The sequence below is a fragment of the Ammodytes marinus genome (genome assembly GCF_949987685.1).
Source record: "Ammodytes marinus genome assembly, chromosome: 12".
NCBI classification, from domain to species: domain Eukaryota; kingdom Metazoa; phylum Chordata; class Actinopteri; order Uranoscopiformes; family Ammodytidae; genus Ammodytes; species Ammodytes marinus.
The window spans coordinates 16,019,559-16,091,647 of NC_137216.1; the positions used below are offsets into that span (position 1 = coordinate 16,019,559).

The window sequence follows — 72,089 nt, forward strand, 5'->3', positions numbered from 1 at the left end:
TCCATCTCATTACCAGGCATCAGTGTGTGGGCTTTTAAAGCTGGTAAATTGCAGCCTCTCTTCCACAGTGACACAAGTACAACATGATGCCATGAGAGATGTGTTGTAATAGGTGTTACCATCTTTTGTCAGGTATTTCTAAAGGTACCTCCTCCCATTGTCGGCTGATGAAGGTACCTCTGACACAGCTCATTATTCTGTACATTAAAGCACAGGCAGCTTGACCTTTCGGGTGACACTGGCTTTGTTCAAATTGGAGAAGCTAAATTACTCTCCCTAAATGGGACCCAAAGAAAAAAATGGAGAGCTAGAAGGTCAATAGAGGGCAATGGATGTGAAGAACAGAGACCTTCCAATTAGAATTATAAATAATAGAGAGCTGAAACTGCTGGTGACTTTCATTACTTTGCTTTACTTTACTTACTTTCATTATTCAACTCGACGTCATTGAAAATGAGGGTCACCCCTCAATTGGTCTCTCGAGGATAAATGAAAAAAAAAAAATTATAGAGTTCTCTATATTTTCATGCATTGATTCATATAGTTTATTCTATGAAATGTCCAATAATGTCCATCACCATTTCCCAGATCTTCGCTTGTAAACCTCTCTAAGGTAGCCATTGCAGAGGTATAAATAGTTGTTGCTGTGCCTCACCACACTCTCAGCACGGGCCCCGACTGCGGTTTCAGACAGTCTCACACCTATTGTAAGCAAAAAGCCAGGCTGGTTAACTGGGCCTGTGAGGATAAGATAGGTCTGTGGCCGGGCCAGGGGAGTCCATTAACGAGTGAGACACTTTAAAATAAAAAGCGCTAATGGAGGCCTTATCTGTGCAGCTCCTGAAGGTGCTTCATGGTCAGGACTTCTCACAATAGCGGCAGCACAGTTTTCGATTACATAAAGCATTGGATCACCTCAGGAAATGTACCACTGTAGCTAAATCTTAAACCCTTATAAATGCATACCTTGTGTCTTCAGAGACCAAGAACCGTATTATATGCTGAGTAATACACTGGATTTATTCAGTCTATAGCCCTGAAGTTATTCCACAAACTTGTTTCTTTGAACAATTTTCTGTGTTTTTTCTCCACATCCGAAATACAGTTATAGTTGCTTTTCACAGTAAGCAGTTTGAGTATATGAATGTTTTTATCCATTATTATGCATAAAAAAGCCATAAAAGAGTATTTATGTTGCTCTATATCACAGAAACCAGGGGGTAACACTCCACTTTAGTGAGATGATTAACAGGAAAGGAAATTTATAAGAAAAACAAATTGCTACTCTAATTTGTAGTCTTTTTGTAGTGGGAGTATCACTCCTAGTGATATCAAAGGGTTCTGAAACCAACATTTTGAAAATGCAGATAAGCCATAAGTAGCTGATAAAGAGAATTTTGACCACGTGATCAGTTTTCCAGACCATTTCAAAAGCAGATTTAGGGCTTTGGTATGACAATTCTAGCACAGAGGTTACTGGTACAATGCTGCATACAGGTCATACAGCAGTGTCACATTGGCCATACGACAATGACTGTGGATCGTGGTATCTCATTTGTGTTTTGTAACAGGCTGTTATGAAATGGTTAGAGTAGCCTTTGGGTAACAGTACCATATACTATACACAAAAATAAGATAAATATCAATAATTTATGATTTATTTTTAATTAAATAGAGGCAATGTGAAAACCCTGAAGGATTGTTATATAACCCTGCTGTTCTATACCTCCAACTAAAAAGCTCTCATTTCCACCTACCTTGTTGTCATTTAGGGCACCTTTCCAGGGACATAGCAGCAGGAGGTGAACCTCTTACCTTCTGGTTATACCGTTGTCTCTCTACCTTTTTTCTCTATATTACCCATCATGGCGAGAAGCTCTCAATGCTTCCGTGCCTGGCCTTCGAATACGATGCTATACAATCTGTGTCCTATTTTTCCACAAGTTTCTCCGGTGTGCTCGATTGTCTACGCCCGTTTTCTCCCTGCTCAATATATGGAGTTCCATCTCCCACTAAGTGAATCCAATAATGGGAAGAGGCAAAGTCGTGGAGAGAGAGTAGGGGATAATCAACCCGCTGGATGTGCCTTTCTTTTCGCCCGAGACCAAAGGAAAAATACGGCACTTAATTGTTGAGGGGACCTAAAGTTCCAGAGCGCCTGCATTGAAAAGCAGCTTTAATTAGACATGGTTTAAGGGCCAGTATCTCAGTGGGGGTCAGATCCGCTGCCACAGGAGGCACACACATTGCACACCCACACACAGAGTAATATGCACAGCCTGTCTTCCAATGTGCCCCGAGCCCAGCCTAGGGATTCAACTGAGACTTTTTTTGGATGTATGCTGCCGACTCTTGAGTAATTTTTATTGATTTCTCAAGGAGGAAGTGGCTCTAACAAGCTTCTCCTATGTGATCATCTCCTTTTAGCAACAAAGCCAGTGATTAGGTGAGGGGGGCCTTGCTGCTTTCAGAATTAATTGTGTAGTAATCAATCATCAATCTCCAGGAGCTGTTACACAAAACACTCCTGCTCTGATGCTATTTTTGACCACAGCCACAGTTGAAAGGGTCTCGCTTCTGCTGGGGAAAAGAAAAAGCAATAAACTGTAACGAAACAATATGTTCACCTGCTCTTTAAAGCTATAGTGCGTAACTTCTGTTTGTCCCTAATAAGAATTCTGAGTAATTACAACAACACTGAATCATTTTCTTGGGCTCTTCTTGGGATTTTTCTTGCTTCAGTGTCACGGGGCGACACCAGTTTGTAAACGCTGCCATATTGAGACATACAGAGAGTTTTGCGGAGCTGAATGGCTTAATCAACTTTGTGTCAACTCGATTGCCGACGGCTTGAATGCAATAGACATTCATTCATATGAAAAATGTACACGCTATGGCTTTAAGGTTACCTATAAAATCAATCCCTCATGTGACATGACCACACGCGTCTTCGAGAGGAATTGAACTCATTGTCACATGCTATTTTGCCTCCGATGAGGGTTCAGCTTGAAGTTAAATGCAGCTGCCTCTTTTCTCATCCACTCACAAACAGCTGTAATGTCCTTTGATTACCACAAGATGCTGTCAATCTCATATGTCCCTCGGAGGCTCCGTATTCTGACCCAGTTGCCGTATCCCATGGAATCGCATGGTTTAGAGATGCACGCTCTGCTCATCCACCATATGGTTTCACATTACATGCCAAGCATAAAGAAAAGGCTGTTAGTGCTTCAGCAACCAGTGGAGCCGCCAGCCTCCGATCACGTTAAAACCTCATCATTGCAGGGAGAAAATCACAGTGTTTATGTCTTTTGCGAGGGGAGGATTGTTTGTTTAAAACTCAGAAATCAATATGGTGGGTCAAAATGAGATTACAGGTATTTTTGTTGTGAGGGAGTTGTACGTTGGTCTGTGTGTTTGGGAGGTAGGGGGGGGGGGGGGATCCATCAAAGCACATAACAACACAGAGGCGGTTTTCCCTGCTCCATCTTTGATTGTTGAGATTATAAAGGAAGATGGAAAAATTGGAGAAGATTGTCTGAAGTGATTGACCGATCCTCTTGGAGAATGACCTCAAGTGCTATCCCGGTTGATTTGGAGTGGAGAGGACAAATGCATCTCATGTCCTACATTGGTCTGATTAGATTATTAAATCAATGCCATCCCCGCTCCGGCACCACTCATCAGGTTTTGCCCGGGCTATTTTTATGAAATGGGTTACAGAAGATCACTAAAGTATTTCTGATCACTGACGGATAGAGGTTTGACATACACTGGATGCAAGGAGAAACTTATGCAGTGTTAGTTCAGCCATAGTCAATGGCGGTGATGGAAGACGGTGTAGGGTTGTGAAAAAATCAGCAGTTTCTTCAGAAAAAGATTTGACTTTCTAGAGGCAAAATGTTCAGCTTTTCCCAAATCTAGCATTTATTCAATAAGAACTAATCTGCATTCCAATTTGGTGCACGGTGTTAGACATCAGCTGCCTCCTGGAGTGTGACAAGAACAAGCCGGGACCTCAACCTCTTCCTTGTATTTGGCTGTCGGCCACAAAGCCTATCTGTTGAGCAGAACTAGGAGAAAGTGTTTCTGTGGGGAGGGGAATGTTTGAATGATAGTTCAAATATGCACTACCTTATGGCCGATTATTACAAATTGCCGCAACACATGCAATATTGTTTTATTGTCTAGGTTACTTTGACTGATCCTGAAATGAATCCACATGGAATTAACGTGTTACACCATAGACTGTATGTAGGTGTGACACACATGAAAATACCTTGGTTTCAAAAGACAAATAAGCTTTACATGATAATAATAATTTTTTGTAACTTTTGGTCTGTTACACACATTCATTGGTTAAAGGCCCAAAATTAGGATTTTTTAATGTAACTACAATCCTACAAGATCACTAAGTTTCCAGCCGAATTTAGATCAGTTTATTTAATTTTACATTAGATAAGGAGACGTGGGATGTAATCCCGGCGCTGGAAACCTTAGTTTTCCCTGGTGGAGACGAGACGGTGTGGATCATCTGGCAGCATCTGAAGTCTTCCTGCAACCACACTATTCGCACTTTACTTTAGTATTACCATGTAAACATCTGGTCAATGATCAAATTCCTTCGGGATTTTGTCTACTTATGACATCTATTGCAGTATGTCCGTCCTGGGAGAGGGATCCCTTACTTTGTCGACTCTCCCTGAGATTTCTTCAATTCTTTTTTTAAACCCGGTAAAGGGTTTTTACTGGGAGTTTTTTCTCAGCCGAGCTAAGGGTGTAAGGGCAGGGTGTCATATTGTATCATATTGTATTATATTGTATGAAATGTAAAGCCCACTGAGACAAATGTATTTGTGATTTTGGGCTATTCAAATAAAACTGATTTAATTTGATATATTTGTTTTTCTTTATCCTCTTGTCTATTCACACTGGATAGCAGTGGGTGGGGCTTTTTAAAAAAAGGTGATCAAGGTCACCTATTTACCATGCACCAATCAGGATTTAGCAACCTTCCAGTCAAAAGCAGATGACATTTGGTGGGTTGTTTGGCTACTGTCAATCGAATCTATTTACTACCTGTATCTTTCTTAATAGTCAGTCATGAATATTTAATGTTGTAGGAGAAATAATTTGTTTTAAAGATTTTAGGTGCTTGCAAACTGAAGAACACAAGACAGCACTACAGATAGATTGTGCCATCAAGTTAATTGCTTTTACAACATGTGATTAGTTATGGGAACACTTTTTTCAAAGAATTCTTCGCAATTAAAAACGTCTTGCTGGTGGTGCTGCATGGTTCACTTGCTATTGGCCAGTGCCCAAATAATGGCCTTATTTTTCACTCTGCAAATATGTGAATAGCCTTTTCCTTTTCTAATGAGGGCCAGAAGGTATGGTGGATGACCCGTGGACCCCTGCACTCATTATAAAAGCACACAGTCCTGCGGAAGCTGTAGCTAATATTCACCTGGCAATAATGACGGCCTGGTGACTGATGGGATAAATATTTTTCCCGTCCGTCCCCACACTCAAGAGGGGACCCAGTTACAGAGCTGTCTCTGATGACACTTGGAGGCACATCAACGTCGCGCCGAGCTGCCATGCAGTTGTTCATTGGGGAGGCTTTGGTGCTGTTTATAGAAGCTACCATGTGTCCGGTGGGGCACACTGGGCTCAGACTGAACACAGAATATCAAGCGGTAAACCACAGGAAGCTGAGGGATGATAGTAGAGGGAGTCCTTTTTTTTGTTGTTGCCTGAAACCAGACTGAATCCACAACATATTGATCCCTGTAAGCTTTTTTTGTGTAATAAAATTAAGGGGATACTGTTGACATTTACAAGATAGTTTGCCTTATAGGCCTACTGTAAAATATCAACTGAGTGTAAAAAAAAACAAAAAACACTTGGGATTATAAAATGTGCAAGTAAGCATATCGTGTAGGTGTCTAATGATCAAAATTGAATTGATCCCCTAAACCTCTTCGTTGCTGATACACCGTGTTTGCGGCTAAACGTGTTTGGACCATGTGAATTTCATAGCTGCACCAGTCAGTGATTTCTCGATTAGGTGATGATTGTGCTTTTAGCTGGGAGGAATATTGCCGGAACAAGCTGATTTAATGCCACACACAACACCATGGTATTGAGTGGAGAGAAGGAACGAGAAAGGGAGAAAGGGATGGGAGGGAGGGAGAGGTGAGAGGTGTTGGTATGTTGTTCATCTTGTTGCTCGTGTGTGTATGTTTGAGCGACAGCGTGTAAAAGCCTGGGTAACCATGGTGTGGGTGTATTCCCCTGTGACTAGGATCTCAGTCAGTAATATGAGTGACTCCTGAGTTGTGCATCCTGGTTTGCAGCTCTTTGTCTCCCCCCGGGGATCTGATAGCGTTTGCTCTGAGTGTCAGCAGCTTTCTCCTGCAGAACTTGTTAAGATCTCCTGTGTGAAGCACTAATGGGATAAAGCGGGTGCAGTCACCCATGGGACCGGGGGGGGGGGGGGGGGGGGACACAAAGGAAGAGCCAGCAAACAGGGTGCAGTTGTAAATGTCCACTACAGATGGGAGGAATTGTACTGACATACAGAGATATGAGAAATGTAGATATCTCTATATCAATACGTTCCATGCTCTTTTGAGTAATCTGATGTACAAATCTATCTGTCGACTGAATGATTCTCATAATTCTATTATTAGGCTGCCGTCAAATCCTTGTTTCAGTACTGTAGGATAGTCATCTATGTTTTTTTTACATGTCTTTTAAATGGAACTTCAAAAAAGCAATATAATATAGATAGAGAAAATGTACAATGGATATATATACTTGTTCATCATAATAAAACCAGGACATGACAATGTATTTGCCATGTCCTCTTCTGTCCCCATTTTATCATAGGTAGAATTGAATATACCATTATATGAGCCAATTTGTCAGTATTACAAAGAGCCAGAGGGCTGTTCATTCTCTCCTTTGAGACAAAGATTTGGCGTTGAATGTGATTATTTGTAAGTCCTCATGACATCTTGTTTGCAGCTTCACTTACCAATTTGATCACTTGAAGAAGAAAAAGAGGAGAGAAAAAAATCTGTCAAATCAGGCGAATCCTCTTCCCTCCGCCTCCAAATTGTCTGTCTCTGTAGTACCACTAGGCAACAGTGAACGCATCACTGGAAACGTGGAAGTGCGCAGGAGCCGCGCAGGGAAAATCAACGGGAAAAGAAGGATCCAAAGCTGCCATAGGGACATCTGATGGATCTCCACCGCTGAACCATGACAACCCAGTCGATATTTCTCTAAGAGTGAGGAGAATAAGGAGACCGAAAAGAGCCTTTGATTGAAAGGCAACCGGCGTCAATGCGCGCAGCCAAAAATGACGACAGTGGGACAGTGATTATTTTCCCTACAGCTCGTCATTTTTTACAGTCATATGCTCGGATGCAACTCGTCTCCTCTTTACACAGACCAAAAAGGAAGGACTGGAAACCAAATCATCTCCAAAGCAGCCGCAAGTGCGCACAGGGACGTTTCATCCTGGCAACCCTTTCCAGCGGACAATTACGCAGAGATACTGCTTTTTTACGGCACGAAAACTTACTATGTGAGTAGCCTAGAGTTTTGAACAGGTCGCTATAGCAGCCCCAACCTTCACGGGCGATGAGTAATCTACGACGCAGAAACTGATAACCCTGTTAATCCAGGACTGCGACTGGCGCGTTTGGATACCTTAACCTATGCGTCTCTTATTTTTATTTATTTTTTCATATGGCTTCTATCTTCGGGGTTCGAAAACTACTCGCACAGTATTGATATTTCATGGCTGTAGAGTGTAGCAACAGTAGTGCGTGGCGAAAGAGGACCGTGCAAGACTAACAGGGGGGGCGAAGACAGCGCACTTTTTTCGCCTTTATTTCCAAAAAAGGAGACATTGCGCACGGGCACCGACGACTGCAGTGAAGTACTATAACCCAGACTCCCCCCCCACCATCATTGAATCCTTTGTTATTTCTTTCGCTGCTGCCATCGTAGTATGTCTGCACTTCGAAAGAAATTTGGGGACGATTATCAGGTAGTGACCACCTCATCCAGCGGGTCTGGATTTAATCAGCCACCCCCGGAGAAAAAGAAGAAGAGGCAGCGCTTCGTGGACAAGAACGGGCGATGTAACGTCCAGCATGGGAACCTGGGTGGTGAGACCAGCAGATACCTCTCAGACTTATTCACAACACTCGTCGATTTGAAATGGCGCTGGAATCTTTTCATTTTCATCCTCACCTACACAGTAGCATGGCTCTTTATGGCCTCTATGTGGTGGTGCATCGCGTACATCAGAGGAGACCTCAACAGAGCCCACAATGACAAGTACACTCCATGCGTGGCCAATGTCTATAACTTTCCCTCAGCCTTCCTCTTCTTCATAGAGACCGAGGCCACCATAGGATATGGTTACAGATACATCACAGACAAATGCCCCGAGGGGATCATTCTCTTTCTTTTCCAGTCGATCCTTGGGTCGATCGTCGATGCCTTTCTGATCGGCTGCATGTTCATCAAGATGTCTCAGCCCAAGAAGCGGGCCGAGACTTTGATGTTCAGTGAACATGCGGTGATCTCCATGCGAGATGGGAAACTAACTCTCATGTTCAGGGTCGGGAACCTGCGTAACAGCCATATGGTGTCTGCACAAATCCGCTGCAAATTGCTGAAAGTAAGTGGTGCTACTTTTGGGAGGGAGGGAGGCATCCAATATCCCAGCTCCATTCATAGCCCAGGTTTATGAATATTTTTTCCTTTTAGGTAACTGATTCTGAGAGTAGCCCCCCCATCATGCTATTACATGGAAATACAGTGATGGGTTAGCATGTTAGATATACACTCCCATAAAGTTTGAACCAAGTATATACCCACGTTACATATAACTATATCCATTGATTTTGATTATAAAAACTGCTACTTGTACTGTCTGTGCCCTTGCACAGTAGGCCTGTATAGATGAATCCAACAATACCAACAATGACTCAATGGTACATTAAATCAGAAGTCGTGGTGGATATTTCTGCAGTAGCCTATAGATGCCTCTATCTTTATATGTAATTTAAGACAATAACAATAATTTGTCCAATAGACTGAAGATTAATCACTGATTGCATTGGTAATGTGAAAAGCTCACACAAAAGGAACTTGAGGAGCAGTAGAGAATAGTCTTTTACCCTTATCTCCCCCCTCCAACACCAAACATCTGTGTCTGTGTCTGTTCTTGCGCTCTTCCTTAGTCTCGCCAGACGCCCGAAGGCGAGTTTCTTCCACTGGATCAGTTGGAGTTGGACGTGGGTTTCACCACTGGGGCAGACCAGCTCTTCCTCGTCTCGCCACTCACCATTTGCCATGTGATTGACACCAAAAGCCCCTTCTACGACCTCTCCCAGAGGTCCATGCAAACGGAGCAGTTTGAAATCGTGGTTATACTTGAAGGAATAGTAGAGACGACGGGTGAGTTACCGCAAGGGAGCTTTTTATTTTTCCTGTAGGCCTAATGTTAACAATGAGAGCCTGTTTTAATGCTCAAGCCCAAATGTACTGAGGATGGGGTCTCGTCTGCACTATGTTTTCCAGGTGCAAGGTCTCTTTCTGCAACAAATCATATGAATAATATTAAGCCCCTTAATAGGGGTTGATTACTGACATCCAATATTGACCTCTTGATTGCCTATCATTGATTTGTGTAGCTGTGGCAAACACACAGAGCAGATAATAATAGCAGTGGTTAGCATTCATACATAATAGATGATTGATTTAGGGTTGCAGGCATTAAGTGAAACATTTTCTTTAATCCATTCATACGAGCGACCTTTGAGCACTTTCAAACTCCATCACGTCAGTTGATCACGTCGTGTTGCCTTTATCTCAATCTAAAACTAATTCCATTTCCTTCTGATTTTGTGCCCGTACGGCACTTGTACCTCGTGGCTGCCATTCACAGAGGGGATAATAATTGTCTTTGTGAGGTCCCCTCAAAAAGAAATTATTTGGGATTTCCATTACTGCAGCAACGAGCAATGCCCCAAGTAAAAATGTTCCAATGTGGTCATTTTAAATCCCACCGTTTATTTGACACAGCTGATATATATAGTGTGAAGGAGAGCTCCTTTGGGTGCGATGGAGTGAGCAGAGGAGCAGTTGCAATAGGTTGGCCTCGAAGAAAACTGCACACAGAGAAGTGACAGGGAGGCCCTAAGGGGTGGAACAGCAGACAGCAATTAGCGAAGACATTCATTTCCTGTTCAATAGTTCTGAGCTCTGGCATTTATTGCAGTTTTATTATGAGTCTCTTTAAGGTCGAGATGCATCTGACGTACATATTCTTCACATTACAACAAGCAGAATTCATGTGCTCTCGATTTGGTCAGTCCATGGTGTACCGTGACGTTTATGTATCAAGTCTAGGTAGTTTTAGATCTATGCAAAATGTGGTCTGTTGGTGATTGTATTGTGCAGCTCATTAACTTGAACTTGCCTGCTGTGTTACCCCTGCTTAAAGGTATGAAATATTCAGTGTTCCAATGTGATTGTATTATCACTGATATAACCGCAGGAATGTATAGTGTCACAGAAGCGTGTGTCACCATAATCACAATCTCAGTTTCAATTTATCTGGTTTGGCTGGTATTTTCGGGGATTGCCTACACTCCCATTTTTTCTTTTTTTCACTTCACATAAAAATGACTGCATGGAACAAGCTGTTGTGGTTGTGTGAAATCGGTGGGAAAAAGCTGATGTAGAAACAATCTAAGGGTTAAAAATGTATGTACAGTGAAAGTCTAAATCCTCAGACGCTTTCATTTCTGGCCAGTATAACTCTGTTTCCATGGAAACCACTCCTTGAGTATTCAGGATTGCAGCACTGCACCTAAACTTAGGCTTTTTCTATTTGTTATTATTCTATTCCTAGGGCATAGGAATCATAACAACATCTCCAGTGATAATCCAGGCAAACATTGGAATGCTGAACATGTGATGAAAGTTCTGGACAACATGGCCTGGTATTAGGGAAAGATCTCTTCCGCAATATGAAAAATCACACAGAGGCGTTACTGTACTATGAAGCGCTTGCCAGAACAGGTGGTACAGGAGAGAAAGAATGACTTGAAATATTTATGAGCCTTGTTGTTTACTAGAAGGGAAGCTACCGAAAGCCCCAGATCAAATATATCTGTTTTTTTTTGTTTTTCCTTGTTTATATATATATATATATATTCTCCACTGCAGTTTAAAACCACAATCACTGGCTCTAGCTCCTGCCTTCTTTATGATAGCAGACACAACAGTGTGCCCTTTTTTATTAGTAACATTTTGTTCCCTGAGATCACATAAAACATTTCGGACCGACTTAAGTTCTCCGCGCATGAATATTAAGGGAAAAAACGGAATGTACAGTATATTGGAAGAGAGCACTGAGGAAGCAAGTATTCTCCTATTAAGCTGTAACCTCTGACAACCTCCACAAGGTCTAAAAAGGCACAAGGTTTTCTCCATACTCTTTTCAACACCTTAGTATGATGCACGCTCCAAATGAGACATGTAGTATGTCTGATAGCAGCATACAGTATTTTCTGCTGGAGAGAAGACAATTGTGGCTTTGTGGTATCAAAACTGGTTTATTATAACGCAGCTGCGGGAAGATGTGCTGCTGAGGGTGAATTAGCTTTACATCATGTTGCAATTAATTTATTGTACATGAAGTCTCACTGGTTGCCCTGAAAAACATGTTAGTTCTAAGGGGTTATTGGGGTGCACAAACAAGAAGCCTGTGGTAACAGGTTTTGGTTGAGTAAACATCACTAACAGGTTTAATGTCTGACATGATAACAACAAAATACAACATTGTCCACATCACTCCCCCAACAAGTGTCTTCAGAGTTCGTACTGTGGCTACGGAGCAAATATGCATGTCGGGCTCTGTGAGCGCTTCATCCCCCTTTTACTGTGACGATGTGAATCCCAGCACAATGACACCAAGCCGATTTACCTCTGCATTTCTTGTATATTGTCGGCATGACAACTGTTTTTCCATAATAAAAGAGGAATTTATTGCCGCTATTGTGGGAAACAAGTAACAACTGCAGCCCAGCCGATACCATTTATAGCAGTAGTACCAGTTAATAATAAATACAATGTATACAATAGATTATCATGAAGAAAAAATATGTACCTTCTTGACATTTGCACAATTAGCTTATTCAGCAGTACAGTAAGATTTGCCCGCTTGTGATATGGTGCTATACAAACTGATCACAGTTTCAGTAGCGCTATCTCAACATTGTTCTTTGAATTATTAAAAGTTATACAAGTGCACAAAAAGTTTTTAATACTACTTAATCGCAACAGAAAAAATAAAATTAAACAAAATGAATCATTGGTGCAAAATTCTGCACGTTAATAATGATAATGGATTTATTTATATAGCACCCTTTAAAATGCAAGTTCTTGAAAAAACTTAGTTTGGCCTTTAATGGTCGTTTTTTAGGTTCTCAAAGTACTTGACCTTAGCCTGGAAATCCAGAGCTGCCGCTGGCAAATAAAATGTGCTGCGCCTGTTGATCTGGACATTGAAGCTCATTAAATATGTCAGAAAATTCTGAGGTACGTTTCCATCTGCTTATATCTGATATGGGCGGACGTAAACAGATGACGACAGTGCTGTGCATGCGCCGTTGAAGCCGTAAACAACAGAGATGGCTGTGGATATGTTGTTTGAGACGCCTTTGGCCTCGACACTTTACGATTTCGAAGACAGCACTCAAATCTTTCATTAGCGAGTAAGAGGAATATTCTGTTTTGCCGACCGACCATGGTAAAAGTTTAATTTAACAGTTAATCCCGCTGTTTGCTAAACAAACGGGGACCTATAAAGAAGATCCAATTGCGTGCAGTGGTACTTGAAATGCACGAGTAGGAGCCACCCCTTGAGTTGGGAAGGTCTATTGATCGTGGCCAGACCCCATATCATTCTAGATATGGGTCTGGATTTCCAGGTTAACTTGACCTTTGAAAAAGTCAAAATTTACTTAAAATACTGTAAGAGACACAACACGTATACCACATTAACATGTACCTGATAGCCACAATCTTTAACTAATAACAGTACCCAAAATTATTTTGTTACCTAAACATAACCATAAGCCACCGGACACAAACTGGAGTCATAGGGTCTGTTCGCAACAGCCTACTTATTATTACCTACTACCTACTCAATATTGACTTACTACATACTGTCTACTTAAATAACGGTTGAGTAATCCATTTGAGTAATCCATGTTCGGAAGACCCTTCGCACTGCGAGAAGAAAGAATATAGTTCTCTGTGACAGCTGCGAGAAGAAAATTACGTGATTTTCTTCTTGCTGCTCTTGTTCAGCTGTTCTCGCAGCTTGTTCTCGACACATCGTCAAGGCAGAACCTTCTTCTCGCAGCTTGTCCGAAAACTATTCTGTAATTGGTCTGAAGTCAATGAGGAAAATCAGCTGGTTCTACTACGGTAACAGCGCGTGACGTGTGCCACGGTGAGGAGTTCGGCACTTGAGTTCTTGTGAAGTATGAAATGTCAGACCAGAAAGAATTTCTCGCAGCTCTGTCAACGAGAACTTTGTTCTTTCTTCTCATGGAGTATGTAACAGGCGTTAAACACCTTAGATGACGTGAATCACATGATGTGTCAATAAGTTACCGGCCGGCTTCCATTAATAAACAGTAACTTTAAACATCAGAGCTAAGTTCATCCTAAAAAAATACATACAAGCCGTAATAAACTATTCACTTACATCTGTATGGCTGTTGGCTCTGCTGGCTCGGCTCCTAGTTTAGCGCCATTGTTTCCATTGCTCTTTTTGAATAGACGCGATGCATTCTAGGGTGGTTGAGTATGTCAAGTAAGCTAGCGCTGTGTACACAAAATCTTTCCGGAAGTAGGATGACATCCGGGTACTTCTCGCTTACACAAAACCTTCAAAGCTTATACTTACTACATACTCAATTTGACGTCATAGTTAGTATAAGTAGTACCCAAGTACGGAATTCCAAACAGACCACTTCACACGTCTCCAAATCCAACATGTGTTTGTTGACTTAAAGCGGCTACAAGGAACTTTTAAATATCTTTAAAACAGCTAATTTTTCCTCTGATAATCATAAATTACCTTTAACAGCAAACGAGACCATCAGTGCAAAGAAAGCAGTTTTGATATATTTTTTATTAATGCCTTTGGTCTGGTCGCACACCCAGTCCGATTTTCGGCTTGCGCATGCAGGCTCTATGGTCCCATATTCGTATTGGTCGCAGATTTCAGTGCAGTGCAGCAACGCGATTTGAGTAGCCTATCCCTCCAGGTAAGGGAAGGGGAGCCTTGTTTGAGACACTTGTTTGTCGTCATAATGGCTGATAACGGGGCAGAACCATCAAAGAAAAAACGAAAAATTCAATTAAGAACAATAAAAAGCTAAAAGGGTGATATAAGGGCGGGAGGAGGGCGTTGCCAAGCAACGTGTAAACAATTTTACAGGAGTGAACTAGTCCTGCAGTGTAGTGAATGAACGGTACTAAAACAAAGTTTACTTTGCTTCATCATCATCAGATGACCATTATTCATCTAAAATAGTCATTATTTACAACAACATAAACACATTACCTCATCGTGATCCATACTGCCATCTCTCGTTCATTCGCTTTCTGTGAGGACACGGTATCTTTCAGCTCCGTGAGAGTGGTTTGTGACACTGCATCAACTCATTGCAATCAAGTGTGTGTGGCACTTGCTGGAATTAGTTGATGCAGTGTCACTAACCACTCTCACGGAGCCGAAAAGATCCCGTGCCCTCACACTTTCAACACGGACATGCACTATATTGCGTCCTAATCATTTGACACTCTCACCGGCCGGCACGCGCTAGAAAGCAGCTTTGCGTCGTAAAAATACTACTGCTTTTGTCCAAAGGGGGCGCTAGCTGCCAGAGTTCCTCGTAGCCACTTTAATGTGACTTCCAACTTCAAAATGTGCAGTTGTCTAATCAGCCACTGTGATTGAAAACACCTGGGTGCGTGCACGGCCCCTAGGTAAGCGTATAACTAAAGTGGTGACTTGTAGGTAAAGCACAGGTGTTATTAATTACATTAACGACGGATCCTAGTAAGCCCTGAAATTAGGGATGGGTATTGGCAAGGACTTCACTGTACGATACGCATCCCGATATGATATATCATGATAGATTGCTTTACAGTGCATATTGCGATATTCTGCTCTGTATTTGGAAGGGGCCATCCTAATTTTGTCATCTGTGAGGCAACTAGCTGTACTGTGACATCTACAGGAGCTGAGGTTGTAGTTCAACACAGCCTAACAATATTTGGAGATGTATATCCATACAGATATCACGAAAATAATGATCACGATATAATGCCACATCTATTTTTTTAAGAAAGCCTTACGTGACGGTAGAAATACAGTGCAAATTTGAACAGAATTTTAAAAGAAAGACTTCCAGTTTAGCATGTGAAGAAGAAGAACGTGTTGCGCCGAGGCTCCCAGGCGTTCAATGCTTTCTTATATATCACAACACCACACACTACCTGAAAGCCGTTTTTTTTGCTTGGTTATTGATTTTGTTATTATTTGGTGATGATGGGCCGCAGCAAGCAGAAGGAAAAAGGGCAGAATTCGCCAGAGAAAGAGGCAGCCACGAGGTCGGACTGTCATGGCGGAGTCGACTCCCTGCCACCTGATCTAGACAAGCTACGCGCCGTGCTGCTATCCGACCTAACAACAACCCTTACTACAACCATGAAAATGGTAGTGAGTGAAGCCCTGAGGCCCATTTCTGCTGCCTTAGATGCCGTCAAGTCGACCACCGACTCGCTCAACCTGAAGATAACCGCCATGGAGACAGCACTGTCGGACCACAGCGACCGGATCACCGCCCTCGAGCAGACATGTGTGCGTTTGCAGTCTGAGAATACACAGCTGATGGCTAAAACCGAAGATTTGGAATCACGGTCACGTCGCAATAATCTACGCGTGATTGGAATCCCGGAGAAGACCGAAGGAGCAGACCCAGTAAAGTTCATGGCTACCTTTTTCAACGAGGGCCTGGGCGCAGGCTTCTTCTCATCCCCGCTGGTGCTGGATAGAGCTCACCGCATTGGCCCAGCGCGCTCGGTAGAGAAAGGCAGGGAGTCCAGACCTAGAGTCTTTATCGTCCGGTTTCACTACTTCAGTGATAAGGAGCGTGTTCTGAGACGAGAGAGGGATGCACAGCAGCTCAGGTACCATGGACAGAATGTTTACTTTTTCCTCGACATGACCGCCAACATCGCTAAGAAGAGGGCGTCCTTTGCCGTTGTGAAACGAAAGTCAGGTTTTCCCTTCTGTTTCCTGCCCGTCTGCGCGTGGACCACGGCGGAGAGAGGAGATTCTTTGACTGCCCCAAAGAGGCCCAGGCTTTTTACAACTTGCAATTTTCTGCTCGCTGAGGATTTTCAGACTACTGAACTCTCTCATCATGTAAGGTAAAAACAGACTTTACCCTAGATATTGGCCACTTAAAGAATATTTTCCAGTTGACGTGTGTGGGGTGTTGTTGTCGTTTTTGTTTTTTAAACATTTATCTAGGCTACTCCATCTAGGGTGCCCAGGTAAAAAAGTAAGATACTTTATTGTACTAAAAATGTACTTAATTTTTTGAAAGTACATTTCTAGCACATTTTCACTTTATGTGTTAAAATAAAGTAAACCAAAAATATATTATAAATGTATTAATTACAAATATATTCTTTCCTCAGTAGTACTTCAGTTTACTTAGATAAAGTACACTATTTATTAATTCACATTAAGTATATTCATATAAAATATACTAACACTGAAATACATATAAGTGTTTGATTAGTATATTTACTTATTATGTACTTCGAATGTGTTAAATATAAGTTTAATGTCAGTGTATTTGCATCTACTTTTATCAAGTGCACTTTTAGCACCCTTTCAATAAGGGTTTTATTTATTTTTTATTTATAACACTTTTTTCATATCATTGTTAGCACAGTAGTGTTAAAGTGCACTTAAAGTAAGTATATTAATAATTGAATACTACTTCAGTGGTAAATTAGTGTATTCTTCACAAGTACACTATAAACCAGAACAAATTCATCAGTATGTAGCCATTTCTTTTAGTGTGCTAAAATCAGTTTAAAAGAATGTACAATAACAGTTAATTTCTACAGCTGACCTTTTCTCTTCAACCTTTTAAAATAATGTATTTTACCACAAAATGCAACAATGTTGTTATGTAACAATACCTTTTCTAATTGAAAAAATGTCCTTACTTTTCTATTTCAATTTTAAAATGTTAGCAATTAGTGTTATAAAGTATTTGGATTACTTCAACACCACCGTTGTTTTTATGCAATATTTTAAAATTCATCCATTCTCCAAATTTAATGGTGAATTTTGAATAAACATGAACATCAACAACAGAGCACCTTTCAATTGACCATGTGCTTTAATTTAATGCAGTAGTCACCAGTATTTCTAATAAAAAAACAGTACAACCTTGTGTATTTCTTATCATCACATGGAAAGTACTTATTCCAAAGCTTGGATTGTTTCACTTACATTTGACAGCAATCAGAAAACATATTAGACTTATGAACATACACTCAACAAAAATATAAACGCAACACTTTTGTTTTTGCTCCCATTTTTCATGAGATGGACTTAAAGATCTAAAATTCATTCCAGATACACAATATTACCATTTCTCTCAAACATTGTTCACAAATCTGTCTAAATGTGTGATAGTGAGCACTTCTGCTTTGCTGAGATAATCCATCCCACCTCACAGGTGTGCCACATCAAGATGCTGATCTGACATCATGATTAGTGCACAGGTGTGCCTTAGACTGTCCACAATAAAAGGCCACTCTGAAATGTGCATTTTCTTGCTTTATTGGGGGTCTGGGGACTCAGAACCAGTCAGTATCTGGTGTGACCACCATTTGCCTCATGCAGTGCAACACATCTTCTTCGCATAGAGTTTATGAGATTGTCAATTGTGGCCTGTGGAATGTTGGTCCACTCCTCTTCAATGGCTGTGCGAAGTTGCTGGATATTAGTGGGAAGTGGTGCACGCTGTCGTATACGGCCGGTCAAGCACATCCCAAACATGCTCAATGGGTGACATGTCCGGTGAGTATGCTGGCCATGCAAGAACTGGGACATTTTCAGCTTCCAAGAATTGTGTACAGATCCTTGCAACATGGGGCCGTGCATTATCTTGCTGAAACGTGAGGTGATGTTCATGGATGTATGGCACAACAATGGGCCTCAGGATCTCATCACGGTATCTCTGTGCATTCAAAATGCCATCAATAAAATGCACCTGTGTTCTTCGTCCATAACAGATGCCTGCCCATACCATAACCCCACCACCACCATGGGCCACTCGATCCACAACATTGACATCAGCAAAGCGCTCACCCACACGACGCCACACACGCTGTCTGCCATCTGCCCTGAACAATGTAAACCGAGATTCATCCGTGAAGAGAACACCTCTCCAACGTGCCAGACGCCATCGAATGTGAGCATTTGCCCACTCAAGTCTGTTACGGTGACGAGCTGGAGTCAGGTCAAGACCCCGATGAGGACGACGAGCATGCAGTTGAGCTTCCCTGAGACGGTTTCTGACAGTTTGTGCAGAAATTGTTTGGTTATGCAAACCAATTGTTTCAGCAGCTGTCTCAGTGGCTGGTCTCAGACGATCTTGGAGGTGAACCCGCTGGATGTGGAGGTCCTGGGCTGGTGTGGTTACACGTGGTCTGCGGTTGTGAGGCCGGTTGGATGTACTGCCATATTCTCTGAAACGCCTTTGGAGACGGCGTATGGTGGAGAAATGAACATTCAATGCACGAGCAACAGATCTGGTTGACATTCCTGCTGTCAGCATGCCAATTGCACGCTCCCTCAATGCTTGTGGCATCTGTGGCATTTTGCTGTGAGACAAAACTGCACATTTCAGGGTGGCCTTTTATTGTGGACAGTCTAAGGCACACCTGTGCACTAATCATGATGTCAGATCAGCATCTTGATGTGGCACACCTGTGAGGTGGGATGGATTATATCAGCAAAGCAGAAGTGCTCACTATCACACATTTAGACAGATTTGTGAACAATGTTTGAGAGAAATGGTAATATTGTGTATCTGGAATGAATTTTAGATATTTAAGTCCATCTCATGAAAAATGGGAGCAAAAACAAAAGTGTTGCGTTTATATTTTTGTTGAGTGTATTAAGATGTGTAGATAACAGGAAATTTGTTTTGCTGCTTGACAGAAAAATAAATCTTTTTAAAGTCTTTGATTAACGCACAAGTGCTTCAGTCTTCTTATCAGAAGTAGGATTTTTGAAGCATATTTTTCTTATATATTGTAAGTATATTTGTATTAAAGCATATTAATTCATTTAAACTTCATTATACTATACTGTAGGTATAATCCGAGCAGGTGTAGTTTAACAAAGTGCACTCCTATTTTAAAAATGTAAATATATATATATATATATAAATATTATACATCTCAGACTACACTAATTACACTAAAAATTCAGATTTTTTTGTACTTATAAAATGTATATTATGTAGCAATGTGAATTATAGTGTAGGCCTACTTATTACAACAACAACAAAAAAAATCTCAATAGTTCATTACAACACTATACCAAATACGCAAATCTTTTAAACGTACCCCCTTTAATCTAACGTGTAAACATTGTTTTAAATGGCTTCAGCTTTACAGGTTCTGTTCTGAACGAATAGCAGCGGTGCACCTCACCGAACCAAAAAAAAAGAGCCAGTCGTCATTATGTCTTAGTTATTTATTTCACTTTTTTTCTGTATTCCTTGTCTGTTTATATGAGGGAGGGGGGAGGGGGGAGGGGAGAGGGGGTTGGGTGTTGTGTATGTATTGTATGTGTTTACTTATTCTGTTTTTTTTGTCCATATGTAAAAAAAACATAAAACCACTAAAATAAAAGTTTAAAAAAATAGAAACGGCAAGAGAAAATGCTATATTTATATACTACCATTTTGAGAATACTTTCAGGTGGAGGTATAACACATGATGGAATTATGGCGTTTGTGTCTGTTTTATGTATTAATTAGGGCTGTCAAATTAACGGGTTAATTTCGATTAATTAATCCCAGAAAAATTAACGCGATTAAAAAAATTTACGCAGATTAATCGCACTTCTATAATGCCCTTTGACCCGGTGTAAAAGTGGTGCGCAGCTGCACCGAGCTGCACCGAGCTGCACCTGTAGCTTGCATACACAGCCCGCACAGGTGAAAGGGAGAAAAGTAAAGAGAGAAGCAGGGGAAAGGGCGGGGCCGAGGGCTCCATGGACGGTTTATGGGATGCTTCGGGCAAATAAGCATAAAGGTAGGAAGACATCTTACTTTATTCTCCGCAGTGTCAGTGCATTATTGATTTAGTGGGTGCAACAATGTAGGTTCAAAAGTATCTCTCAATCTTCCTCCGTGTGTCTCAATTTTGTGTGCTAGCTGTCTCGTCTCCCGCGTAAACGGACACCCGCCCCGTGCGTGTGTGTGTATGTATGTGTGTGTCAATATTTTTGCTTATGAGTACGACGATAGTGAATGAATCGGCATAGGCATCTGTGGCAGTGCAGTGCTGTCTGTTGTGGAGACAGAAGTTACGAGAGACGGAGAGCGAGAGAGAGAGAGAGAGAGAGAGAGAGAGAGAGAAACAAACTGTACTAGCAGGCTATACAGCTGTTTATAAACAGGTATAAAAGTGTCATAAGAGTATGCGATTAATTTAGATTAATTAATCACAGAGCCTGTAATTAATTAGATAAATTTTTTTAATCGCTTGACAGCCCTAGTATTAATTTGACGAAGGTTACAGTCTCTGCACCATTGATCAGATGTTTTTGTGTCCTGCAATTTTTGCTTCTCCAGTAAATGAAGTCACATGCTCCGTGTACATCGTGATGAGTTTGTCCTCCGCACTTTGATTTAGCAGAAACAACACCACTCTATCTAAAGCATTTATGCATTATTTTGAGTTTTTAAATTTTCAGCATTTCATGTTACGTTATGCAAATTGTAAATGTGCATCAAGAGAGGAGAATGGAAATACACTCAACAAAAATATAAACGCAACACTTTTGTTTTTGCTCCCATTTTTCATGAGATGGACTTAAAGATCTAAAATTCATTCCAGATACACAATTGTACCATTTCTCTCAAACATTGTTCACAAATCTGTCTAAATGTGTGATAGTGAGCACTTCTGCTTTGCTGAGATAATCCATCCCACCTCACAGGTGTGCCACATCAAAATGCTGATCTGACATCATGATTAGTGCACAGGTGTGCCTTAGACTGTCCACAATAAAAGGCCACCCTGAAATGTGCAGTTTTGTCTCACAGCAAAATGCCACAGATGCCACAAGCATTGAGGGAGCGTGCAATTGGCATGCTGACAGCAGGAATGTCAACCAGATCTGTTGCTCGTGCATTGAATGTTCATTTCTCCACCATAAGCCGTCTCCAGCAACTTCGCACAGCCATTGAAGAGGAGTGGACCAACATTCCACAGGCCACAATTGACAATCTGATAAACTCTATGCGAAGAAGATGTGTTGCACTGCATGAGGCAAATGGTGGTCACACCAGATACTGACTGAGTCCCCAGACCCCCAATAAAGCAAAAAAATGCACATTTCAGAGTGGCCTTTTATTGTGGACAGTCTAAGGCACACCTGTGCACTAATCATGATGTCAGATCAGCAAAGCAGAAGTGCTCACTATCACACATTTAGACAGATTTGTGAACAATGTTTGAGAGAAATGGTACAATTGTGTATCTGGAAGGAATTTTAGATCTTTAAGTCCATCTCATGAAAAATGGGAGCAAAAACAAAAGTGTTGCGTTTATATTTTTGTTGAGTGTACATATAAATACTCAATGTCAAATTGGACCAACATGCACAATACCAGGGCCTTCAAACTGAAGCAGCTAAATAAAATCCAGCCATCCCGAATTGCGCCTGTGCTTTTCCCTCTGTGGAAAAATATTTCTCTTCTAAATATATAACAATATTCAAAAACTACTGGTGAAATGATGACATTTAAGTAGCTTTGCATTGTCATTCCACATAACTTTGACTCATCAGCTAAATCAAACATCAGAAGTTTAGATAAGTTTCCCCGTAACACCATTAATGCTGTTCAAAACAACAAGGGCTTAAACACAGAGCCAGAAGCAATCTGTCCATTAGGGGAGCTGATCCTTGGGAGCATTAAAAACAAGCTGTTGCCGCTGGTAACAGACGTTTACATTCGTCCAACCATGAAACTAATGAGTGTATTGCAACTGAACTCGTTTCATGATTTTCAGTGTTGGATTTGTCAAGGATGCAGATACGACACTCCTGTCTGAAGGCTGCAGCCCCTGAACTAAAGAGTGAATGTTTGTATATGTCATTAGAGACCAGGCAGTTTTCCGATTAAAGAAATAATAACTAATTAAGATGAACAAAGCTGGTAATATATGGAAACTCATTTTCATTAGAGAACACAAAGAAGTCTGTGAGAACGTTAGTCCATCCCTGTAATGTTGTGTAGTGTTTGGGGGTCTTACATGGTGGCAAACTTAAATGTAACGATCTTAAGTTTTAAAATAACTCAGCAGCCATGAAAAGCAATGATTCATGAACTCCATCATCAGCATAAAAAAAACATATTTTTTTTCATTTCAGAGTGATGTGACTTTCATGCAAATGTGTGGAGTGTGATCATTTGCCATTAAGATTCAGAGCAAAGCTTATTTTTTAGGGTTTAAAGGAATAAACTTTCTGTCATGATGAATTTAGCTGTCTTTGTGCTCATTTAAACACTTGTATTTGTTTGCTCTGAGAGTTCTCTTGATTTCATTCCTCTGGTGACGCAGCACATTTGTTCTGCAGGCAACCACTCTCCACTCGATGAACTAACTAATAATCTCTGTGTCTGTAAATGATTTTCTCGCTGAGTGTGAGCTTCCATGAGTCACAGCACCACATTTAATCTCTTTATTTTGTTTTCGAGGCAAATTATGACAGATTTAAAAAATCTCCTGTCTCCTCTTTTTGATAAAGTCGTGCGTTGATTTAGATTGTTTTCAAAGATTTTTGTCAGCCTCCTCTTTTTCATACAGCTACAAGGCTTTCCTATGATTAACTGTAGGAGAGTCGGAATAAATAGAATATCCCAGCTATCTGCTCATTTTAAAATGAGTGTGGGCGGCAGGGGGGCTGGTAGCATATAGACTGAATCAACTGGTAAGGTTTATTCATGTGTGTTTGTTTTTCTTCTGCGTGCATACATGCAGTATGTCACTGGACAGAACAGCTTTGAATAATAAATCGCCTACCTGTATTCTCAATATTTGAAATTATGCAGCTATATATCCTTTAAATAAAGTCTGTCTACAATGTTTTGTATATGGGCAGAATATATTATAATTTGAATGTATGCACATAGATGAACCAATGATATTTATATAGGTTTAAACATATATAGATTTATGATAAAATATACAGTATACATTCTTAATTTAAAAAAATGCAGAGAGACACAGTTTAGGTAAATAAAAAAGTAATTATCCGCCATGTGTTGTGTATAATTAATTGTGTTAATTAATACTATAATCATAGCTTCAATTATCGTATTAGTGTCGTGTAACAAATAAACATAAGGCATATATATTTAGAAAATGAAATTAAGAGTAATAATTACTTTGATGCAGACTCCCTAGTAGTTAAGCCGGGCCAGCATAGTTCATTGGAAACATCTATTCGCCACTGATTAGCACTGCAGCCCATGTCATGGCCCGATCTGTGTTTTTATCATCAGCAGCAGTAATTGAAATGTAAATGGAGAGCTTTCTCTTGCACTGAAGGCCTGGCAGTTTCAATCATATGAGTAAAAGGCCGTTGCCCTGGACGCCTTGGGGTCGCCTTATGTCGGGAGTTCCAGAGCTGAGGTTGACACAGATGCAAATGAATCCAAGATATGAGTCAACTGTGAGAGGCTACAAGTGTCATCTGGAGAAACTGACCACAAATGATTCTGGAACGTTCCTCTCTTCCCGGTGTTGTGCTCCCCGCGGGTCAAAGGGTTAATGGCGGGCAGCTTCAGTGAGGGGAAGTTGAAGCTGCAGATCAGGTGAGCGCTGGTTTCCAATTAAATCTAATGTGCTCCGGGTGAGAACTCAGGAGGGAGCTAGCTGTCCCCGCTGTGCTCCACCTGTGCAGCCAAGAGCCACGTGTTACAGATATCTCACAGCTCTCTGGATAATTTGTATTTCATGCTTTTGGCTCATTTGGCCTTAATTAACAATACATATTCCCACTACCTGACTTGAATATATCAGAAGCATGACAACCATGGATACTGTTTGCAGTGTCACTTTGCTCTGCTAGTACTATTCACTTAAACTCAAATTCTTTCATTGACATTTGTGATGGTATAACAATAAGTTATAGGCCCATGGCCTACAGACCATATATGTTTAACTAATTAGCATAAACTGAAAAACAGGTTTCTTTTATGGTGGTTGGCGCGGGGGGCCTACACTTTTAAATTTTTCGCCAAATTTTCTAGTTTGACATTGCTACTTTGACTTAGGTAAAGTATCTGAATAGTGAACAACTCTTCCACCACTAGTTTTTACACATGTTGTTTCGTCCTGTAAAAGTAAAAGCAGCATGAGTAAATTTGAAATCATTGCTAGCTGATGTCATCCTCTTTACAGGTTGCAGTACATAGCCTATGCGGCAAGGAATGGACACAATATCATGAAGATGCAATTTATCACAATAGTCCTGTGATGAATACTAACTATCTGCTGCATAGTGTTCCTTTTTTGTGAGCCATCAGAGAGGTGTGGGTTCAACTAGCTTTTGAGTCTCAATTATGGTGTTGTCATACTGGATTGTAGTAGATTTTATGTTGCATACATTTTACACAGGGGTTATATTTACAAGGCAATTGAGATCATTACAACATCAATAAATATTACACTCTTAGAACCACCTCAGATATGATTCAACACTTCACAGCTCACAATTAACTTCATGGAGATTTGTTGCAAGGATTCGATTACATTATCAAAGTGTTCATGATATTTTGTCCACCCTCTATTTATTGACAACTGCCAAAAAACTACTTATTAAACCCTGCACAAAAGCAGCCAGGGTTAAGGTAGCAGGCTGTATTCAATTTAACACTGCAATTAGCATTGCTTATTCTACATAAACAAAAATTGGTGTATTTGAGGAACACATCTGTGAGATTTTGCTCCAATGTCTACTGTACTTACAATAATTGCACTGGGATGAACTCAACATAATGGGCATTGCCGTGAACTGGCTATGACATTCTGGATTCATTATCCCTTTTAGATGAACTGTGCTGGCTTCCCTAGGGGGAGCTGGGTAATTGTGTCTTCGGGGATTTGTCAAGTCCCTGTTGGATGGCAATAAATCACTGGTAGAGGAGGTGTGGTGGCAGACCTGGGATGAACTTATGTGATGAAAGCTCCAGAAATGCATTCTCCATCGACGCCACAGTCTTCTCGTCACGCCAGAGAGATTAAGAAAATGATTCACTTGGTCTCTCAGGTGCCTTTGTCTCAGAAGACGTGCAGGCCACGTTATTCTGTGAAGGACATGTTAGTGGTCATTAACAACTCAAACTGTAGACCTTAATACCAACCCCTGTCATGCAGGTTAGAAGCTCAGGGCAAAGTGTTACATGCCCATAATTGAGATAATATTGTGTATCCACTTGTTACGGTGGGGGTTATGTGGAAGGTTGTGATGCCCTTGCTGTGTTGGTCACTGGCAGTATTGATTGGTGGAGATGCAATTGTCCCTGAGGTGCAGGTGAATCAATCCCGCTGCCTGAACACAATGCCACATGAACATGCTGTTCTCAAGGCTTCTCTTCCAGAGAGACCCTCCATGCTTGAGTTTACTGGAATAATCTGCTCTCCAGCTCAAGAGGCAAACTTGAAAAAACAATGGGGATGTTTGTCAACAGTGACTTGCCTCTGCGCAGCACCACCTGAGTTCTCTCAAGGCGTTTCCAATATTTCTTTTGTCTCCCTCCTTCCAGCTCTAACTCCTCTTCATAACCTTAGTAGACTGTATAGCCAAAATCAATATGAGATCAATGCTCTCACCTATTCAATATATTTTATGGAAAGGAAATGGTTTTCAGTTCATTTATGCACTCAATATATAATCAAGAGACAATCATTTATAGCCCCATTAGGTTTGGACATTTCCCCAGTGGGATTTTTTCTTATACAGACCAATCATGATTGGTTGGCCTGAAGGAAATCCATCGATTGCTGTTTTGCTTAACTCTTTACAGCAGTATTCAGAATTGCTTTCACTTGGTAATATGTGCTCTCCTGCCTGTGTTAATGGCTTACAGCCATATGTTCCTGTAGCCTGCCTGACACCCCACCATCAGTGGAGATGGTTGGCAGCCCCTGCTCCTATTCCCATCCTTCCCTTTCCAGCAGCCTCCACACTCAAGCAATTGCCTCAGCATCCAGGCTTTCCCCTCCCCCACAGCAGTGCACTTCCCCTGCCTTTCCTTCCATCAGCTTCTTCCTTGTCTTCATTGCTCTGTTGGTGCTGTATGGCTGGAATGAACCCATCAGAGCTGCGAACAACTGGAAGCCAAACCTCCCAAATGGATCACACGCTAAAACAGTATTTAACAGAGGGAGGAGACTTCATTTCCCCCAGTGAAAAAAGTCAAACTGTGAAAAACAGGCGACTGAATGATTGTGGATTTTTCCACACTTTAGCACTTGATGGTGGTCACCATAGAAACAGATGATCAGACAGGGAGTGTGGCCATAATAGCAGTGTCTGCATCAAAACGAGAACTTTATTCTTCTATTATAGGTTTATATTTCATTGAAAACACTAAACAGTCAGTTGTGAAGCGCTATCTACTATCAAAACAATATTCTTCAGAACTGTCATTTAACTTTTCTCTCTTCAGTCAGCGTTAACACCTCACCCAGCATCCTTATTCTCTTTTCTTCTTCTTCAGCATCCCATTACCATATTTAGCGCAGCAGCTAAATCTGTTAGAACAGAGTTCCTAAAAGAAGGCAACAGGGAATTCAGATTCCTGCTTGGCAAACAGGATAATTGTCTTGAATTCATTTTGGTTCCTCGTAGCCCAGATGCAGCAAAGGCATTTTGTGCTTGGCCTTGGCCACGCAGCGAGCGCCCGGCAATGGGTTCATGATGAATGTTGGACAGTTTTGTGTGGCCATGTGGCTCTGCGAATGCAGCTTCTAGATTCTCATGCTTGTTTTTGCTAGCATTTTTCTCATACATAACACTTGAGCTGTTTCTAAAGCCGTGGTAGACTGTCAGGGGACGCTGCTGACAGCACTGCACTGGTGAGTTAGTGTGTGTGTGTGTGTGTGTGTGTGTGTGTGTGTGTGTGTGTGTGTGTGTGTGTGTGTGTGTGTGTGTGTGTGTGTGTGCGCGTGCGTGTGCATTTGAGTGACTGAATGAAAAAGAGCCATGCAGAGAGGGAGACAGAGGCAGATGGAGTTTATTTGTAATTGTTTCTCTAAATAGGAGGCTTCAATGCCCACCTTCCATTTTTCAGAGGCTTGCATTTTTTTTAAACCTTTATTTATACAGGTAAATTCCATTGAGACCAAAGACTCTTTTACAAGGGAGACCTGTTTTCCTTTCCCACGTTACCATTCACACACACATTCATACACCGATAGCAGGCTAACTATCAACATTCACATGAGGCAAGGTGGGTGAAGTGTCTTGCCCAAGGACACAACAACTATGACACAGGTGGCAGGGCGGAGATCGAACCTCCAACCATTTGATCATCAACCGACCCGCTCTACCAACTGAGCCACAGTCGCATCATGAGAGTTCATCTGGAAAAGCAATTTGAATAAACCTTCATTTTCACATAGACGCCAATTTTGAGCACCATTTGCTGTGAGTTGTTGAATCATATAATAGCACAGATTTTTTAAATTGCACAAAAATCTAGATTACTAGCTGCTCTCGGGTCTGCCCCTTGACTTTACTCTGTCAAGTGCACATCTGCAGCTGAGAATTCCCCCCCCCCTCACCCACCTTCCCAGCTACTATCAAGAAAACACTGGCAGGCTGCCTCAGAGTTTACAATTCCTTTCTATTCAAGCCACCAAAAGAACCCATTTTATCTTTGCTGTCACTCAGCTGACTCCTTGCCTGCTTCACTTTGTTAGACCAGAGAGCCAACCAGCTCTGTGTTATCAAGGGAAAGTGCATTTATTTAGAGTTTCAACCTGAGATGGCTTTAGGTCTATTCTTGACACAACTTCTCTCCCTCTTTGCTTTTTTTTCAGTCTATAACAGACTCAGCTTTGAGTCTTAAAATATTGCACACGCTGTACAATGCAGATAGAGTACCTGTAATCTCAAGACACACCTCCCATCTCAGTGCTCTGTAGTCCCCAAAATCCAGTCAAATTGCATTGGACTTTCGTATTTGTATTATAGATTGGATTTTTTTTTTAAACATGCTTGTGCCTCGCTCGGATGGCAGAAATATCTATAGAGTGTAAACACCTTTGCACATTCATGCATCAAATGCTTCTTCTTTAATTTTTTTAATGTTCTTTCCTCTCGGAAACTTTCCATAAAAATTTGCATATTTTTCTTTTTTATATCTGTCTTGATTTTTATGGATTCAGCAGAGGATTATTCTAACGCCGCTCATGCTGTCACATGGATATTGCGTGCACTATGGGAGCAGTAAACTGCTTCGGTGAAGTTTGGCCATGAGGGACTTGGGAGGGGATCTCACACTTACACTCGCGGAGGATTAGGGTATACAGTGGGCCATTCAGAAAAAAAATATCAAATATCCCACAAGCTGTAAATACTGGCATAGTTTTTACAAAAAAATGGATGTAAGTTTAAATGAATCATTATTTGGAATGTGTCAGATCATATTTCTAATTTACATATCCTTCCTAATTTAACACTGTATGCTACTCTTTGTGATCTACCAGATGTCTAGGGTAATTTTCTGCTCTTCCTAAAGGTGTACTGTAATGTGCAACATGCCAGGAAAGTTATTTGTTTAGTAATTTGATTGCACATATCAATGATTCTTGAGAAGCGGGACAAAAGGCCTTCTTCCAATATTAACTGCTGTTATGTTTAAAAGTAAACATATTTAAAATTGTAGATGTTATTAGGGATTAAGAATAGAATGTCTGGAGCACAATTATCCCCTTAAATTTAATTGTATCATTATTATGTCAAATATATGACACTTGTTATCTTCTCACGACGTCCAAAACAGTGTGTCCTCAGAGAAGGGATCAATCATTCATTTGCTAAAAAACCTATTAAAAATGTACTTTAATGATTAAAAAGAGCTTTTCCCATCAACAGCAACACTAAATAATCTCTCATATAATTAAAAACAGTTTTTCTACAACACATTCATGTTTTATAAGGTTTCTAAGTGGCGGGACACTTTTTGTCACCACCGTTAGACAATCCATTAAAATGAAGAAAAATCAGACAAAATAAGGGGCAGCTGTCATCATGAAGGACCCCTTGTCACATTCTACCTCTGCAGATTACATTAGAGTCAGACAGGCTCTGATAAGTGTTGTAGTTTTAGAATATTTTACATTCCAAATCTTGAAAGTCCTGCGTCACAACCATGATACGTCAACACCGACTTACAATTTCTGAAGAAGTTATTTGAAATGTTTCGATCATTTTATTTTCCTGAAGTAGTTCATACTAGCACCTGTCATCAACAGAAAAACCAAATGGCTTCTACAAAAACTCTATTTGTTCTGTTTAAGAAACGTTAAATAAATCAACACCGTCAGATGTCAAAAAAATGTATAGTATTCATATACATTTTGAAAATATTTGTTGTGGTCTCTGTCAGTCTTGGTGAATATTTGTGATCACTATACATCTCATGGGTCTACCATAAATTGAGGGAACATTTATTTGTGTTTTTGGTGTTTGACGGTGTTGACACAAAATAAGGAATGGCAAGGTAAGCCCATTTTGACAAAAAGGACAAAAGCTGGGAGGTTGTGTCAAACCTTAGCTCAGTAGCTTAGTATATTGGATACATACATGTAATTTAATTTGCCTAAACATAGGGTTTGTATTTTTTTAACATTGCCCCCTTCTTTTTTCCCACTTCTCAAGAATCACTGATATAACTTCCACTTTTAGATTAAATATAACAGTATAGAATCAAAAATAAACATGATAAAAGAAACGTAGAAACCTAAAATTGTAACCCGACAGAAAAAGTATAATCCAACAGGAGGTTAATCTCTACAGCAAAATTATAACAGTATACACAACAGTATGTAACAGCTGGACCATTCCAACACTCAAATGTCAATAAATAACACATTTTACTTATACCTGTTTCTGTTACATTTAGTGCTGTGAATTAATGTGTCTGACCTTTGGGAGCAGCAGAACATATGTACAACTTATCTGTTGTTTGGTGCTGAGCAGGTAGTGCACCAGAGCCTTTTCATTGTTTCTGCGGCATGAACTGGAGCTGATGAGATCAATGAGAGTGATTTAAAACAGTAAAATTGTGCTCTGCAAAACAGTAATTTTCTCTGGATTTGTCACGACAAGCGACCCCTTTCAAAGTTATTTATTAGTGCAGCTTTAGGTTTTAGATTGCAGAACTTTGGCCTGTATGTATAATTTCATTGTTGAATAGCTACTCTTAATTTCTGCTTTAATCTTGAAACACGTTTCACTCATTGCGGGTATGATTTGAAGCGGGACTTTAAACTCACATGTTGAAAGGACTGATAGCATAAAACACAGTGTAGTTGTTCAGTCATTTACTGTATTGTCATATGCAAAGACATTTTTGGTTGCACAACTGGTGAGAAATATAAGAGAGTGCAAGTCGGTTCACAACACACAACAGTGTGTTTATTTGAGAGACTTATGGAATATTGATTAAAACAACCACAGCAGAAAAGAAAACCATTTACTGAAATTAGTCATGTAAAGTGTAATGGATCCACAGAGTTACAAATTCCTCTCCCCTAATGGGCTGGATGAGGCATTGTTTCTTCTGTGATTCAAATTATGTTTTTTCCTCATCCCGAACAGAGCTAGCTAGTGCTGTTTAACTGCTTTTTTTATTGTCCACAAGTTGAAGAATGAATTACGCTGCTAATTTGTATATTTGCTTTTCCTGTGTTGATTCTGAATAGGGCTGCAACAACAATAATTAATAATAATAATTAATGAATTAATCGCACAATGACTTTCTCTGTAAAAGGATTAGTTATTTCAATTTATATAATGTTGTAAAGAGAGAGTAGCAAAAAGAGAATCTCAAATTGTGTGTAAGCTCACTTTTTGACATAACTGATCTTACCAACACTCTGTCACTGGAGCAAACATCAGCAGTGTGTGTGTGTGTGTGTGTGTGTGTGTGTGTGTGTGTGTGTGTGTGTGTGTGTGTGTGTGTGTGTGTGTGTGTGTGTGTGTGTGTGTGTGTGTGTGTGTGTATGTGTGTGTGTGTGTGTGTGTGTGTGTGTGTGTGTGCGTGTGACTCAATTGGAAACAGATTGTGGTGTCGTGAAGATGACACAGATATAAAACATCGCAATATACTGTGAGAGGGATAGATGATGAAGGAAGGAAGGGAAAATTGCTCTACGCTTCAATAAAGTCGACATCTGTAATATGAGCTGTGGCCTTCAGTGATGAGAAGTCACTGAAATATATGATTAACCCACCCTACCATAACGAAGGCACTTTGAGCTGGGGTTTTGTGATGTAAAAGGTCACGTTTCAGTGACAGTTAAACCATTTGGGTCGTACTCTGGATGCCTAAGGATGATTGTACCATGCCCTTAATGTGAAAATCCATTTCAAGCAGTTTAATTTTAATTTTATTGTTTTTAACTGTCGAGATCTTAGAGAGAGGCTTTTGCTTTGTGTTGTCATTGTTACTTTTGACCAAACTCAGCAGTGAACAGGTTCATGGCTGTCACATGCACACACATTCCTACAGTTTTGTTTCCATAGAAACACCGAGTCCCAGGCAGGCGTGTGTTTTCCAGTTACATAAGCTTTAGCAGTAATATGAAATACACACCAACATGAGTGTTCTCATTTGACTGGATTTCCTATTTATAGGAATGATGTCCAATTGGTGTTGAATATTTCAAAATCAGGCTTTCTTATTTCACGCGTTATTTGTAGCACTTAACTGAATTCTTAATCGTGATCTTGATCTCTGTCCAGCATGTTCCTCTACATAATGTGCATATTTATATCACAAATTGAACTGTGCGTCGTGGCCTCCGCAAAGCCGAGGTGCGCAGTTCATTACCTCCTCTGTGTCTCTTATACTGTGTGCCATTCGAACGTGGGTGTTGAAGAACAGCTGTTTTTTAGCAACACAATTGTACATATGCGATGCAACCTTGATAATTATTATGCATTGCTCAGGCAACTATACCTCTTGAATAATGCAATGTATATTAATGACAACCATTAATCCCACTGCCATTCTTAGTTTTTGAAGGAGGGTACACTGACTATTGTTCTTGGTCCAGAGGAAACAGGGAAACATGTTGATCTAGGATTCAGGCCTCAGGACTGCAGGGTTCAGAGGTCTTGCAGTAACTCATACCTTCTGCCGGAACAATAGAGCATTATTAATAGATGTAAGATTAAGCTAGTTCGGGTCCTGCATATAACTGTAGCAACCTCTTGCCTCGGGCGCAGTTTTATTTCACTTGTTCCAACCCTTTTTTCCCTTATCATGCACCAGTAAAATTGCTATTGATGTTTAAGTCCTGTATTTATTGTGTGGCATAGACTTCGCCATAGTCGGGCTTCCAAGATGGAAATGTTATTTGTCGAGCCCTGAATTCTTTTGACAAGGGGAAAAAATCTATTATCATCATGACAAAATAAATAATTTCATTTCTTGCCATCCCCAACCTTACTGTCTGTGTGTGTATGTGTGTACACTGTATGTGGATGTAAAGAATAAGGGACAAGTCAGGGCTGTATTTTACAGTATGTCCTCTTCTTTTCTACAAGCTCCATCAGTCCACCTGTGCATCCGTCTTTTTGCAGAGTCATTGATCTATTCTACAGTGTTCAATGCTGCTTCTGCTCAGCTGTCTGGCTCACACAGCAGTTAACAACATTACACCAAATAATTAAGGTTAAATCAAAAGTACCACTCACGACTAGCCTGGCACCGCCCGCTTAGGCTACCTACTTATGCTCAATTTTCATTTCACGACTGTACTACCCTTATATCTCAACAACTGGTTTATAAACTAATGTATTTTTACAAACCCTAACTAAATATATATAAAATCTGCTGCTGCTGCCTTGTGACATTTCTGCCAGGTAACGAGGTTAAGCTAACGTTGCTGTATGTCAACAAGCTAACCTAGATAGCGCTGTAGGGTAACAGAGATGCCTGGATATATCCGTAATAATTATCCAGCAAGCTAATGCTAGTGGATTTAGTGACTAACTAGCTAAGCAATATACATTTATATCTTGGAAATTACATTCTTAGAGCACAATTTATGTGAGTGATTGTTTGGTGAAAATTAATATAATGTTTTGTCAACAATGTTTAAGCTATTTTGAAATGTAGGCACATGACATATGAGTTTAAGGATACAGGAAGCTTGAAGAGTTGATGCCAAAAATAAAAGCAGTCAAATAAAGATGGGAAAATAATTTAAATATCAAAGTAGCAATTGAACACTGGTGCCATAGGTTTGAGTACTTCTCAAGAGCCCCAATAGATTTCCATCTTCTCCAGAGCAATTGTCTTTAATGTCTTCATTATTTAAAAAATGTATGTAATGTTTGCAGCTGCCAAACAATGCAATAGAATGTAATTGAATATAGGGGTAATGATCCAGGTGAAACAGCAGGTCCTCAACCCAAAGAAATGTCCGACACACAACCTGACCTCAGCCTCAACATAGTTGTATGGATGTCCGTTTAACATTGCATCGTCTCCTGTACTATTCAATATGGCAGATATGGCTGTCTTTTGCTTGAGATTAAGAAGCTGATATAAAACCTGGTGGGAAAAGCATGTTCCTGCGTAGTTCTCTCTCAGAATCAGTATATGTAAGCCTTGCTGATGATCAAATGGTGACTATGTTTTGGCTGGAGGCAGCTTAAAAGGCTCACAATGCAATAAGGTTTCTATTCACACTAACTCTCAATCGCTTTGGCCTGAAAGTTCTCATTAACTTTGCCCGCTTTATTCACTGCAGCACACTTCCATATGCCTGAAGGCTCGGGAACGCGGGAGCAATAGTGCAGCAGTAACACTTTAAGATACCCCAAACGCACTTGATGTTCAGTCTCTTGCACATCTGCGACTGTGTACAGAGCTGTTATCAGTGAATAATTGTATGACCTTGGGAATTGTGCGGAATCACAGATGCCTCCGGTTTGGATGATGACATTGTGGCAATCACCAGCAGTGTCAATGATCGCTCCGTCTTAGTTTGGGCTCAAACCTCGCTGCTAGAATAATATTAGGCTGGTAATTAAAATACTATGTGATAATAGCCTCCTGCAGTCACTGATTTCCTAATGGATTTAAACAAGTTTTAACATGAGTGCACCCCGAGCCATCGCTCTATGTTTAAATAAGGGCTATTTTTAGGACCGATATATCCAATTTAGTGATTGGTTTTAAATGTAAATATAATTATAGATTTCCTTTTTGCTCTTTCAGTAAGAATATATAATTTATGTAATATTTTCCAGCAGAATCTTAACTGTGCCCAGGCAGCTGCTGAATAAAAGCGATGAGTAATCAGTAATAAGCAACCAATAACATGACTTTTTTGTTGTTGATCATTAATTCAAAACCTCATGGTTTTGCATGAATTGCTTTAATTTGTTTCTAAGTGCGTGAGGTGAGTTTTTAAACAGGGATTTAAATCATAGTCCCACTGTGAGGGAAGTTGTATTCTGTCCTAATCTGCTATCTGGTCCTGAATTTGCAACACAGAAAATGCTAAATACGACATTTTGTTTTCGTCTGTAATCCCCAAATGACAGATTATAATGCCGTTAACTAAGACGTTACACTCATTTTGTCTTTTTCTCAAGCTGAACAATATTACATTATGTAACAAATACTTCATGTTACTTTTTGTGTTTTGGATTAAACTGTATTATTATGGCAGAACACTCTAAATATTGTTTTAATGTGAGCCAGACCCCCTGAAGCCTTTGAATGCAGTCGTTTCTCCTGTGGGTTTGCCTCTCCAGCAATTTGTTTATCTTAATCCTCCATCTTTTGTAGCTGCTAGCCAAGCTTAAAGCGTGGACTGAACTGTTAGTTAGCAGAAGAGTTCATTTCTTTTATTCTAGAAGCTTAAACTACATAAGTGAAGCCTTTTTCCTCACTACTAAGCATTGAATATGAATATAAAAAATGTATAGAACATTATGGGTTGTTATTAACTTCGAAACCTCGTGTTTAACATACCAGGAAAAAATGTACTCTATAAGATTTATATTGATATCAAATTGACTCTCAGAATATATGAAAAGTACTTTGGCAGTTCTTTATGCAAATTACTTATGTAATTTCAGAATAAATTGGGCTTCTTATGATTGAACAATCAAGCCATTTTAATGGAAAACACACAGGAACTTACTCAGCCGTACTTTTAATTATTTTCTGAGTTAACGCTGGACAATTCTCACAAACGTCACGTTTGGTAACCAAAAAATCAATTAAGCTTTTTTATTTAGGCAGCTGGCTCTGTAATACAGTAGGTGCTCATTCAGTGAGGCATTTTTGTTTGCAATATTGTTTGCCTTCTGATCTTTAAAATAGCAAGAATCCTAGTGAATACCGTATTGTTGATTCTTCTGGAACAGTGCCAAGCATGTAATCAAATCAGGGCTCAGTTGTGTATTACTAAAGTCATGCAATTGTCAGCCTCTTCTGTGTTGGGCTACTGCAACACATTGACACATACTTTTTCATAATTTTTTGAAGCCTTCAAAATTAATTTGAAGAAATAAATCAGATCATTAATCCAGTTTTCTACATATTTCTTTTTCTTTTTTTCTTTCTCTTTGACAGGGATGACCTGCCAAGCGAGGACGTCTTACACAGAGGACGAGGTCCTGTGGGGACACCGCTTCTTCCCGGTCATCTCCTTGGAGGAGGGCTTCTTCAAGGTGGACTACTCCCAGTTCCACGCCACGTTCGAGGTGCCCACCACTCCGTACAGTGTGAAGGAGCAGGAGGAGGCCCTGCTGCTCTCCTCGCCCCTCATGGCTCCTTCCCTGTGCAACAGCGGGGAGAAGAACAGCTCCCTGGACTGCCTGGAGACCCTGGAGGACAATGACAGCACCACCAAGCTGCCCACCAAGCTCCAGAAGATGACGGGCCGGGACAACCTGCCCAAGAAGCTGCTGAGGATGAGCTCCACCACCTCAGAGATGACTTACAGCTTTGGAGACCTGCCCATGAAGCTGCAGCGGATCAGCTCCGTGCCCGGCGTCTCTGATGACAAGCTGGCCGGTAAGGCCAAGATCGGCTCAGAGGCCATGAGTAAGTCAGTGGCGGACTTACCTCCCAAACTACAGCGACTGGCTGGGGGAGGCGGGGGCAGGATGGACGGACACCTGCCGCCCAAACTCAGAAAGATGAATTCCGATCGCTTTACATAAAGCAAGGCAACATATTTTAACTTATGCCATCCACCTTTATTTCCCTACCTGAAAATCCCTTGTACTATTCCCAATTTATTAATGGACAATATTCTTATATTAAAAGAAATGTAGAACATGTGCACAAATACCTTATACAAAGTAGGGTGATGGAATTGAGCACATTGGTCCCTGGATCATGAAGTGTACATGCTTTGACGAAAGACCTCTGATATTTTTTTTAGGATGTTACAATGAGCACAATCTGGCATGTAAGAAACAGCGCATGTAGAAACAGGATCTCAATAGTTTTCTGGCATGACATTTATTGATATATTATTTGACAAAAAAACTATTTCATTGGTGAATTTACTGACAGTGGAAAAATTGCACAAAGCCATATGATTTACGACGTGGAAAACCGACATTACATGGTTCTAATTTGTGGTGACGAAAGGGACATACATTAGTTTTGAGTTGATTGCTTTTGTTGTTTAATGTAAATTGTGGCAATGTTATGTTGATCGCATGCTCCTCTTATTGACTAGCTATACAAAGGTAATAGACAAAGATGTTTAGCCTTAACTATATTACCTTCTTTCCATTTTCATGTTTGTTCACAGCTGGATTTTTGGTATTATTGACTATTTTACCATGTGCGATTTTATGACTTTATCAGTTGACCAAATACAGAATATGTTGCGAGATGATGCATTTTAGATTTGAAAATGCATTATTATTGGCACAATGCTACGCAATTCTCACTTGCTTATTAAAGTAACACTTAAGTTGAAAGAGTCAATATGTGTACTTGATAAGCACAAATCATTATGTCATGTCATTATAACATTATACAATACCTTGTGATATTAGAGAGCATTTATGGGCATTTTGTCATTAATTAACTGCTTAGGGCAGTAATGCAGTACTGTGCAATCATTTTTTTCATAACAAATCAACTATATCTATATACAAGGCCTGCATGGTCATGCAAAGCACTCCATTAGAATTTCAACTTAGGTGTTACTGGTTAGAATTAGAAGTGGGCCTGTAAGGAAACCATAACCTTTGTCTTAAGGGCCCATAATCTCATTCCTCTGTGATGAAAGCAATAATTGTATAATGACTAATCTTTATATAGCCACAGGGCCTAGCACAGCCCCATGTTCATTCTGTTTACTGAATCCATGCCATGAAATCTGGATTTCTCTAAATGCATCTAAGACATTGTATGATACCCAATCTCTTCAGGAATAAAGATTTAACATAACTGTTTAGCATATTGCTACTTTGACTAGATGTAATGTGTGCTTTCCCCATTCAAATCAATAAAATTGTATTTATCATTACAGGGGGTAGTCAAAATTATGGAAGGATGAAAGTCACGTCTAGTCAGTGGCGGCCTTAACGATCTGGGGGCCTGTTTCAAGACCTAGTGTGGGGCCCCCCACTTTTTTTTTTCTTCGTTAAAAAATAAATAAAATAAAATCTTAATTATTTTTTTTTAATACATATTTCTTGTGCATGCGTGTGCATGCTGCCCGCAAAAATAAAACAGATTGTAGAATCCAGTTGGTTCGTAGACGGTTTATGAGATGATGGGCCACTGGGTGCAGACTCTTAAAGGGCCCCCCCACTCCTACCTATCCAGTCAGGTACACTGACTTTTCCGCACATACACAATTAATGGTAATAACATATTAAGGAAGTCGTGTTTCCCACAGGATTTAGGGATACTGTGGGAGGGACCCTGGTCCTTGTTGGTGGGTCCGGGAGCATCCCCCCCCCCTGATGAAAATGTGTGCCTTTTGAATTAAAATGCATCAATCTGGTGCACTTTGAGGGGAAAATGTAGAGGCTATATCAAATCCTGAGATGCAGAAGGAACATTATTTTTCAGATTTTTCTTGATCAGGCAGCACTCTTTCCTCTACAACTGTAAAAACAGTACAGTAGATTTGTCTGCAGACCCATGTTCTATGATGGAGAGACTCATTTCAACAGATACAGGGTGGATAGCTACTTTTTATGAACAGCACTACGCCAGAGATGCTCATAGTTTTTGATAATTAAAAAAAAAATTGGGTTGGGGGCCCCCCAGAGGAATTGAATGGATTGAAACATAGCTAAGGCCGCTACTGCGTCTAGCTAAAGTAGAAATACGTAGCTAGTGGGGGTGCTGTGGTGTAATGGTTAGAGCATGTTCTCTGTGTGTCCTCCCCTCTTTGCCCCAAAAATAATCTTAGTAAATATAGAATAATAATAATAATAGGTCCTATGTAGCTACTACTTGAAGCCGGTTGGTTTAAGCCTAGCATTGAGACTGGAACTAGCTAGCCTGGCCCTGTTAAAATGTAAATAAATAAAAAGCACATCTACCAGCAAACCTTAAGGTGCGCCCACACCAAACGCTTTGCACGCGCTGGCCTAACGCGCCTACCGTGCCGCTTGATCATTTTGTGTCAAAAATGGTTCAACGCCTCTAACGCGCCTATTATCCCTCCCGATATTTTATTTCCCATAATCAACCATGGCTGCGATCCGACCAGACACAACAGCGTGCATGTCCGCACAAAAACAACAACATCAACACGGCCAACAACAGTGCCAAACGACAAATAAACAGCATCTGAACAGCACAAATAGCCTAGCATTAAAACAGCATTGCATATTCAAGCTGCATGGAAATTCACACAATTATCAGCAAGGCAGCAACATAGGCTACCAAACACATTTACAGCAGCATTGTGTGCACGGCGGTACAAAATAAAGGCAAGTAGCCTAAATTCCCCTACCTGGTTGTGACAGGGGACCGTGGCTGGCGTAGATATTTCGCTGTACTTGTCGTGAAAGTTCCCCGGACTTGGCCGTCATGTTTGGGTTCATAATATGGAGGTGCTAGCCGCACACAACCGGGTGAGTTAACTTATAATATCCGGCGCTAACTTGGTTTATCTGCTAAAGCACAGCTGCACATATTCACTGAATTAACCAGGAAGCCCATTCTCCTGGCTCACTTTTCCTTGTAGAACCCCAAGCGGCTGTCATAGGCTACAGCATGGGTTGCCCGCGAAGACATTTTCCTCCTCTGTGTACACGGTCCTCTGAGGCCCAGACTGTGCCGATGTCCGTGACGTGCTGATTGGCTATCGTGGCTGTAATACGTGCCTAAGCATACAGTAAATGCCGATTTTCTGCGCCTCCAGAGCGTGCAAAGCGTTTGGTGTGGCCGCACCTTTACACGCGAAGCAACTTGAACAAGGGCAGATTTATTTCAGCGGTCTCTCAACAGATTTGAAGGTTTACAGCAGGGGTGCCCACTAGGTCGATCGCGATCGACCGGGAGGGTAGTGTGGGTCGATCGCGTGGCATTCTTAAAAAATAAAAATTATTTATATTTATTTATTTATTTTTTTACTATGAAAGAGTGAACGAGCCGTGAGAGCATGCGCCGACGTTCGACGTTAGCTTCATGTTTTACCCAACAGCTATGAAATCATCAGGAAACATATTTATTTATACAATAACATACTGGTAAATAATTTCATTTTTGCAATAACAACCTTTTTTATTATTCTAAACATGTGAATGTCACAGAGAAAATGTGCCTGTACACATTTAATTAGCTGAGACTGAATGCCCCACTAAAAACGAAAGAAAAAAAAATCCACATTTCTACGCCGACTGATACTGAAAATGTGCTCTTAAAGATAACTGGACCAAAACCCTGTCAAAATTCTCAGAGGTAGAGATTAGGCAATATTATCTTTTTGGTACAGTCTGCAGACCTTTTTTCTAAACACAAAAGATACAACATTCACAATGGATTGCTCATGCTATTTGAGGATGTTACCTTGTCTTATTGACAACACATGCAGGGCTGCAAATGTGATCTATTTCTGAATTTGGTCCAGAATTGTTCCAGATAAAGGATCCCACTTTGACAAGTATCACCGTTAGAAGTTCTTTTTCATCTGCCGCTTTCGTTGTTTTGATCATACTCTGTGTAATCACTGCTGTTGTTCATATTTCACATTACAGTCTTCTGTTGCTGTCAAATACGCTATGTAAATAACATCTGAACAGATACCTTGAAGGAATTGTGTAGGCACTAGATTTATTGCCATGACTGAAGGAACCAAATACAGTTACTGTAATAGGCTATTGTCCTTATCTCTTTCTTCTGACTCACTAAAAAAAAACATGGCACGGTTCACAATACCAAAATTGCTGATGGCATTAACCTCTGACTCCAAACCCCTCTAAGCCACCTTAAATCAGCACTTGCTCTGCCAGAAAACAATTGCCTAGGAGATATTTGCTTCACATGTGCGAGTTTTCACAGGTTACTTTGCACCCATAATCATTATCAACATGTGTGTCATGCAACAATGTAAAGTGCATCAGGCATAGCAACCATAGGCAGCGGAACTGTTTTTTTTTCTTGTTTTTGTTATGCTTCAGCTTACCAATGGAAGAAGGCATGTTTAATACCGACCAAGATCACCTGTTGAACTCCTAACTAGGCTGTTCCGTTGTTGGACTGACATTCAGATTACTGTATGTCACTGCCACAAACTTTGAACTGTCGAGTGCTTTTACATGGCGATCTTTATCAAGTCATCAGATTAGTCTTTACTGTGACTGACTCAAAATAGAATCAACTTTCAAAGGCCTCTGAATAGATTTCGGATTAGTTTTTATTGCAATGGCCAACTCTTGACTCGTGAGCTGAGCTCTGGGAAGTATTTACCGAAGTGCGGGTTGGGTCCTGAAACTTTGCACTCACTCCAGCCCAAGGCGATCATGATGGTGGTTCACTGTTTGCTGTTCAACAGTGGATATAAGTGGAGGCACATTGCTAAAGAGAGGCACTTCTTGTGGGAATTGAATGGAGATATGTTTCAAATAATAGTTGTATAAGTTATGTAGAGGCCAAGCCCAAGCTTTAAGCCCCGAGATGCTGTACCGCGGAGTACCTTCTTGACGCATATTTCCTTGGTTGTTATGAATGAGAGTCAGAGTTGTATTTGCAATTAAAACCATCCGTTCGGTTTATTCTTCTTTCAAGTGATTACAAACATATTCCCTTGCTGCAGCCAAGTTGTATGGCGTGCTACGTGACTGAGTGTATGGTCAAAAACCCTTTGTCTTCCGGGTAGCAAACTGCGGAACCACAGATTGGTTCCTACTTATATAGACCCCTGATTGGCTCTTACAAGTTATTTACATTCTTTCTAAAGTGTTTAAATAGCGCAATACTCCAATATTTTCCTTTGGTTTTAACTTTGCATACAAATACTCAACCTCGAAGATCAGTGCCATCCCACATCAGGGCAAACAGACCAAAAGACAAACTGACAGGGAGAGTGTTGTAAGTAAGTAAGTGCATCACAGACAGCATGAGGAGAGCTAAAATTGGTGTGTGGGATGAATCTTGCATTTCTCTCAATCCTTTCGATCCGGCAAGTTTGCAAAATGACAGTGATCAAAGTCGAGTCTGGAAAAAGGGACGGTATTAAGGGGGAGATTAAAATGTTTGAAAGAGTGTAAAATGGAACACCACAGGGGAATATGGGATATTTCTGTCTCTTGTCAGATTCTGTCATGACTTGTTTTACATTTACACTTTCCCCCTCTTTATCCCTCAGCTCCTATCGCGGCAATACAAATAGGCTTGATAATACTGTGTGGAAACAGCTGCCACAGCCTAATGCAACTGCTATCGAGACAGCACACTGCAGTGCCGTTGACACATAACCCCCCCCCCCCCCCCCCTCGCCATACCTATGTTTACACTGTGTATTGTTAGACGTGTGCGTTACACGTGGTGACAGAGGTAGAAAAGGATAAGCAATGCTAAAAAATATATCAGTTTGTCCTCCATCCGTTTAAGCATCCCACAGACACACAAACACAGCCCTGCATACTTTTACATCCTCACATCCACACACAAACACACACACACACACACACACACACACACACACACACACACACACACACACACACACACACACACAACATGTGCCTTGTCTCCGGTGTATTGTATTTGTAAGATAACGGGCTGGTGTGTGGGTGTCTGCAAAACAGCTCAGTTTGCACCTGAGTCAAAATCTATCTCTGCTTCGGTCGCCAACGGCGCCAGGGAAAGGGAGCTGAGAGGAGGACACATCACACCGAGTCCACTCTCTCTACATAGAATACTGAGACAGTTTGCCTGATGCTTGCTTTATCTGCTCTCTCCTATTTCATGTTTGCTTTAGTGAGCAACTGTCGCCCTCCTTTGCCAAGTTATATTGCTTTGAGAGCACGGGCATTGCAAGATGCCTTTTTCCCCCCGTCCCCTACAGCCAGGGGAAGCCACTGAACGTCACCCAGTTGAAAATGTGATCCTCAGCAGAAAATGATTTGAAACTAACGAGTGTAATAACTTGACACTGAAGAATGATTTATGGTTTCATTTTGATTTCTCGCGTGTGTGCTGTGCTGTGTTATGAGTTTGTTCAGTTTGCTTCTCTGAGCATTCAAACAAAACAAAACAAAAATTAAATAAAGGTTTAAATATTTTTGTTTGTAAAATAGTTCTACTTAAGTTACCCTATCATTAACTCACTGAGTTGATAGTACAAAAAAAAACAGGCTTTTCCACCACAGCTGTGTGGAATGTAAGCTGCAGTGAACCTTCACACATCCTTCCACCTTTTGTTCATCTGTTTTGGTGGACATACGCTTGGGGAAAAATTACTGCATACTCCAAGGGCATCAAATAATTGTGGTGCTTCAGGCAGCGCCAGTAGGACTGAAATAAAACAAGTGCTCTCTCACAATCCATGCCTGCTAAAAATAAGCCTGTTCAGATGAGGGTGTTTGATTCTCGGCTGCATCCTCAGCTTCGGCTGTGGAGGCAACGGTTTGATAAGTGACTATGAGAAAGACATTTGCACGTTACTGTGTGCCTCTGTTCCTCTGCAACAGTGACACACAGTACCTGAAGGCTTTGCAATTTAGCTACTGTGCAATACATTTTCCCATACCGCCCCTTTTTGTACACATAAATACATTATACAAGTAAATCATCTAATGTTCACAAAGGCAATTCATAACCAACACTCGTGACTTCTTAGAAAAAGATCCAAGCCACATAAAGAAATCAAGTTAAATGCACATGAGCTGTTACTGATGTGGGTAATAGTATTTTCCGATCATTATTCTATCTGAAAATTAGTAATAAATGACGCGTTTAAAATACTTCTTAATGAGGGTTTCCCCCTGAAGCACTTGTTACCTAGCAACTGCAACCAGAATACATTGCAACCGCATGTCGCATGAGGAGCATGTTTTAATTTACATGTAGATTTTTGTTGTGTACTGCATGTTTAGTACAGGAGGGAGGTTTTGATTCATGGCTTATCTTTATAGAGCAGCAGGAGTACAACCTATGGTAAATTCACGGTAGTTTCACTTAGCTGGTGGGCAAAGTCTCTCTCCCGCTGTTGGTCATTCACTTCATCATTGTCTTTTCGCCATTTCAGTGTCTGCTGTGGCAGTGAGATGAATATTTCTACTGCGTGTTTTTGTTACCATTTGTTACTGTACCGTGGTCGCAAACTATGTTGGACCCGTCACCCTTCCCCTGGTAGTCAGATGTTTGCAAGCATTAGCCTAGGCCTAGTCACTGTACACAAACACTTAGCTGCAATAACCAGTGAATTTTGGCATCTCTACACATTTCTTTCACCTCCTCTGCAGTTATTACAGCATCTACAGTAGATGCACCTTGAGTCTTTCATGCGGTGTGCTAAAAAAAAGAATAGCCTATCAATCTCAGCTGAACAGCATAAACAATCACAATCAGACAACAATGTTAATTTACAATTGAAGAATTTCTATTGCCGGTGTATATAAGTTGTTGTCAAGCAACCAAAAATGTTTATAGGAAAGCGACTCTTCAGTCAGAAAACTGTGATGCCGAACAGCGCTGTGCTTATAGGCTTATATGGCTTTGTTAGACCTGGATGTAATTCATAATGCACTTCACCCGCATGCATTTTTGATGTTATAGAAAAATAGAGCAAGCTTACAGCCTCCACTTTCTTTCACCACGGGAGCCGGGGCCTCCTGCCGGCGTTCAGCCTCAGGGAGCTGATTGGACTAAATGTTGCAGAATGAAGCACTGTTTTCTTTCCCTCTCCGTCTTACTTTTTTGTCAGGGTCATGTAAGCACAAAAGAGCTCCGTTTTCCTCCCCCTAATGTTATTCTGAAGGACTGGTGAGATCAATAGGTGACAGGGGCTAGGATAATGAAGATTAAGATAAGAAACTGAGGGAGATAAGGTCACTTTTGACACAAAGGGTCGGTGCCTGTAGAGTTAATCAAAAGTATTTTGAACAAACTGAAACACTGTTGTGTCATTTCAACAGATCCATAGTTTCCTGGTAAAATAGGATAATTGATTCTATTTCACAGTCAGAGTTAGTGGATTTGAAGATGTACACACATACAGAAGAGGAAAAGAACACATAATCTATTAAGTCTATACTGAATGACGGGCGGGCCCATCTATTAAAAACAGAAAGTCTCACCAGAAGTGTTGCTGTATGAAAACAACAACTAATTGGTTCTCTCAAACCCGCATTTGACCCGTCGTCCCCATCTTCCCCTGTATTTCATTCTAAGAGAGTCATACAGAACGTAATAATCCGACAGAGAAACAATCTTAATTGGGGTAGAATGGGGAGTGTATAGGCTTCCTAGAGGCAATGAAGTCGAACGTGGGTGATTGTGATAGCTTCCACAGCCTTGTGTTTGAAGGCTACATTCAATTATGTGCTACAGTGCTATACTTGTCAGATGGAATAAATCATTCAGCGACTCTAATGCATAATGCAGCCAAACAAAACTTTACTGCGAAAAATATTCCCACGCTGAAAGAACTAATGACCATGGTGGTTGCCTTATCATCAAATGTCAAAGCCAATCATCATGGGGGAAGGAATAAAAAGCTACACAAACAAAACAAGTCTGGAACAATGAGCTGTTTAATGGAGAAATGCTGACGCTCGCCAGTGCGACACACTGAATTGTGTAAATTTATGGACAGTGGTGAGCTATTTAAGCAAATAGTTGACACTCCAGGGTCAAACCCTGATTCATGAGAAAACAGTAGAGTGACAAAAAACAAGGGCCTTTTATCACCATGTCACTGACTCTCTGCTGACCTCAAGAAGAAGTCATTCATCAAAGCATTTGTTTTAAAAAAAATATAAAGGGTTTTATGTGACAGTTGTCGAAAGCAATAACCTCACTTTTGCAGAAAAATAAGTATCTATTTAGACATATTACTGTTTCGGAATGGATTATACCCTGAGCACTCCCATGTAATGTAGCGCAGAATGCTCTGCCACCTCTTATTTAAACTGACAGGTAGGTCTGAGGGCAACTGTCCCCTCCAGCATCCTGAACCTGGAAAGCTAAGCCGCTGTAAAAAGCAGAATGTCACACACAGCAACAGCTTGTTTACACAGGTAAAAACCAAGGTTCATCGCAGAGAGGGGAGTGCAAGCCAAAGAGATCAAATCTGAGGAGCCTGAGGAGCGGATAGATGTCGTGATTTTACCAGTGTTTTTTATCTTTTATAGATTTCGTACTTTCACTGTTTTTCCCCCCCGCATTTTAGATGTAACAGAAAACATCACATAAAAATGCTGTCGTTCCAAGGACATCTAGACAAGAGAAGATGAATTGATTAGAAAAACTAAAACCCTGCTCAAAACTAGTTGAGTAGAGTTTTCAAAGCCGTTTCTGGCGTTTGCTGTGTCATCATTTTGGGGAAATTATTCCTTCTGTTTTAGCTCAAAATATGCTTACCATCTGTTCCATTTTATTCCAGTGCCCGCCCCATGGCTCATGTTTAATGTATTTGTGCAAATGGTATCATCTGCGTACAGTACAATGGCCATCTCCACATCAGGAAATTAGTGAAATCAATGAAGAAGGGGGACTTTGTCTGTGTGAATGCCTTCAAAACAACCTTTTATCTGAATCATTTGCTCCGTCGCCTCTAAAATTGACAATGACCATAAGTAATCGTCCTTTTAAAATATATTTCATAGATTAAAGGCCAATACAATTTCACCAATTTGCCATCCAAGGGAGACACATGTGCCATGTTTGCAACATATCATTAGTTTGACCACACTACAGCAGAATTAATGCACTATTTTAATCTTCTGCAAGGGAGGTCAAGTGACTCACTCTAATATGATTATTCCCCTGAGAAATATGACATATGGAAGTGGAATAGGCCTTTTGGGCACATTTGCTCATACATACACTCATACAATATAAGACATGAACACCAATACACACACCCACGCAAATACTGCACTCTGCACATTCAAGTTTTATGATCACAAATCAAACACTGCACAGAATTTCACAAACAAGCTTTCTAAGAAAGCTCCTTGTGTAGGTTTCTGAACAGGCTCTGACCTTCCCCTGATAAGGTAAAAATTATAACCATATAGGGAGAAAGCTTTTCAAAAGACGGATTATACATTTTAAGTCTGTGAGGCCTGTCACCCCAGGAATGGTGTGTATTACAGATAAACCAAGCAAAGTCACAAGGGAAGAGCCAAAGGCTTAAACAAAGTTTGTGGGGTCGGAATAACTGCAGCTTTTCCTGCCATCTCTTTTCAATACTACTATATAGGGCTACCACATAACCATTAGGCCTACTATGCTTTTAATTAATCAGACAATAAAATGCCAGAAAATTGTGAAAGCATCATAATCCAAACACCAACATAACTTTAAAATGATAAAATGTTTAAAAGTTGGGGTGTCCCATTGTCCAAATGGTTAAAGGTGAGGTCAGGGATTATGGAGAATGTTTGTTGACAAAATCACTTTTTGTCAAAATCAGTGAATATCACCTCACAATCTACCAGTCTTTATTGTGTGTGTGCTCAAATAAATCTGGTGTTAATACACAGCCTAGGCTCTGTAAACAAGCATGTTGCTAGCTACTGTGGACCCCCGTTGTTTACATTCCCCGTGTTTACATACAAGTTTACAGAGCCTCGGCAGTATATTTACAGTTTTTTTCAGCGTGCACACAGTTCGGACAGGTAGCAGATTGTGAAGAGATATTCACTGATTTGACAAAAGGGGATTTTTCTCAACAAACATTCTCCAGAATTGCTGGCCCCACCTTTAAGAGTCGTGCATTGTACTTGCAATACTCCTGGTTCAATTGCTGCCATGGGCCTTAGTTGTGTATAATGCCCTTTTGTACTCCTATCTCTGCTCATCTATTAGTGACCCATTCATTTCCAGCCTTTTGGCAGGTTCCCTATGTCTCAGTCAGACACACTGTCACACAGAATATGCTGGAACGCTAAAACATACTATACATTTGTAAGTTAGTTGTACAATTTAACAATATAGATGTTTTGCTCATTTGCCCACAGGTTTTCTATAATGGGCAAATATGAAAACATGAATGTTTTGTAGGGATATAGGAATCAAACAACAACAAAAAGACTACTATGCATTAAAAAAATCTTAATACAAAAAAGGCAGCAAAACCTAATTTAAAAGAATATTATTTGTTTTTTCCAGCTAATTGATGAGTGATTGATCAAAACTGTTTCCAAAACCTTTCCCGACAAATCGTTTCAGCTCTACTTATGTTTTATTCTTTGACTGTTTTTGGAGTAATAAATGCACGTGTTACAGAAATGTCTGCTACACCAGTGTCAGAAGGTCTGACTGTGTCTAAATTTGCAAATGTTTGGCTCAGGATGCATGAAATATTCTCTGTCGCCAGATCCTGGGCAGGAGGAATTTTAAATGCACTCTGTGATGTGCCAAGCCAATCTTTCAATTTATCGTCTAATGATAGCCACTCTCATCAAAACATATTTGAATATGTGTATTTTTCATTTCTGATCTGCTGCAGAGAAAATGTTGGCTCTGGACAAGCCGCCCCTAGGGGCCACATCAAAAGGCTGTGGCTTTCGGGGGGAGATGAGAGAGTAGCATCGTCTTAATCTTTTGCTCACAGAAAGGGCCTTCACTGCTACCTTTAATCACCTCGCTGAGAATTCTCACTGCTGACTCACGCTTCCTCATTTCATTTTATCCTCGCCAAAAGAGAACCACATGCCCTTGAAAGTAACCACAGTGGACAGCTGAGGGGGCTCATTAACACCAGACTTGTCCAGGTTTCAGGAAATGGGCCTCCTAATGGCTTAATCAAGACATAACGCGGGGCTAGAATTCAACCTGTTATTCTGCAACATCTACTTTTAATATCTTGAACATCATGGAATTATTTAATAAAAAAGAGACAACAATCTCAAACAAACGATAGTAACATCCAGTTGTTCCGTTGATGGAGAGAAAAACAGTCATGCTGAAAGCCATATGCTCAGCAAATAGTCACAGGATTTTGGAAACCCATGTGAAACTCTGACTCCGAATGTGGTGTCGAGGGGGGCTAAACAAATTAAATAGGCACAGATTTGAAGAGAATCTTATCTCAGTGGGGTAATTTCTTCCCCGCAGTCACTGACGCTAAAGAGCGATTAAGGATGCCAGATGACTGTCGATGGAAGGAAAAAAACTGCACTGCACACTCAGTTAACATCTCTTATTATACCAGACACTTCATAAAAAAGGCCCCATTCAGCCACGGGACAGCAAGTAATGTACTGTGTGTTACCTATACTTGGATAAAGAGGGATATTTTCGCTATTACAACAAAGTATGATTTTTCCAAATTCTATCAGGCGTCTGTGCCTGTGTGTGGTTGCATCCAAATAAATACAGTATGCCTGGATTAATTCAGAGGGGCTTCTGTCAGTGGGCTGAACACGATGCAGCAGGGAGTCACAAGAGAGCACCGCAACAGACTGTCAGTCTGCTGTGAAGTCAGCCAGATGGGAGACAACATCTTCCTCACCTCAGGGAAAATGCACTGGACAGAATCAGGTGAAGAGATAGAAAGAGAGGGGAGAGAGAGAGAAGGGGAGAGAGGGAGAGAGAGAGAGAGAATGAAATAAAAAGGGAACTGAAACAGAATTAGAGGAGCTAACTCTGGGTCTGACACAATGATGTTGGATGCTGCAGTCAAGCGGCAATCATGGAGTCCGGGGTTATCTCTGGATGATGGGAGAAGAAGTTCAATATGAGACATGAATAAACCAAAACAATGTGAGTAGGTGGACAAGCAGCTAGGTGAACACGACGAGGCAAATATGTTGCGCTCCTGCGGGGCTTCCTGCTGCATGCTGGGAAGCTGAAAAAAAAGCATGATATTTATACATGTTGAGTTAGCAGGAGACTATACGGCAGCTGATATGACAAAACTCAGAAGAATATATATTTGCCGATGTAGGAACAGGTCAGGGAATTTTTGAATAAATCAAGGTGAAGGGTTTGTAAAAAATAAAAATACAAACATACAAGGACCTATACCTATTGCAATTCTATGCCAAGACCAAGGTCTACATAACAAAACCCACATGCAGAAAGTTTCCCCCTCAAGGTGATTCAGAGAGAGATCTCAGCCTGCGATTTCACAAGGCATCAGGAGTCATGATCTCCTGTCATGGAGAATATAAATCGTCTGTCAGCCACATGATGAGGAACCTTTATATGGGCCATAAATTTCACGGCTGGACTCAGGCAACAACAATGCGTGCAGGATTCATCACCTACAAACACATAACCGTTCTCAATGTCTCCTCATAGCTCTTACGAAACGCACTCACTTGCTTTTTATAGACTCTGATCTGTGTGACCATGTGATCACGACTACTGAATTTGGCTAGTGGTTGAAATGTACAGTATAGGCCTATTGCTCTACCAGAACACACCTGAACAAGGCCAGAGCATAGTTGCATTGCGCAACTCCATGATGTGTGCACACAGCCAGCTTCGTCATGACAACGGGGTCCCTCAGTGAAATGATCTTCACTTATTAAAACGCTGTAAAGGAGTGCTGTACAGTTAATGAAATTGTCCGGTCAGGGCCATTCTTATGCAGAACACTGAATTCCGGGGTCAACTCTATTCAAAGCCATGAACGTTGTCAGCATTTTTCCCCTGATTGTATGAACTGGAGTCCTTGCATACTTGCGTATTGCTAATTTTCTCTTCATAGAAAGCCAGGCAAAGGAAAGCCCTGCTGCAGCTAACTACATTTCATCATGTTAATATAGGCCTACTCTGTTTACTGCCGTAGCTACAGCGGGAAAGGCGGAGTTTCAAATGCACCATAACATTTTTAACAAAGCTTACATAGAAATGGAAAAGCAGATTATTAAAGGCGCCCATGAGATGGGGAAGTACTGTACAGTACATTCAAGAGGTGTTGCTAGGATACGCTACTGCTGAGTGAGTCAATGAGCAATCCACAGGCTCTAAGAGGAGCCACAATAGAACAGACAGCCCAGCAGCAACACAATAATCTCAGTCCACATGGTCATTGCAATTATGCTAATTAATATCATCCTTTCAGCCACTCCAATTGAAAAACGTGGTGTTTTGCTCACAGAGCCACACCACCAATTTAAATCAGAAAACTGGGGGGTGAGAAGAGATTTTCTCCAGTGAGGCACAGCCACAGCCAGAGCTCATAATGGTGATACACCTGTGGAAATATAGAAGAGGAAAGTTCAAAGGAAGAGAAAGGAAAGGTTGTCAAATTTCCAAGAGAAAAAATAATGCTGTGTGCCGGTTACACTAGCAGACATGCTGTAAAAGTCAGAAGATTGTCTCGCTTAGTAAAATTCTGAACTCCATTCTCTCCGTTGTCCCTTTACAGGCAAATTTATAAAGCTTTTTTAAACACACACGCACACACACACACACACACACACACACACACACACACACACACACACACACACACACACACACACACACACACACACACACACACACACACACACACACACACACACACACACACACACACACACACACACACACACACACACACACACACACACACACACACACACACCTAGAGCAGATATAATGTATCACCTATAATGAAACACAGCTCTCCTGTCAGACATGCTCCGTAAGGTACAGGAGATATTTTCCCAATTTGATCCTGAGCACTGACCACCTTGCACTGTAGGGGGTACATAATACGCCATGCTGTTTGCTGTTCATACTGTAGGCTACATCTGGAACTTTTCATCAAGAAGAAATATTTCAGATATATAGGTAAATCTCAACTGTCTTCACATGGAATATAAGAACGGTTTGTACAGTATGTAATCTTTTGGAGAAATGTATATAATGTCCTATGCTTCTTATACAGTCGGATGTACTAATTTATGCTTTGTAGGCTACACCCTGGCACTCCTCCTTCCCGAATCAATTGCTGTTTTTCTTAAAACTGGAAACCTATATTGGCACACATATAGGCCTAATAAAAAAACAGGGGATGCATGCAAAGGTAATCATTCAGTACACCAGGGACAGGATGTAAGCCTGTTAACACCATGCCTCTTTATTTCAAATGACAACACCTGGCTTGTGTAATATTAACTCAGTTACACAAAAAAAAAAAACAAGCCGACATGATACTGGTTATTATATTCACAGGTGGTTTTACCATTTTGATTATTCTCCCAATCATATTCTAATGTGCTGCGGCAACCATGTCCCAAAGCAAATCAATTGTTCTTCGTGGTGTTGACAGCTTCTCTCTCTGTTGCTCGGCAGAGTCATTATACGAACATGTCACCCATCCAAACTTGCATTAACGTAGCCGTAACCACATTGCACACACACACACACACAGATAAGACAGCATGCTTTGAATGAAAATAGAAACCATTTGCAACTTGTTGGTATCAGTTATGGTGATTGCATGTCTTGAGAACATTATGCTTTGATTATAGCCACAGCCACATTAAAAGGGCAATAGCGCCATCTACTGCAGGAAGATAATTGTCCATGTCTCTGCAAAATTCATGCAAAGCAACTGTGTTAATGTGTAATGTTCCCTGCTGTTCTACCAAGGCTCACAACATATGTCGTCGTTCATTATTTGCCGCCATCAATCCAGACTAGACTGACAGCAATCTCCTGAGTCAACAATTTTGAGCTGGTCCATCAGGGACAGTGTTATAGCATATTGAGACAGGCAATAGGGATTATAATATTTAGAAATGAAATGCTGATTGTGTCTGTAGTTCAGCGGTGCTGTGTTCATTGGTTGTTAATATTCACTAACTTCTTGTGCATTTTCTTGTTTAATATTTAAGGAAGTACACCTCTGTCAACTCACTGGACACACTAAAGAATCCTAAATCAGCACACATCAACCCACATCATCCTTGACTATTATTTCATATCTCAATTGGGGTCAATCCTCATCATTCTATTACAGCATATTGTTTTTGGGCTGATATTTCCAATGTTCACAGATTATTTGTTTTCAAGATATCCGTCCTGGTTTGGGGAGTGAGCCCATACTCTCAACTGTTCCTTTATTAATTTCTATCTCTATCTGTTCTCCAGATGGTTTTGGCCTGACAGAAACCGGTGTGTTACCATGGGAATCTGTGTGCTATAGCAATTGTGAAGAGTGACAAATTACCTTCAGTATTTATGTAACATTGTCCTTTTTTAAAAGGACAAATTGAACCCAGTAATAACTTCTGGTAGTTTTGGTAACACTCAAACCTCAGCCTGTAGGGGACAGGAGATAACAAAGGTGAGGTAGTTTTCCACCTCACTATCTCTCAACAGCAATACGGTACATTACAAGAGACATTCTAGTGGTGGGATTAGTCGCATCATGCAAACCTGTCATATAATTTTAAATTTGTTTTTGCCATGGCTTTTGGAAAGGACAATATTTCCAGAGGTTTAAATTCAAATACTGTGACTTTTCCTTTAGTGCCACCATGTGGTCATACTTTGGTATTCCAACATTGTGGTTCTTAATCAAACTTTATACAGTAGAGTAACCACATGATTTCAATCAAAATGCAGAAGGTAATAATTTTCCTAATTGGTTTAATCCTAATGCTTTTGATCTATGTGACGGCTCGGTCTTACAGCCTAATGTCATCTAATCGCCACCTTTGGACCAAATCATACATTTAGCACTCAAAATACGTTTGTCATACTAGTCTGAATTTTTTCATTAAGCCTTAATTGCTACCCCTACCCACCCTCTACTACAGCATACTTTGCCAAAAAGCATTCTGTGCCCCAAATAAACGTTAAATATGTCAACACCGTCAGATGTCAAAAAAATTTATATTCATATACATTTTGAAAATATTTTTTGTGGCCTCTGTCAGTCTTTGTGAATATTTGATTCATATTATACATCTCATGGGTCTAGCATAAATTGAAGGAAAATTAATTTGTGTTTTTGGTGTCTGATGGTGTTGACACAAAATAAGGAATGACAAGGTAAGCCCATTTTGATAAGGAATGGCAAGGTAAAAAGTAGCCTGGCTCCGCCCGCCTACCTACTTCCACTAAATTTTCATTTCACTTCAGTAGTCTTCTGTACAAATGAATGAAGTATGATGGTCTGGTTTGACCAGGCTAGGTAAAAAGCCCATTTTGCTAATATGGACAAAAGCTGGGAGGTTGTGTCAAAGCTTAGCTCAGTAGCTTAGTACTATATGTTGGATACATACATGTAATTTAATTTGCCTACACATAGGATTTGCATTTTTTCAACATTGCACCCTGTTTTGTCCCACTTCTCAAGAATCACTGATACACACATACATCCCAATGTTTCATAAAGCAAACAAGAATGGCAACAAACATGCAACATTTTCAATGCTTTCCCTAAAACAAAAAAATGGTAGGCCTATATGTGATATAATACAGAAAATGGTTATGAATTGGACAATGAACCAAATAATTAAATATATTTGGTAATTTGATTTGGTTATTATTATTCTTATTATTCTTATTATTATTATTATTGAAAGGCAAATATAATGTCTTATTTTTTTTTATTTTTTTAAGAAAAATGTCAACAGTTTCCTGTCTTCAAACATGAATGGCGGAGTGGCAACGTGTAGAAATTGGTTTACTGAGTCGGCCTATTTCTTCACTCACCTCACCTGAAGAAAAAAACAAGTCTACTGTGAAGTCCTTGGTGCTGCGATTTATGTTATAGGCTATACGACCCATTTTGTTTTAGTGTATGAATCTGTCATCCAACCAGAAGTCTCAGCTAGTTAGCAGTTCACAGTAGCCGACAGATTAGTTTAATTAGTTTAGCTAACAAGTTACCTGAAAGTCCGTCGACGTCGCCATGGTCCTAAAATGACGTGTGGGCGACACCTGTTGAGATCACCTTTGTTCAAAGTTCAAAAGGTAGATATTAGCTTACTTTACTATTTTAGGTTTAGCCTACTCTATTAGCATACATTTTGGTTTAGAAAACGTTACCTGGTTAGAAACTGTTAAATACATGGGGCAGTTTCCCTTTGAGGTCGCAATTAAGCATTATTTGTCTTTGAGTGTTTTGTGGCCACTGCCTTGTTTGATGCTGTTTTGGCAAACATAAAACCTAGGTTAATGAGTATAGGCCAACAGAATGAATGCCTATATAAAGGCATTGTTCTGTAATTGGCTCATCCATTAGAAAAGGGTTCGAGCATGTCGAATTATGTTTTTATTTCGTTTAGCCTATTTGTCTAAAAAATAAATTCTGAGGTCATTTATGTCCAACCACAGTACTTCCGTCCCGCCTGGGTAGTGTTGTCCCTCCAGGGTAGTGTTCTCCGGGGATGCAGCTGGATACTATTGGGTAAAAGAACCAAGTGGAGAGGTTTATTGCTTAGTTGTTGAATGATCATTTAAAGTTGGTTGAGCGTGAGGCTCCCACTAATTATGTTCATCATCATCAAATAAGCTGTTGATGTTAAAAAACAGGGGGAAAAAGTCATTCACAGTTGCTTAAAGCCCACAGTGATGCCTTCCATTTGCTTATTTTGTCTGACCAACAGTCAAAATCCTAAATATAGTGTTTTACTGTTTACCGATTTAACCCAAGATAAACAACTACAGCCTTATAGTTGGGTCAGTGTCTGTTTATAAATGTCAAACGCAGGAGTATCTTGAGGGTTTTGTTTTATATGTAATGTTTTTGAATTCTTAAAGTTGTAAATTTTTATTTCATATTTTTTGTAATATCCTTTCAGGTTCATTGTTATGGTAGGCTTTCATTCATGAGTTGATTTATTTAATTAAATGTTTAATTGATTTTAAAATCAGTGGCTATTCGTGCTAGCCTGGTCCTACCAGACCATCGTACTTCATTTAATTTGTACAGAAGGTCTGGAATCGCTCAATTGACAAACACTAACTCACTTGAAGACGGGTGTCTGTTGAAGTTTAAAACTATTGGATCTGCCACGAGCCACTCTGCCAACCAATCACATAACGGTTTGGTCGTGACGTATGTCATGCGACTACAACTGAAACTCAACGTCATTATCAGCCACTCCCTCTGTTTGCTGATTGGACCGCCAAAAATCTGGACGGAGAAAACCCACTAATACATCGCGGAAGGTAAATAAAAATTGAGCGGAAGTAGGTAGGCGAGCGGTGCCAGGCTATATTCGTGCTCCTTATTTTGCACCAATGTGCTTTTGGTATGTGCTTTTGATACAGTATATGTCAGGTCAAGTCAACTTTATTTATATAGCACATTTATAACAGCCTAGCCTAGGTGGACCAAAGTGCTGTACAGTAAAATACATTACATGCAAAATTTAAATTGAATTAAAAACACAAAACAATAGTAAAAACTTCTAGTAGACACTGCTGGGATAGAACGCTCTCAACTAGAGATAAAAGCAGAGGAAAATAAGTGTGTTTTTAACAAGGATTTAAACTGATCAGTTGTGTCAGCAGATCTTATTTCAAATGGCAATTTGTTCCAAAGCGTTGGAGCTGCAACAGAGAAGGCTCGATCGCCCCTAGTTTTGAGCCTTGTTTTGGGCACATCCAGGAGCAGCTGGTTGGTGGACCTTAGTGCTTTGGTTGGAGCGTGACCATGGAGAAGTTCACTTAAATAATTAGGTGTTGATCCATTTAATGATTTAAAAGCCAAAAGTACAAATTTTAAATCAATCCTGTAGTGAACAGGAAGCCAGTGGAGAGAACGGAGCACAGCAGTTATGTGGTCCCTCTTTTTTGTGCCTGTTAGGAGGCCAGCAGCTGCATTTTGGACAAGCTGAAGGTGTTGAATGGATGACTGGTCCAAGCCCACATATTGTGAGTTGCAGTAATATATTTGTTGGTGTTTCTTTGATTTGTTGTCGGCTGTGACCTGCCTGACTCTCTTTTATTTTATATGTGTCTGTGCATGAGATACCAAACTAGTTTCCCCTTATGGGTTGATACAGTAGTTATCTTATCCAATCACCAGTAAAGGCATATCTTGCATTTGATTAGTTTTGGAATATCACTGCAGAGATTTTTATTTATTGAGATATCATTGAAAACTGTGTATATAGCACGGTGTAAATATTATTACTAACATGAAGAAAAGCTACAGTGTGTAACTTCTGTCACCCCCATGAGGAATTCTGATGAATTACAACACTTCAATCTCCTGCGCCAGTGTAGGGCGCGACACCAGTTTGTAAAAGCTGCCATACTGAGAAATACATTGAGTTTTATGGAGCTGATAGGCTTATTCAAATGTGTCAACTCATTGGGCGATGGCTTGAATGCAACAAACATTAATTTATATGAAAAAGTTACGCACTATACTTTAAGACACATGCCAAAATAATTGTTAAGATATGAATGTTTGTTCCCCCTCCGGAGTGAAATTAAAAGTTATTTCTTGAACTGGAAAACAGTATTTAAATTATCTCACCATTGAGGTCCATTAAGCTGTGGCAACATCTACTATGTTTTTAAAGGGTCAGAAGTTTTCATATTGTTAGTCTTAAAGCTGGGGTGGAGGATTTGGGGAGAAAATGGCAGTTGGGATAGAGATTTGAATCCAAATTCCTCAACCGCTCCACTTGTTCTCTTTGGTCCCTCCCCTATTGTCCCTTCCTGACCTGCTCTACACCAACAAAGACGTGCCAAAGTGAATGGACAGTCCCAACAGCCAATAAGAACAGAGAATTGGAACCTCGCTCTGATTGGTCAAAGTGTACAGCTCGTGTTAACTTTGACCAATCAGAAATCACATACCCCAGCTTTAATACAGTACTAAAAAAAAATATATATATATATATATATATATATATATATATATATATATATATATATATATATATTCAGTGACACAATTAATGAATAACCAACCTAAAACATCACGAAATAATTATATGATGCACCTTATCTCTACACTTTTTATATGCACTGTGTCCTTGCACTACTTTTGTGTTTATTTGTGTCTCGGGTGTTGCTCTCCCCACTTGTATTTTCTTTCTTCTTCTATTTCATTGTTGAGAGTAGCCTGAGGCTTAAGAATTTCATTGCCAATGACTGCTGCTGTAATTTTTTTGTTTTGCATATGATAAATAAACGTCTTGAATCTTCTTAAGGTGTGGAGCCACCATTTGCTGCAAGAACAGCTTCAATGCTGCCTCCTTGGCATTGATGCTCCCAGTCCCTGGAACTTTATTGGACGGATGAACACCATTCTTCCAAAAGGTATTCCTTTGGTTTCCTCATGTTGGTGGACTGTGGAAAGCGCTGTCTAACACTTTGGTCCAAAATCTCAAATAGGTGTTCAATTGGGTTGAGATCTGTTGACTGTGAAGGATGTAGCATATGATACACATCATTTGTATACTCATCAAACCATTCAGTGATTCCTTTGTCTTATGGGTGTGACCGTTGTCATCCTGCCATTCCTTACATATCGCACTAAACACAAGCATCACAGTCATCAAATGTGCGCTGTGGACCACAAATCAAGACCCTATTTACTGAGGTTCTTCCCATAGATCTAAATGCAGATGCCACTTAAGTCACATTTCCTGTTGAAACACTAGCCAGGTGAGCAGTCGTTTTGACTAAAGCTCACACAGTGAGCACAAAGGGGTAGTTCGGAATTTTCCAAGTTAGCCAGTGTGTTATTTATCATTGGAGATGTTTTCAACAAATTTCATTCAGTCCTTCTAGTTGCAGAGTTTGCTGGTGCTAGGCTAGCGCAAGTCAACGGTTTTGGCTAGCATGCTAATAAAAACACTCCACAGTACACCCGAGGCAAATCAATTATAACACCAGACTACTGATGTAAAAGTCTGTGTTGATAGAATGATGTTAGAAATAAAACTAACCTCGCATGAATCATCTCATTTTGTCAGTTTCTTCATCAGTGTATTCCGGGTTGTACAGGTATAGTTCGTTGGATACAAGAAATTTCTCATCATCGTCTTCAAAAGCAGACACATCGGTATGTCCTCCAAATGTGGCCATATCTTGTTTATTGTATAGGCTAATACAATTCACTCATGCACTGTACTCTGCATCTGTAGTAATGACAGTGGCAGGTAAATAAACTATTATAGAGCCAGTAACAGTGTTGCCAACTTAGCGATTTTGTCGCTAGATTTAGCGACTTTTCAGACCCCTTTGGCGACTTTTTTTCAAAAAAGCGACAAGCGACAAATCTAGCTTCTTTTCTGGAGTTATTGGTGACTTTTTCGCCGAAGCAAATATCACTTCTCAACGAGCAGCGGGAGCCTCCCGGCCCGTCCCCCGTCACAGAGCATTGACAGACGGCCCGGTCCTTGCGCAGCAGCCCCTCCCAGCTGCGGTCAGAGCAGGAGATACACCTCTTCGCTCGTGTTCCGTTAGCATCACTATTAGCAGTTAGCAGCTTTTCCCACCTCTTCTACAGTCTACGAGTAGTGCAATTCAAAATGTTATGCAGTGCTTTTTTAAACCATGAGCATGTATGATTACTGCTAGACTTAACATTACCACGTTGGTTGTTTATGCGATTGTCACGTTCATAACACTAGAACCTCATCTATTCAAATATTACTGTATAAAACCCCTGTCTACAAATATGCAAATTAGGCGATGACGTCATCTACAAATATTCAAATTAGGTGATGACGTCATCTGGCGACTTCTAGCGACTTTTTGGACAGCCAATAGCTACTTTCCTTACTGAAGAGTTGGCAACACTGGCCAGTAACCTAGGTACTATCAGTCTGCCGCTGCCGTAGCCTACTATCAGGAAGAATAACGCTGCTGCTGAGACACAGCAAGTCCCTCAAAATGCAATGCCATGCAAGGTTGGTTTTATTTCTCACATTATTCTATCAACACAGATATTAACATCGATAGTCTGGCGTTATGATTTATTTGCCTCGGGTATACTGTGGAGTGGGTAAGACTGTTTTTTTATAGCAGGCTAGCCACAACCGTTGACTTGCGCTAGCCTAGCACCAGCGAAATCTGCAACTAGAAGGACTGAAGGAAATTTGTTAAACATCTCCAATGATAAATAACACACTGGCTAACTTGGAAATTAGGTCTTATGTCCATATTCCGAACTACCCCATTAATCCAATATCCAAATTAATTGGGCATGCTCAGCATTTTTTTCACAAGCCACAGCATGATCAGATGTTTATTGCTTAATTGTACCATACAGTGGTAGCCTGGAAATCCAGACCCTGATATCTTGAACGATAGAGGGTCTAGCCAAGATCAACAGTAATTTCCAACTCAAGGGGCGGCTCCTACTCGTGCATTTCAAATGCCACTGCACGCAATTGGATAGCACTACAACCAATCAGAGCGATGCACAAGATGACGTATTTAGCCCTGTTTGTTTAGCGAACAGTGGTTTAACTGTTAATTAAACTTTTGCCGTGGTCAGTCGGCAAAACAGAACATTCCACTTACTTGCTAATGAAAGATTTGAGTGCCGTCTTCCAAATCGTAAAACGTTGAGGCCAAAGCCATTTCAAACTCAAACAACATATCCGCAGCCATCTTTGATGTTTACTATCACGGCTTCGACGGCGCATACACGTCACTGTCGTCATCTGGTTACGTCCGCCCCAGAGCACCATACAAAGGGCTCTGGCCCGCCCATATCAGATAGAACCATTTGATTGGTGGCTCAGGATTTCATGACATATTTAATGAGCTTCAATGGAGTGTCCAGACCAACAGGCGCAGCAAATTGTATTTGCCAGCGCCTAGTGGCAGGTCTGGAAATGCCAGGCTAATACAGTGGACCTTTTGTGGAAGCATCTGCATTCATTATATTTATTCACTAATTTATTTAGGGCTTTCCTTTCCATTTGCCACCGGTTTGTATGTTTGGAAAGATTGACTAATAGTTAGACCCTGTTTTCACCTGGGATTAACATCTGATTTTGGTAATCTGGTTACAAGTGGACAGCTCTCAGTCCGTGTGTTCACACTTGTATTTTCAAATGTGACTTCTTTGTCTACTTGTGATCCGATTCCATTTACCCGCGCTGTATTTTAATCAACACGTACATCATTTCCGTTTGCATTGCTGTTTTTAACCGGTGGGGTTCAAACAAGTAAACATACAGGGCTGTACAGTGCCACAGTTTTAATCGCATTTGCTATTAAAATGCATTACATGCGAAGATAATTACCAGTCTAGGTTGACGAGATAGGCTACGGTCTCATTTAGACAAGGAGGAGCGATGCACAACACTGCTTAGAAGGCTCTACATTAACACTCTCCAAATGCGGGTAAATATCATAGAAAGTATATAAAAGTAAAAACTCTTAGGCAAGTAAGTTATTACGCCACTTTGGCTGGTGAAAGATGTGTGTTTGCCGGGCGGCTTTTCTAACGTCTGATACACTCTTGTCACCACCACCAGTACACGGCTTTATATGCAGTTAAGTTACGTGCAAACAGAATATTGCCTGTGCGCCACATTAAAAGCCTGTTACTAGCCAAACGCGAGTTGACTTTTATTTTTAAGCAGATAAGAACAGGAAGTCGTTGCCTTGCAGCTCTCCAGTCAATAGCAGCGAATTCCATGTTTTCAGATTTACGCAGTGAAATGAAAACAGAGGACAGAAAGCTTGTCATTTGCAATACTGGCGGATGCAACTAACGTTCATGAGGCTTCTATAAAAGCTGCATGAACGCAAGTGATGCATTTTCAACGTATTTCCGCTCAGGCAGGTGGCGGTAGTTGAGTAGGAGGTCCCTAATGTGGACAAAAGTCACTTTGCTGTTTCCACTATCAAATGAATGCGGACACATCGGACAAAAGCGACGTAAACCACCTCTGAATGTGTTTTTTGTGATCCGATCTCAATGCGTCTTGAGAGTGTTTTCACCTGTAGTTAGAGCTGTATTCATGTGATCCAATCACAAAAACCACATGTTAAAGGCAAATGGAAACGGGGTCTAAGTCACTGTAATCATCCCTCCTTTCTATTCTGCCCTTGAGATGTTCCTTCCCTTCATTGAAGTCAAATGTACTAGCAATATCCACATTCGTAAAAAATATTTGAAAAAATCTAATCTTATCCTTGACGATCTTGCCCATCATCAGTATTTACTTATACATAAAAAACAAACTTGAACTGGATAAATAAAGGTTAATATGACACTGTAATTCCACTCATGCACTAAATCCAAGACCAATTAATTTACTGCCTTGATTCTGGCCTTTGAGCTGTTTAAAAATATATTTTGAATTGCTTGGCAGCAAAGAGCTCTGATCCTTGTTCTCAGATAATTTTTCAAAGGCTGTGAAAACTACATTTACTAAGCCTGAAGAACCTGAATGTCTCAGTAATTAAGTATAGGCCCAAATTGTATAAATGTAGCTCTGTTTAGCAACTTGTTGGCCTCAATTAATTTCACAATTTCAAATCTTGAATTTGGTCCAACAAAACCGGATCTCTTCGTATTGATTCTGGCAAACTTTCAGTTGTATGTCTACTGGAGCTATAGCTTTAGTGATGTGTTCAACATTGTTGACTAAGGATATTGCTAGAGTATTTGTAAAACAGTTTCGAAATTGCACTGTCCTAAAAAATGTAATTGTTATGTTATTGCAGAGCAAACAAGAGATTTGTTTCATTCAAAAGTATAAACTAGTTTGTGAAAGCCTTAGTTTAGTTTGGTTGATTAGTTAGTTTATTGCAAGTTATATGAAGTGCAACAAAACTCAAACACAACCCAATATAAAATAAAGAGTGACACAGTAATGGCACCGAAAAGGAGGGTGTTATTTGTAAAACTAGTGCTGCCTGGTACTACATCTATGGTGCCCACCATCTCTACCATTGTGTCCTTGAACAAGGCACTTACCGGTAACCCCAAACTGCTCCAGGGGCGCTGCACTGTGGCTGACCCTGCACTCTGACCAGTTACCTGTCCAGTTATCCAAAGTGGATAACTGGAGAGGGGCTACTCGAGGGAAAGACGATGAGTTCCCTAGAAACCTGCAAAAGAGCTGCATTGTTTTATAGTCTGATGATATAATGTGGATGTTAAAAGGCAGACTTGGTTATATAAAGAAAATATTACACAGTTTTCTGTCTAGGAAGGTTGCTAGTTTAGAAGTTGATTTCATAAATGCATTATCCAAAAGAAGATGCACAATGATACTTAAGTCCATTGTACTGTATATTAAAATCCCATTTAAGTATTATTTTAGCCAAACTACACTAAAGACATATGTCATACCATAAGTGCTGAAATGCAATGCAGGTACTCTGTAGGAACATTTGAGCTATACATGTGCTGTACATACAAAATTTATTTTGCACTTGAAGTGCAGCTTGGATAGTACTGCAGAAGCAGAAGCAGTCTAGATTGTGTCCACTAGATGTCAGGGAGCTCCCAGATTTGAAAATAATTCCTAGCATCCAGCTCCCAGTGACATCATACAGTATCATTCAACTTTAATTAGAACAAATACGATCAAATTAAGGACAACTATGACATCTCATCATGTGTTAAATTTAAAATGCCTCCATATCCCACACACTTTAGCTAACATTATAATACTAATATTCTGATTTTACTGCATACATTTAAATTATATAAAAAAACACAGATAGTTACAACTACTTAGATGAACAGTTCCAATGACATTTAATGAGCCATATCTTCCATTTTTTATGTTCTGATCTAGGTGACGGTAACCATACTTGTCACAAGGATTCGGTGTCACTTGCTTTATTTCTATAGCAGCTACCAAAAGAGGGAGACATTACTTTAAAAATAAAGAAAAAAAATACAAGATCCACATATGAAACCTTCGCATACTCTGTGTCTCATACATGGTCTCAGTTTTCATCATTCAAGCTCTGTATACCTTTATAGTTTATTTAACAAATCAGCCTGCATATTTTTGGGGATATCATGTTTGGTTTTATTGCAGACTTAACACTTGATGCTGGCCTTTGTAGCACTCTATAATGTCCTACTTTGTTTTGTGTTCTTGTCAACTTCTTACCAAATGCAATTGCCTCCTAACGTTGGTGTGAAGTTCACGAGTAGGAAGCTGACACACAGAGAGTCATGTGTGACTGTAGTCAGAAGATGGCAATGGTGTCAGGTTATTGCTTTAGCTGTCAGTGCTGGTGGGCCGGACAGGCAGGCAGCAGGCTCCGTAGTGAGCTTCCGTCCTTTCTGCCTTGCTGGAGATCTTGTACTGGCTGCTTGAGTCAGCCCTAAGCCGCTCTCCCCACGCAGGGCTCCCTTCAACCAGCGTTCACCTAAATCTGTCACACAGATTTGACACTGCGTCACTTGGAGCGCACTCTGAAATGACATGTATATAATGTGGATTATTGTGCACATTTACAGCCTGGACTTCCCTTAGAGCATTAACGCTTTTCTTGTTTGTTTTTATGGATTTATTTTTGGTTGTTTTTTTTTGTAGGGAAAAATAAGACTTTGAGTTAATCAATTGTTTTAATACTACAACAATTAATGCCAAAAAATAATATTATTGAGGCCTAACAATAAAATACTGTATACTGTTTATATATATTTTTTTATTTAGCATCTGATTGATTTTATTTGTTAAATACAATCCTTTTAAATTATAAAAAATTCAATTTTTATGGGGAGGGGGATGAAGTAAAAGGTTAATTGTTTGCTTGGGTTTGATTAGATTCAAATACCAATTCATAGTGTTGCCATGTGGGGACTTTAACCAACATAATGTGTCTTTACATGTCTATTGCAAGTCAAAACTGTGCTGTCAAACGTTCGGTACATTTAGGCTATAAACCTCACCACCCAAATCAGCTTAAATTGGGCTCCCAGCTATTCATGCGTGTGAAATTCCCCTGTATGTGGTCTCGGATCTTTTTCCCTTTGTCAAAACAATTTACACTGAGCCTGATTTAAGAATGTATTCACTTCAAATTCCTAGTGCAGATTAGAACAATATAGAAATATAAGTGATCAAACTGAAATGTTAGGCAAAGAAAAAAAACAAAATAAAGGATGCAATGTTGAATAATTATGTCAACATATTAAATCTTGTTAATGCTTATTGTTTTTTGTAGAATCATATCAAGTCACAGTTCATATACAGATGTTATATTTACAAAAGTACACTCTGGTCTTTATTGACAAGTAAGTGTTGTTTTTTTAATATATTTGCAGTAGTGATTTTATGAAATACTGCCATTAACAGCCCTGTGCTTCTTCAGGCTTATGTATCCAACCTTCTGCTTCTGCACATGTGATTCCACAATAGGACGCTCCTGCCTGGAGAAAGTTCTGCATTAGGAACAGAGAGCGACGGTGGACTGACTGAGTGCCCATCACCCAGGGTTCACTTGTTTCCCACTCATACAGCTTTCGCTATGTCGCTTTCTTCTGCAGTATTTACTGGATAAAGTGGTAGCCAGCCACTGGCCTTGGTGGCCAGTAAGAAGGTTTTTCTCTCCCCAGCTGGTGTGGCTTTGCCTTTTTGTACTTCACAAAAGTGGCACGAAAAAACTGGGTTGTGGTTTAGAGTTCTTGAGGCATGAAGTCTCGGGTTCAAAAACAAGTAATGCAGTATTTAACCGAGTACTGTGTGACATGATGTTTGTCTGGGAATGTGAGTTAGCTGTAAGCAGGTTCTGTGTCTGTTTTTTAAGAACGGGGAAATGTGTGTCTCCAGAAGCAGGCAGAGGAGGATCATTTATGGTTCACTTATCCAGTCCTGAATGAGAAGTCATGGAGGCAGGCTGCTCCGTTGGGAATCTTCACCCCTCGCAAAAGAAAATAGAGGTTAAAAATCTGCTAAACGAGTTAGCAGCAACAAGGATCCTTCTCCTCCACAGGTAATGAGTTTGATTAATTTGTGACCTTTGGAAACTTTTCACTCCTTTTTTAAGCCCCAACCCCCTTCATGTATTTCCAACCCTTGGATAATAGGGAGCTGTGTTCTAAGGGGTCTTAAACCAAGGACTTGAAAGGGTTAGCACGTTACCTGTTAGCACATGCATTAAAATAGGTACACAGAGGCCATAGTAAGCAATGGGAATTATATTGTGTATCAACAGTATTTTTTGCTATATTTTAAGATTTGAATGCATTCATCAAACAATTATGCCCTGAATACAAATCTTTGCACATTGTAAAAAACAAGTGTTTGAGATCCTCTCTTAACTTAAAGGAAGACTAAAAAAAACTTTTTGGCCTATAAATAATAATGCAGGGGATGCTTATTTTTTCACACAGGTGTTTAGAGATCCCCTCTCTGATAAATCATGATTTGAAAACTTTCCCATAGACAGCAGTGACAGGTTTCCACTGATAATGTAGAAAAATGGTGGAAAGAGAGGGCCGGGCTTAAGTAGAGCTGTGATTTAGAGCAGAGGGAGATGCAGCATCTCTCCTATCCAGTGGAGGCCCTCCTGGGTTTGATTTAATTCTCTCCTTGCACTATTAAAAAGGCCTTCTATTCTCTTCACTGCATGCACCTTGCTGTCATAACTGGCACAAAATCATTTATCAATGCCGCGTTGTAGGCAGTGCGACTAAGGTCTTTCGCAGTGTATATTTTTTTTGTTGCCATTATTGATTGTGTATGTAATGTATGAAGAAGTACAAAGATGGGTCTCCTCCTGTGTTGGAATGACCATATTAGGCCAGCAGATGAGGGGGAACTTTTTCTGCTTCATCTAACGAATCCATACAGCAATCATCATTCCTGCTGGGAAAGGAAACTTTGTTCTTTAAAAATGCATTTTTCATTTGCCTGTTTCTCTCACTGGCCGCTGAACTCCACAATGATCCTGCTGCCACCTAACGTACGAGGAGCAGTTATTCGGCGCAATAAGCTGAAAGGCAGTGAATGTCATTGGCCCCCTTTGTTGTTTAATTTATTTCTTTTCAAAGTGAAGGGAGGTGTCCTTGCTGTGAGAGTTAGTCATTGATGTGGCTATAGTTAGTCCATTCCCTGCTGTGACTGTCTGTAGGAGATGCTACTTCCTCTCACCGGCTTGTTCGTGGCTTCCTTTGCGCGATACGAAACGCCTAGCTCGCCCCGTTTGTCTGCATTTTGTAGTGGGTGTGGTGGTGGGTGCAATTGATCAAGAGCAAAAGATAGATGTGCAATGTATAGTCACAGCCACAGTTCCAAGTGTCTCACTGTACTGGGGGGTCAAACAAAGTCCCGTAACCTTTTCAACAAAGCCGGCCCTCTTGAGACCCATACTGTTGGGAGTTAGTTAGCTCAGATCAGTGTGTCTGCATCTTTTTGAATGAAATGAGTGTTGTGTGCCATAGCATGTTGCATAACAACCTTTTAAAATAAGCCCATGCTTTGAGTCAGTTACAGTCATATGAAAAAGTTTGGGAACCCCTCTCAGCCGGCAACATTGCACTGATTTGTTGAACCATGTACAGATACACAATCTGCAGCCAGATGTTCTTGCAGGTCTTTGGAGGTGATCTGTGGGTTGTGTGCAACCATTCTCACAATCCTCCACCTATGCCGCTCCTGTTTTTTTCTTGGTCTGCTATGCCTGGGTTTTACTGCCACTATTCCTTTGTCCTTCCATTTCCTGACAACGTTCCCTACAGTCGAAATTGACAATTGAAACCTTTGGGAAAGCTTCTTGTAGCCTTCCCCTAAACCATGACAATGAACAATCTTTGTTTTTCAGATCTTTTGGGAGCTGTTTTGATGATCCCATTCCGTCTCACTTCAGCAGAGAGTCAAAGAGAAGTGCAACTTGCATTTAGGCACCTAAAATACATTTTCTCATGATTAAACAGACATTTCTATGAGGTTCAAGGCTTAACAACATAATCCAACCAACTTTGTGTTTAAAGTCATCAGTTTTACATGCTGTTACAGGCATTAAAATCAACAAAACCACAAGGGTTCCTATATTTTTGCACAGCCAGTTTTTCACATTTTATTTTATTTCATACAACCAAATACTGCTTTTCAAAAAATCTTTGTTTGGAAAACATCCCAGTACTTAGCTGTTCCTGGTAAATTAAAGACATACCACTTTTATCTTTTTTGTGTGAAAGCAGAGTCAATTATAATGCCGGCTGAGGGGGGTTCCCAAACTTTTTCATATGACTGTATATAAAGCTTTCATGACTTAAAATTGTAATATAGTTGTTCTTGGTAGCAGATTTCAGGCTTTTTAAGTTTTTGGCATATCAAACTTACAGAGCCACTTGCATAACAGGCTACAGGAATTGCAATTACGTTCATTTCAAAGGGAAAGGCAAAAAAGAAAATACTGATAGAAAAGGCAATGGGAGTAATTGCTGGAAGTGGACACTTATCCATTGAACAATCTCCATTTGTTATATTCAGAGTTATAATGATGCTAAATTGTTTTATCCACAACCAACTAATGGTCATATCAACAATTGACAAAACCCTCTGCTCGATAAGCTTAAGGTAAATGGAAATAATCTATTATAGGCTGAGAGCCCTTTATCTCCGCTGTCTTAAATATTGACACTTACAGTAATTTGTCCCCATTTTCTATTGATTTCTGGTTTTGCTTTCAGGTTGGGCTGTGAACAGGGTAAATAATGACAGATATGATCAGAGCTCCCTCAGAAGATAATCCCCACCTAGTTTGCTGTATGCTGCCAACATACAATAGTTCACTCCTCAGCTGTATAACCATTGAAGGTTTCCGTAGAGTGGCAAATGGCAATCACAGTCATTTTGGCTCTTCAGTGAAGGGCCAGGTCAGTGGTGTCTCTCACAAACGGATCAGGCATGGTATTGATGCTACAGGAAGTCTTGGTGAAAGCTGAAGATGTTGATTGGAGCTGACAGGGGATGTGTTAGTCTGCTAATTGTAATTCATAAGTCAGATGAAAGGGAGGTGTCGCTTTAACAGCATTTTTATTTTATTTCAGGGAAAACAGTCCCTGACAGGAGTTGGAAAACCATGAGTCAGAAGTACAGAGAAATTGCAGTAAGACAGTTTGCAATTATGTTTAAGAGCAACAATTTCACACGCATTATGTGAACCGGAGAGGAAATACTTTCTTAACTTGTCACCTTCCTATGTATCCTCTTATTACTGCAAAACCATAATTTACGTTTGATCATGCATATTCCTACACCATAAAAAGAAATGAACTTCCGGGGGAAAAAAAATGGGAGGATTTTGAATCCTCTATTTATTTTGAAGATATGTGCACAAAACTCTGATGTCTTTCCTGGGTTTTATCACGTCCATATCGCTGTCTGGAATGCATGGGTAAGCCACGGCCTCCAAGGGCTAGCATATAGCTCCGTCTGCAGGCTTTGTACAGGATGAAGAAGTCATAATCCTCAAACAGACTTAAATTCCTCCAGAAAGGCTCTTGATCCTGAATCCACTCATTTTCTTCAAACAACTTGGCCCAGAAGAGAAGGGATATTTGGGCATGGCTGAAAATCCTTGATTGAAATCTGCTACAAGTGGGCACAGACACACCGGGCACATCTCACACACACACAAACACACAAACCCCTCCACGCACATAAATACATGCACACACACCCACCTCCCTAGCCGTCCCCTGCTGTCGGTGAAAGCCTGGACCAGGTTGTTGAGAAGGGCCTCTCTGAGCTCTTATTAAAAGGTAAACTTCTCTAAGGCCAGGGAATGATGTCAATCACCGGCTGTGTTTTCGCACCGAGCCCAAAGCCTGCTCTCTCCACCCTGTCAGACGCTCTTATCACCCTCAAAGCCATATCAGAATGCTGTTTGTTCTGCGCTTTACTTTCACCCACACAGTGGATTCAAAAAGGTACAGGTCTATTTGATAGTGTATATTTCATTGCCGGGGAGAGACTGTGTTTGTCTTGCGGTGTTTGTCAGCTCATATTTGAGCTGAGGGTTCCTATTAAAACTAAACACCATATCAGAGGAATATTGCCACCGCCAGGCTCTTTAAAATCGCATATTGAGACCATGGAGTGTGGAAGCAATTTAGTTGTAGCGTAGTTTATAAGTGTGTCTGTACGTGTGATGTTTCTATTTACTCTTGATTCTCATTCATTTACACACAGAATCCTCCCTCCGCATATTTCATATACTGCAATAATTACCAAGTTGTATTATCATTTCTTATTTCCTTAAAATGTATGACCCTGTTTGCTATTTAAATAATTTTGACGTGAACATGACTAGTTTACTTGAGCTCACACTTGAAAACTTCATGTGCCTTTGTCATCATACTTCAAGTTCAACGTAATATACTTTAGATTTTTGGGCATTTTTCGTGCTTTAATTGACAGAGTGGAGTGACATAGATGAAATGGGGTAGAGAGGGAGATGACATGCAGAGAACGACCCGGGCCGGATTCGAACACGGGTCTGCTGCGAAATGGACTGAGCCTCTATGGCAAGCGCCCTAACCACTACACGCCCCAATATACTTAAAGTTTGAGATCACTTTTGAAAGTTTTGTCTTGACGGCAAATAACTCGATCAATAAAGATTTTTTTGTTTATGCTGTCAGGACATTTGCCTTTACTGGAGGCAACCAAAACAATCACTTCGAACTTCACGTAGTCTTTCACTGGAGTTATGTCATGACAATGATAGAGCGATCTTATCTAGCTATCTTTTACTAGGCTAAATGGTGCTGTACAAACTGACACAACTGTAGATTAAAAATGATTTACATGAATTCTTTATATTTCCTTTTTTGTTTCATAGGCTTTGTCAAAAAAAGATGGAACAATCAATTTTTTTTTCTAATCTACTGAACCTACTGCAAGGTAACAGCACTTGAAACAATAAACAAATATGTAAGTTTCTGGATAGAAAAGAACTCCATTAATTTTGTTTTCTATGACAATAACAGGGCTGGAATACATGGTACAGCTTTGAGACTCTTTAAACCTAGATACTGATTTTCTTTTTTTTCTTTTACTTAGATAATAGACGACTGATTGTTCAGTATGTATTCATCAGTGTAAATTAATTTCTGTACACCTGATAAACCCCCCTCATTCAACCACCAATGGGTAAGGAAAACAATAGCAAAGCGTGAGGCTATTCCAGTCATTAGTAAGTTTGCTGGACAAACTGCAGGATCTAACACTGTGGGTGTCTGGGGAAATAAAATGGTACTTACGCTAGTATTGACCTTGTTGCTGGACCCACTGCTGTTTGCTCTGTGGCCAGCCTTCCACAACAGACACACAACCGCACATACATGATATGATTTTGCATGCATGTCAGAGAGTGAATACAGTGAGTGATGATGAATGAAAACGGTATCGGGTTTCCAATATTGGCTAGCACTGGTCTTACCTAGATGTGTAAAGACGACAACAACAAAAACAAGCAGGCAGATATAAACAAAGTAATTATAAACGCTTGAACAAACTCAGTCAATTTTTATAAATGCATTTTTAGTTGTTACTGCTGCTGGAAAACAAACTAAAAAATAACAACAATAAAACCTAAATCTGTTAATTAGTATTGCAAACAGTAGCGTCGTTCCTGTCTGTTCAAGAATCCGTATCTGTATATGAAAAAACAGTCCAAGAAGGTTTGTGATGGTACGCCGCGTAAACAACCCATTACTGCAACTCCGGCTGATTAACATATGATTGTAATTCATCATATCATGTGCATCTGGTGACATCTTGCAGTAGCATTTATTCCATGTTGATACATGCCTTTGGTCCCTTTTTGACAACTCAAAACAAACGGATTGCAAGCTGTCGCTACATTTGCTCAAGATGAATGGAGAAAATGAATTGGGAA

The 72,089-nt window shown here is 40.3% G+C and overlaps 1 protein-coding gene across 1 annotated transcript; it reads left to right on the top strand.

Annotated features, from left to right (window-relative positions):
* Window positions 1–8,029: 8,029 nt before the first annotated feature.
* Window positions 8,030–36,886, top strand: kcnj3a (potassium inwardly rectifying channel subfamily J member 3a; the record flags this gene model as incomplete). Its single annotated transcript, XM_080037572.1, has 3 exons — window positions 8,030–8,707; window positions 9,273–9,489; window positions 36,294–36,886. The coding sequence occupies 3 exons, from the start codon at window positions 8,030–8,032 to the stop codon at window positions 36,884–36,886; spliced, it is 1,488 nt and encodes a 495-aa protein (XP_079893698.1).
* Window positions 36,887–72,089: the final 35,203 nt, after the last annotated feature.